Here is a 71048-nt window from a genome sequence, read left to right as displayed (position 1 = left end):
GCAGCCTGCAATAGTCCTTTCTTTACTCCTCACCGTCCTGGAGGGACACCCCACTCACTTCCCCGGACATCTGCAGGTGGTTGTCACTTAGCAGAACCCAATTTCCCTCTGCACCTTACTCAGCCCCCAAAGTGGAAAATTTAGCCTCTGTCTTAAGTGGCTTACAGAGGTGGATTTATAGATCATGTAAAAAACCTTTCTGCTTTATAATCTTCACACGCAATCCATACTCAGCAACGTTATTCTCGGAGCCTCCCTGGACTGGAAGCACAGCCATTAAAACCCAGGGTCTGTCATCACCAAATCCCAGTCTGTTATTAACCTGTCACTTGTTTGGTTCCCATTAAACCTCTAGAGCTGCGGGCCATGTAAACAGACGGTTAAAAACAAGCATCAGACTTACCAGGTGAGGTCACATGCTGCCCGCCAGTAGTGGAGCAGGTGGTGGCCTTGGGTGGGGGGTGAGGTGAAGGGACAATGGACTAGTTCTTCCTCCCAAATTTTTCTTGCCACTGTCACTGGTTCAAGGGGTGATGTCCCGAATGCGAATCAAGGGCCCTGGAGGTGTGGTGACCTGGGGCTCTGGAGGGGCAGCCAGTTACCTAGTAAACAAATTCCTTCAGGTAGAAATCCCTCAGGGCCCTGGGTTCTGATCTTGACCTCAGCACAAATGCCCCATGGTGATTCTCCTGGTTCTTCACCTTGTCAGTAACCTGTTGCTAAATCACTCGGTGAAGGCCTGCCACCCTTGGGCAGATGGGCAACACTGGGCACCAGCCAGCACTTGCAGGTGGGGCTGAGGCTGGCACCCGAGAGCAGAGAATTCAGAGCTTGATTGTGACAGGAGCCCAGCCTACCTGCGCCCCCTCCCCACCCTACTCCATTCCTGGGATTCCAGCTCACGAATACTGAAGGCCGATCTGTCATCCTGCCCGTTTGTGCAAACGCAACGTCTCCCCCAGGCTGGGCTGGGGCTGGTGAGAGAACAAGGGATGGGAAGACACAGAGGGGATGGGTTTGGGCCAGAGGCACCACAGAGGGGTGTGAAAAGGGAAGAGAAAAAAAGATTACACAAAGCAACTTGGAGGTCTCCCGGCAAGCAGCCAGAGGTGTTAGCTTTTCTCTGCTGGGAGCTGCTCTGGCCCGTTTTAGCTGGACTCGTGCGTGGCCTTCCGAGATCAGCGTGTGTGGGGCCGGCTGCGGGATAACCGCCCTCGCAGCCAGGCCCGGCTCATAAAACTTTACCAGCAGCTTCACAGAGCCTAATCCTATAACCCCGGCAGGCTCCCCACCTCCTCCTCCTCTTTTAAGTCAATAAACTTTCTTTCTGGAAGAGAAAAGCGAAGAAGTGACCCCTTTCTCACTTGCACAGCGGGGACTCTGGCAAGAGCCGCAGGGGAGGGAGGCAGGTCTGGGCTTGCACAGGGCCTGGTGGGGAGGGTCCTGCTAGTCTATTTGCCAGAGGGGACAGAGCCCCTCCCTCCCTCTTTGTCTAAGGGAAGAGAGCCTTGAAAAGCAGGGGGAGGCAGGGAAAGGGACAATGGCACTCTTTTTATAACTCAGGAGAGACTCTGGCAGCCAGGCAAGGGGCTCCGAGTGGGGTTTCACCATTACTTCCCTGCAGCTCCTGCAGTTGTGGCAGCTGCCACCCGGACATCAGGTCCCCGTGGTCTCAGAGCCTGAGCTGGCTGCAGACGTGGGTGGCCACGCTGGCTTCCCGGGTAGGAATTATGGGAGAAGGAACTAGCTAGGGCTGGAAGTACTAGAACATCAGGTGCTAAAAGAAAAACTTTAAACAAATTAAACTTAGAGTTTATTTGAGCTAAGAACAATTCACAAATTGGGCATCACTCAGAACCAAGAGGTTCAGAAAGCTCCACTTCAGCAGTGTGAACAGGGGCTTTTATAGGCTGAAAGCGGAAGCAAAGGGAAGAAATTACTTGATTGGCAAAGCCAGGAGCTTGCCTTGTTTAGGTATGATCCACAGAATGTCCCTACTTAGAGGTTAGTTGGCAGTTTCTGATTAAGCTTAGCTTTCATTTTACTAGCAACACTGCTTACATAGGTACCCCAGGCACTGCCACTGTCTCAGCCCAATGGCCCCCAGATTAAATACAAGCTAGAGAAGAGCCAAAGACATGCTAACCGCATTGCTCTTGCTACCACAAGGCTGGCTTAGCTCTCTGGTTAGTAGGACTGGGAGACATGGCAATACGGTTTTCAAAAAGAGAAATGAACAACTCGGGCTTCACCCCCAAGAAAAGATCGACTAACGGGCATGAGGCGAGGAAGCAGCCGCCCAGGGGGGTCCCGCCAGGAACACTAAATGCTCACTGTGTGCACGAACTTCCGTCAAACGGAGGGGCCACGGTCAGGTACAGGGTCCTCCTCCCCCAGCTCCACCATCCTTAGTCTCAGCTTCCTGTGCGTTTCTGGCCCAGGGCAGGGCTCGCTCTTGGCCTGATCAGGCGCTCCCTCTCTGGGAGGTTTTCAGGTTCTCTGTCTAGTAAAAAATAAACTTTTCCCAAAGGCCCCTTCCTCAGCTCTCTCTGCAGAAGTTCGCCCCTTCATTCTCAGTCCAGTTCAACTGCTAGCTCCGGTGGTCAGTGATTCTTCCAACTGTTCTGTTTTTGTTTTTTTTTTCCTCTCTCTCTTCCTTGAAGAGAGTCAGTTGCAGGCTCCCACTTTTCCTGCCAATCTCAGCAAAACTAGCCTGACATCTGTCCGTTTCTCTCTGACCCTGCTCTGAATCCAGCTGAGCGGGCGGAGGATTTCCTGCGAGTGAGCCGTGGGGTCCCTTCTGTCAGGGTGGCAGGTTGCCCTCGGTTCTTGGTGTACTCTTGGCAGGAAAATGACCAAACACACCAAAGCATCAAGTCCAGACTATTATCCTGGTCCTCTGACTCTTGGCTTGGAAAAGTCACCAGCAGGGCCAATGCGACAGAACAACCTCAGACAGCGAGCAGTTTCCCATGAGCAGCTCGTTATTGTAGGATAAAACGGACCTGCCTCCGCGAGTGGAGAGAAACAGACCAACCGACCCCCCTCGCTTCTTGAATGCTGGGATTGTTTCCTTTTATTAGCCCCAGTTGGGGGCGGAGGGGGGGGGGGGCAGGCAGGCTCTTCACAGGTGTGGGATGTTACCAAATGGTCAACAGGTGTCCTCAAAATTCCATCTGCATATGTGTGTATATATATGTATACACACACACACACACACACACACACACACACATGCGTGCGCATCTCCCTCTAAGAACGCTCACGTGGCGGGGGGGTGGTGGTGAATCACAATGTAGATTCAAGCCAATGGCATATTAATTACCATTAGGTTACTCTAGGTCACTTTCTAAATCCTATTATGCCTGAGCTGGGGAATTCCCAGATTGCTGAAGCACGCCCTCCTTCCCCAGGTGTAGCAGCACTCGGGATAGGATTAAGGGTGGGGCACCACCACAATGGGGTGACCACCCTTATCCTTCCCAGGTGGAGCAATTGCTGGAAACAGCACCAAAGCAGGGAACCCTTGTCCCAGGAAGAGCCAGAGATCCTAATCGTTTACCTAACACTTGAGGGTAATGTTGTTGTACATGATCTCAATGCAGTGATGTGACGGGTGAGAGGTGGCACCCTGGGACAGACTGGAGTGGGAGGGAGGGTCAAGGGGTCTTCGATACTCCATTTGGGGGGACATCTGCCACTCTCACAAGAGGTCCCTGGCTGTCTGACCAAGGGCCATTTGGTTTTTAAGAAATGAAGTTTGAATTCCACAATTCTCCATATATGCAGATCTTCATAATTACGAGTTATCGTAGGGGCGTCCCATCCCTTTTGACCTAATTTTGCAAGCAGAGAGCCGAGCTCCAGGAGAGGGGAAAGCCTCCCCCACCCCTCCCACCACATTAAATCAGTGAGCATCTTGGCGGCAGCTCCTTCGACTTTCACAATCAGACTAAAATTTCCTCTGCATGCACAAGACAGACTGATCTCATTGTCAAGTCTAATAAAGAAATCCCAGCTTAGAGCCATGTGACTCAAATGTAAAATGCACTGTCTGGCACCAGTGGAGATAAAATAAATTACCTGTAATCTGGTAAGCAGGTCATCTTGATGCTCCTGCTCTGTTCTGGTGACTTCAGTGATTGATTCTGCCAAACTCAGATGAAGCAGAAGGACGTTTAGGTTCGGGGCTTCAAGTGAAATGAAAGCATTTGGACTAAAAGATAAGATAATAAACCCTCTTTGCAGAGGGAGGTGGACAGAAGAACCTTGACCTTAGTTTCCCAGGGGTTTACGGGCAGTTCCTCATGAGACCCCATTTCTGCTTCTTGCCCTCTAATTTCAAGAGACACTATTGTATCTGCCTAATAAACAGCACTTTTTTTTGTTTAGGGCTATTTTCATGACTTAGCAAACAATCTTTAAGATAAGAAACCAACACTTTTATGATTGATTTGAATGACACCTGCCCACAAAGGCTAGATGGGGCCTGGAGGTCAGCTATACAAGCCACTTCTTTAGTTCCAGAAGATAAAGACCCCACTGAAATGAAATATTATGGTAAAAGGATTAAGGCTGTAGTCAGCCCACAGCATTCTAGAACTGTGCTGTCCAATAGCAATATAATTCGGCCACATGGGCGATTTGAAATTTTTGAATTAGCCTGTCACATTAAAAAGAGACAGGAGAAGTTAGTTTTAATATATTTTATTTAATATAAAATATCAAAATATGATCATTTCAATATGTAATCAATATAAAAATTACAAATGAGATATTTTATTTTGGGGGGGTCCTAAGTCTTTAAAATCTGGTGTGTATTTTATACTTACAGCTAAAGGGGATCAAAATATGCTACCCCCAAATATGCCACTTTGGCATAAGGATTATTTTGAGCTGAAGACAATTGAGAAATCGCAGATGCTAGGGGGAATAAAACCCCAAAACAATTCTCTGCCCTCCCCACTGTTTGCCTAAAAGCAGAGACATGTATAGATGCTTCTCAGCTCAGAGAGAGCTCCGATTGAAAGCTACATAGCAAACCTTACTAAAATAACCCTTATCTTCCTCCCATTAGTTTCCCCCATGTATTTACCTTACCATCGTTTGCCACCCCGAAAGCCTAAACTCCTTTTCCTTTGTCTTGTCACTTCTTTATAATGTTATTGTTCTCTGTTAAGATGCTTATAAGCCCAAGTTCTAACATGTGTTAATAAACTCCGTTTTTCTCTTGTTTATCTTTTGTCAATTTTACTTCTGAAAGCCCTAGCCAGAGAGTATATAGGAGGGTACAGAAAATGTTTCCTTCCCTTTCTACGTCTTAGTACAGATGAGCCACATTTCAGGTGCTCAGCAGCCACATGTGGATTGGATAGTGCAGACTGGAAACTTGCACCAAGCGGGATTGCAAAGAGGGAGGGCAAGTCGATTTCAATGAGAAGAGAAGCAGGTAGAGAAAGGTCTTGGGTTCTTTATCTTGAGCAGTTCTTAGCTGTAAGCCATGACTTATGTCCTAACCCATTAAGCTGCAAGGTGGGTGGCTTAGGACACAGTGAGGGAATAGAGAGTGTGGCTCTGCAGGCCTCCTGGCTGGGCCTGCCACATGGCCCCATGTCCTCTTTTTCACCAAAGCCACTCCTCACCCCTCATGCTGAGGGAGAAATAGGGTTGGGAATCATGGGGAAACGGGGTTTGCGGCTGGGACTATCTCTGGAGAGATGTCTATCTTCTCCCAGCACGCAAAGGCAGGAGACAAGGCAGATATTAAAGCCAGGAGGGGGACTTGTAAAAGGAAAAATGAGGTGGTTTCTGAGGGTGGGCAAGTGTCCAGTATACATCTCAAAAATTAGGCTGGAGAGATGGATGGCTAGAGAGCTCTAGGTTAAAGACACAATAAATAGCACAAGAAGGTTTCCCTGGGTGGCCGGAGGAGGTGAGAGGCAATATATGGCCATATATAGAGTCTACTGTGGTTTGAAACTTTTGCTCATTTGGCTCCAGGAAAAGCCAGGTTCTATGCAATAAAAGGCATAATACTGGGCAGAAATAAGCCCCTGGGGGCAGCCGGGTGGTCACAGGCATGTAAGGAAGTTCATCAGCTGTAGCTGTTAGAGAACAGGACAGCAAGTCTGCGCCAAGAGTCTACCAAGCTGCAGGGAGCCCAAACTGCAATGGTTGCAGCATTGAAGCAGAACAAGATTGCAGAGGCATCAGGGACATTCAGATAAGCCCTGTGTTTGCTGGGCTGCCTTTAGCTGTGGTAAAACTTGTTACTGAAGACCAGCTGGTTTAATCATAAGGACATTTATTGCTTTCTTAACAAAAGTCTGACTGTAGGCAATTCTAGGGCTGGTTTCAACAGCTTAATGATGTCATCATGGGCTCTTTCTATCCCTCTTTTTCACTCGCCTGTTTGGCCTTATTGCCTCATGATCTCAAGATGGCTGCCACGGTTCCAGCATTGCATCCCTATTTAAAAGCAGATAGCAGAGGGTTCAGGTTTTCTTCTCATGAGGCCCTTTTAACTTGAGTATGAGAAGCTTCTCAGGAAACAACCCTTTATATCTCATTGAGCTAGGCTGTGGAGTACTCTTAGGAAGGCTGTGGAAGAAAATTTTTCAGCCTCTAGGAAGGGAGTGAATAAGAGAAGAATATTGAAATTAGCATTTGAATAAGCAACCACAGTGAATGTCCCAAAGCCCAGGATAAGGTATCACGCTGGAGAAGGGAGAGCACTGGCTCACAGCATCCTTGTTTCTGAATTTCTCAGTCATATAAAACTCTTATAGTGTTGAGCTTGTGAAATCAAATGGAGAAGGTGTAAATCCTTTTTGTGTACTTGTTAGCAGTTCTTGGAGACAGAGGACGAAGCAGTTGTTGAAGACGAGGTCTTGCTCTAAGCCAAACACTTGTGTGAGAACATCGTGTCAAGGAGACTTAAGACACAGGTTCAGCCCCCTGAGGGGTTGTGTTTGGTTTCCAGATCACAGATGGGCCTCAGAACCCAGCCACACTGTCATTCTCGTGTCTGCCACGTGAGACATCAGGCACAGGAGTGTTCACATACTGGTTAGCTGAGGATGTGCAGAACGAGAGAGACACAACCGTGGGGACTAAGTAACTTGAACTCTGAGATCTCAAGTGTGAACATCTGGAAGGCTTGTCAGTGGTCTTAGTGAACTTCTTGATAGAATTTAATGGGACAAAACTCACATCTCAAGGACCAAAATGGCCCTAAAGTCAGGCAAGACAACACAGTCCTTTGATTTAAGCCACAGGCCTACTAGCAGTGTCTGACACAAAGACCTCACTGGTTTGACACCAACACTTTTCAACAGTGGCTGGGATTGCTGATCCCAAAGTTGGAATAGTGGGACTAGTGCAAGGACACTGATGGTGGACTTGGGACGTGTAGGAGATCTGAAAAGAAAAGCCATGGGCTGCTGAAAGCCAGTTTCTATTCTTGCAGGGAGGAAAGGAGGGCTGGGGAGGGCTGGGGAGGGTTGGGAAAACCTGTTGCTGGCACTAAGCAGCTGTTCTCTGCCTGGATCCTGGCCCCACTTCCTATTAAATCCCACTGTTGACACCTGTAGGTGCTGTGGGTGCTGTACCCCAACAGCCCTGGGGCTCCAGGCAGCCAGAGGCGAGGGCTCCAACACCCAAGCAAAAAGGTGAGCAGAGCACAAGGTATTCGTGGTCTTTCTGCGCTCACCCCAGGGCTGACCCCGTTTCTCCAAGTCACAGTGCCCCAGCATCGGCACCCCAGTTAGGCTGAATGAGATGAGTTTGACCCCGGAATGATTACTTGGGTTCTATTTCTAGCTCTGCCACTAACTGTGTGGATTAGGGCAAATTACTATCCTGCTCTGGGTTTTAGTCTACTCATCTGCCAAATGAGGGGGTTGGATTAGATGATCTGCTCCTGTCTGTATTTATATTTGTAGAATAATGAAGGCAGGACTACTACCTGGGCTACTACCAGGGCAGGTATTACCTGGGCTAAGTTCCTCTCAGTCATTTAGTCTCAGTGGGAGAAGACGCTGTTTGACATATCCGTGCTACAGTTTGACTCATCACCCCGTAGCTGGGGACATCAGACCCCTCTCCATGGAGAGCTTCCTAGTTCAACTGAGAACTGCTACTTTCAAGTTGGGCTTCTCTTTTGCCTGTTTTAACCAGCCCAGCTAAAAGCCTGGTTTTATACCATGGCAGTAGTCAAAATGGCACAACGTCTCCTGAGCCCAAATAGGAGGGTTTCCACACTCTCAAGGTAACTTCTCACTGGCAAAGGAAGGTATTTCCCTAAAGGATGGAAAGTAAAATAGGATGTGTAATAAGAAAATCCCACATGAAAATGTCATTTCTGAATTCAAACATCAGTGGCTAGAAAAACCAAGCCAAGCCATGTACTTATTCACAAAGGTGTGAAGACCACACAGCATCTTACACCAGGGGTCGGCAAACCTTTTCTGTAAAAGGTCAGGTCATAAATATCTCAGGTTTTGGGGGCCACAAGATCACTGTTGCAACTACCCATCTCTGCTGCCGTAGGAGGGAAGTAGCCACAGACCAGGGTGTGGGTGAGTGAGCCCCTCCTCACCTTGGGCACCAAAATTTAAGGGTGCCAAAAATCTCAGTAACCAAGAAAAATAGTTTATTTCAATATTTAACATTTTAAAAAAATTATTGCAAAAAAAATCCAATGATAAACAAAATATCACGATTTTAAATAAAGACAGGACCGGACAATGTGAAAATGAAAGAGCATTGCTATGTTCCAATAAAACCATTCGGCTTGGAGGCCGTATTTCCTGGTGCCTGTTACACACATAGCGTGTCCCTTGGACCCTGTCAAGAGAAGTTTAACGCTTAGCATCAGGTGACTAGGTGTGGCTGGGAAATATTTCCTTCGGGCTGCCTTCTTTTCTCCTCTCTCGGTCCTCCTTCCTCTTTGGCGCTGTCTGGGCCTCTCAGCTCTCTCTGCCCCGCGCCCCGTTCCCTCCACTCTTGCAACCCAGCCCTCGCATTGGGCCTCAAGCCTTTTCCGATATAAAATTTCAACCAGGTCTCTGCCCTGGATCTGGGCCTCCTGTCACCCGCCATCACTCTGCAGCGGGACAGTTCCTCTCAGCTGACACTTTGCAGAGAATCGGATAATTAGCTTCACAGGCCTCTTGGCCCAGGTGCATTTCAACAACGGAAAGTTCTTTTAACTAAAAGACCCGTGTTGTTCAAAGGTCAGCTGTGTTTTTGCGTAACGAATGAAGTTAGGGCGAATCCTTTCACGCAGGTATTACCAACCGGTCAGCTTCAGGTGGGTGAAATCTCAGGCATCTGTGAGGTGTGGCTCAGGTGGTCAGTTTCCCCCATCTCACGATGTTGGCACCTTTCGTGGCCAGACGGAAGGACTGGCCCTGGTCAGAAATCCACAGTATGGACACGGGGCCTCACCAGATGATTCTGGAGTCACTTCCTGGTCACCAAACTCTGTAGATTTCCCCCTCTCCCCAAAACCACCTTGGCCTTCAGGGGTACAGGGAGAAGCCGACTAGGCTCTGATGGATTAACCACTGTCAAAGCCAGGATCAGATAATACATAAATGAATGAGATAATACATAAATGCATCTACGATTCAATAAAACTTTATTTGGCCTGTCCTGATCAAGTTTAATAATGTTTAATAGATTTTTTTAAAACATGAGTAGTTATAACAAGTCCTCTGTAATAACAGTTATATATGAACTCCTGGTTGAGGTCCACGGCTTGTTCCTTTACCAAAAAAGTAAAGCCGCCCTCTGAGGACAAAATGGCATGTGAAGAGTGGTGTATATTTCCTTTTCTTTAAAAAACAAAACAAAACAAAAAACCCCCAAACTCAAACACTTCATATTTACATATTTGCCATTTAAAAATTGGTCAGTGTGATTAATTCTGTTTTTAAATATAAGTGTCTAACATGTTGCAGGTTTCAATGTACAGACTGTGGTTTGCTGATTAGGTTTAAGGTGCTGTGATGTGAGGATGAACATAGCCCAGGCCCGACACCGAGGGATCCTCTAGCGACAGACCGGCTGGGCTTCCTGTGGGTATCTTTGTGGGTGCTGGGGAGGGGAGGGGCTGAACGCCAGTGCCAGAAACGGCAGAGCATTCCAGGGGACTGGAATGGGGGCTGCCAGTGTTCCCACCCCCTGCGTCTGCAGAGGGCCTGCTGAGTCTACACACCATCACCCCACGCTCTGTGCAAGTGTACCTCTGGGTCTGTGTGCTCCAAACTCATCTTGGCCTACGCTGCTCTGAGTCCCCTCTGTTGTCGTGAGGTTTCCATGTTGGTCCCTGACCCCCAAGAGCCCTCGATGTTGACACCCCTCCTTTCACACCTCCCCACCTTTCTGGATTCCTTGTCCCCAAGGTCACTTGCTCTCCAGTGCATTTCTTTAGGGTCTGGTCTTTGCCAAGGCTAAATGGATGATCAAAATCAAGGGCAGTATTAATGAAGGATGATGGGTCCCATGTGAAACCTTCTGTCCTAACACGTTTGCTCTATGGCAGGCACCTCATCGCTGTCCTCCCAAGGAGCAAATGGTGCGGAGAACATCGGGTCCCGAGGTAGGCTTGGACAGGAGCTGTGTGGGGGGGACTGCGGGATTGGGAGGGGAGGTTGGAGGGGTTCTTGGAATCACTGTCTTCAGCCTCGCCCGTGTAGGACATCCACTGGGGAACGAGGGCTGTGTCTTTGCGTGTCAGGAAAGTGCAAATGGAGTGAGGGAGGAGGTGTGCACACAGGCCTGGGAGAAGCATCGATTTTACCCATGGACCCCAAATGGCTCTGGTCGGAAACAAAGATTTCAGACCATGCAGGGGTGAGGCAAATACAGGGGTGTGGCAGATGAGAACATTTAAGTACTTGGAGAGCCAGAAAAATATGCTCGGTGACTGGGAGAAAAAAACTGGTTCCGTTTCCCATTTCAGAATACAAGAAACATTGCTCTGAATAGGAGAACATCCGGTGGGTCAGATGGTCATGGGCAGGGAAGAAACATCTTAGACCAAGTTGACTAGCAAAAAAGCCAGAACGACCCCAGCAAAGGAAGACATTATAGAGTGGACTGGGATTCAAGGCCCTGGACACTGAGGAGGGCCGTGACCTTAGGCAAGTCCCTCTGCTTCTCTGGGCCTAACTGTCCTTCCTCAGCTGTCGGTTGAGGCTGGTTGGGCCAGAGGGCTGCAAAGCGATGTCTGCAAGATTCCTTGGCATCCCACCATCCAGGCAGGGCCTGCACGCTGCCGTCCTTAAGGCTGTTTCTTCCCTGCACACCACCACTTACAAACGCAGGCCTCCCCCTTTGCCGGGAAAGTGATCGACCCCCAAGCCGGGCTCCCATTCCAACCTGCTCCCAGAGGTTAAAGGCTAGTTATTAAGGCAGTTTAAGAAATGGACATTCCTCTCGCTCCTCGGATCCTTCGCGTGTTCTGCTAACACCAAGGCAGCAGAGAGGGGTGGAAACGGAGGAGGAGGTGCCAGGGCGGTGGCCTCCTCCAGCCAGGCCCAGCTTTTTCGGGCGGCCTCCTGCTGGGACAGCGGGGGGAGCCTGGAGCGCCCCCTCCGCCCTCACCACCTTTCTTTGGAGAAGGCCTCTGTCTGCACGAGGTCGCCAGGGTGCTCGGAGATGCATGCGCCGTTGAGGTCGCCCAGTTTATTGTCTGGCAGGTCCTCGGGCTTCGTGCAGAGCTTCAGGGCGCGGGAGATGAACACGTCCAGGTCGAACTGGGGGCTGGCGCCGCCGTCGACCGGGGCCGGGCGGCCGGGCGGGGAGGCGGCCAAGCGGCGCTCGGCGGGGGGCGGGCTGGCGCGCTCGGGGCCGCCCTGCGTGCTCTTGACCCACTGCGCGATCTCCAGGAAGAGGCTGGCCGGCTCGTCCTCGCGCGCCACCGCGGCCGCCGCCGCCACCGCGGCCGTGGGGGGCGCCCCTGCCGCCTGCTTCCAATGCGACAGGTCCAGGATGAGCTTGGGCTCGGAGTAGTGGTGCGACTTGTTGTCGCGCCACAGCAGCTTGTCCAGGTAGGACGGCGAGCCCACCTTGTAGTCGCACGAGCGCCCGTAGTCGGCCTCGAAGGCGCGCTCCATGGACGAGTGCGACTGCTCCAGGAAGCGGCCCGAGCTGCTCTGCGAGTCCTTGCGCGGGTCCACCTGCACGTCCTCCGCCAGCGGCGCCGAGCCCGCGCGCGGGTCGCGCTGCACCTCGCTCGCGTCCTGGCACCGGTCGGGCCGCCACTCCAGGTCCGATGACAGGCTCACAGGGTACCTGCAAGGGTACAAATGGAGCGGCGATTGGACCCCCGGGCGTTGGCTTCAGGCAAGGAGCCAAGCCCCCTAAGCCCTGTGCGCCACTCACAGGCCTGCTTTCCAAGCCTGCCAGCCTCTGACCTCCACCCCCAAGGAGGGGCGTGGTGGGACAGGTAACGGTGAGTCTTGAGGGCTCAGCGGGGGGACCAATTGTCCTGCTTAACCCTTGCATTCTCTTGCATGCATTGGAAGCCCTACACATATTTCTTGAGTACCCACGACTGCCAAGCACTCACTGTTCTAGACATTCCTGGACACAGTAATGAACTCAACAAAAAAAAGTCCCTGTCCCTCTGGAACTTTCCAGCGGACCCACCTATGTAATGCTTCTCAAACTCTGATGTATGCACACATCACTTGGGGGTCTTGTTAAAACGCAGATTTTGATTCAGTAGACCTGGGGTGGGGCCCGAGATTCTGCGTTTGCAACAAGCTCCCAGTTGATGCTGATGTCGCAGGTCCCAGGACCACATTTTGGGTAGCAAGGCCCCACGAGTTTTTCTCATCCAGGCTCAGATTAGACTCATATAGGGGAATTAAAAATAAAATGCCATGCCTGCCTCCCTGCCCCCCACCCCAATGCTGATTCAGTAGGTCTAGGGTGGGCCCCTGCATCAGTGTGTTTATAAAAACTCCCAGGTGATTCTAAGGCCCAGCCAGGGCTGAGGACCCCTGTCCTAGTGGATGGGGCTGGTGCCCCACAGCGCCCTGCACTGACGCAGAGCAGGTGGGGCTTGCAAGCAGATTACAGACACCCTCAGGAAAGACCAAAGATCCTTGGAATTCTGCCCTATGTGGGTGCCCCTGAGCCGATCAAGAGCAAAGGACGGGCAGATGGACTGGCTGAGCCCACCCCTCCTTGTGCCAGGTGCTCCTGGCAGATCCACGGTGGGGGTACAGCGGAGGCATCAGCCCACAGCCAGCTGCTCCCTGAGCAAGAGGCCTGGTGCTCACAGGTGACCAACAGACAAGCCAAGGACAGCCAGGGTTGGCTGTGTGGGGCACACCAGGCAGCTGCAGTCCACAGCATGTGGTTTGAGAGGCACGGGAAAGTCTCAGTCCTGTCCACCTCCCGGTGACATCACTGGAGCTGAACACTCCTCCTCACTTGAATGGCCTTGCAATTGCCGGGATTTCTAGGAGGAAGAGCTTGTGAGGACCTAGCCCTTGGCTGCTGTACTCCAAGTGCCAAACGTACATTATCTGTAGTCTTCCCAGCAACCCTTCGTGTTACCACCTCTGCTTCACAGACGAGGACATCGGCATTTGTGGAGGTTAAGTAGTTTGCCCACAGCAGCAGGGCCTTGGTCATCCTCCCTCCTTGTGCAGGTGTGATGGGAAAGGTCCCAGCACAGGTGCACCAGGTTGAGGGGTGGTCGGAGTTGACCAGAGAAACCCTGCTGCAGTTTTGCTGGCACCTACCCTAGGCCATGGCCATGATAAATATAGGATGAACCTCGCTGAGCCAAGCTCCACATTCTGTGGAGGAAGGGGAGGGTCTGCAGGGGCCACAGTCAAGGGCAGGCCTAGTGTGGCGGTGGCAGAAGAGTGAGGCTTCATTAATCTCTATTTGCTGGCAACACTTGAAAACAATTGACAACAACAAATGAGCAAACCTGCCCCAAAATAGCAACATTGCCTTCGCCCTCCCTCGGTGCCTCCTTAATCTGAAACCCATCATCTGTCAAATGACTGAAAAGGAGAAATTGCTCATCTGTCACTTATATAACTAGCTGTCACATTCCCACAGCAGTGGGACTCCCAGTTAGGTTCCCCCGGAGTCCTCGCCGCTGAGCCCTCGACTGCTATTTCCAGACTCCCGCCCAGAATTAGCAGATGGCGATGCCCAAACATTTAGCTGCCTGATCTAAGAACGTCAGAACAGGAAACAATCTAAGAGATCATTACGTGGCTGGGCAGAAACTGTTCAAAAATGTATCTTCTACCCCATGCTGATTCACTGGTAGTGGCTTCCAGGGACGCTTGCTGAGGATTCTGAAGCCAAGCCCAGGTTAGCAAGAGACAGGGGAATGTGGCCTCTAGACACCAGGGCTGGAAGCGCCTGGACCCGCACCTGTCCCAGTTGGAAAGCTGGCTCTGGTTGGCGGCCATCAGCACGATGTCGTCAATCTCATCCTCGATGCGGAAGGGGTGCTGCGAGGTGGGCTCGTCCTCGGGGCACGAGTACGGGCTCATGTAGGGGTGCTGCAGCCCCATCTCGGCTGTTAGACGATCCATGGGGTTAAAGGTCAGGATCTTCTCCAGAAAGTCTATGGCTGTGGGGGGCAAAATGGGACAGGAAGGTCATCTGTTGCCCCTGCCAAGCTGAGAAGGGTATGCCGACACTCCCTGGAGTCTGTGCTTTTGCCTTTATAAAAAGGTTTTTAGCCATTTTCTTTCTCGAGACGGTCACCACAACCCAGTGACAAAGGCAGAGCCCATGCTGCCTTCTCGACTCTGCAAACAAATCCAGTAGAGACCCAAGGGGTGGAGTGACCTGCTCAAGGCCACGTTGGTTAGAGGAGGTGGAGGGCTGGAGCCTGCCTTACGCTGGTTCCTCCAGAGACAAGGGTTGGGGTGCAGCTGGCTTATGTGGCAGGGGACCCCGGGAACACAGGTAGGGGAGTGGGGGAGAGCCAATGCGAGGGGTGTTAATGGGCAGGTGGCCCCTGCGGGCACCTGGGGCTCAGTTCCACTGGTGTCCTCCGGGAGACAGCGTGGGACACACCTCAGAGGTGGTTCCACTTGAGGGGCGGGGCAGAGGGCCCTGCTTCTGAGCCCTCAGGCAGGAGTCCCGGGCACCAGCAGCGAGAAAGGTGACACAGAGGAGAGGCAGGACAGGGCCTCCACAGCCCAGAGCTCCTGGTCTCAGTCCAGAGCTCTTTGTACCATGTGCTGCCCCTGGAAGTGTGACAACGGCAGTCAGGTTTGATAGATAGATAGATACAGATTCAAAATACTGAACAACCAGGCTGAAGCCCCGTGCTGTGCCAGGCAGTAGCCCTTTAATGGCTAGATCAAGGGGTGTTCTGGGCAGTGGGGACCTGGGGAAGGGAGGACATTCAAAAGCCTCGTGCCGAGGTGGTTGTCAGCCAGCCTGAGAGGATACGAAGATCCGGCAGCCTGCAGGTGTGTGCTGGCTGAACATCAGCTCTGCATGCGGGTACCAGTGTCCCTTCCCCAGAGCAGGGGTAGGGGACCCATCTGTCCTGGGAGCTCTACCCTGGGTTGTCTCAGGGCAAGGTCTAGCCTAGAGGTTTGTATTCCTTCCCAGCGCGGGAGTCGGGCTCCACTTCGATCATGACTTGGCCACTCATGTTACAGCCAATGTGGAGTGGGAGGAGCAGAGCTGAGCTCGAGGCCTAGGCTGCCGAGCCCTCCGAGGGGCTCCTGGTGGGCCTTAGCCCACTCCATTAACCTGCCCCTCACACCAGCCCTGGATCTCTTTGCAGGAAAATTCATCAATGATGCAGGGAATCAATGGATTCAGAAGGTCGCTGGCCTCTCAGGAGGCTGCGGTGCTGTGTAACCCTAGACAGAAAGATTAAACAGCAGTAATTCTGATCACCCCAAACACTCTGACACTGCGAGGGTGTTTCTGGATCTGGGGTCGCAGGCCTTAAAAGGGCATCCACCTCACAAATTCCCAGGACTAGAAGAATCGGGTATTTCGGTGCAGGGCCCAGCTCCAGGCCTGGGCAAGTCTTTCTCACTTCGGGCTTCCAGCCCCTCCCTCGTCCCCACCCACTCATTACTTGACCTTTTGACAAAGAAACAAGGGAATTAAAGCTCTAAACATTGGCAGGCAGCAGCACCACTGTCATGAGCATTAGACCAGCGAACCCTGGAGTTGGAAAGCACCAAGCCCAAAGCCGCCCCACGGACTCCAGCAAGCGTGAGTCTCCGCTTCCCTCTCCCCGACAGCTGCTCCCCGGCGGGTGCCCAGACTCTTCTGGGAAGCCCTGAACACTAGAAGAGTCTTCCTTCTATCAAACCTAAATCTGCCCTCTTTCACTTCCACCCCTGGGCCTAGCTCTGCCCTCGGTGAGGCCCCCATCAGTATGTCCTCTCTGCCCCATGACCGCCCCTGTCATGCTTCCGGGCAGCAGGCACGTCTCACGCAAGCCCCTCCTGGCCTCCCCTTCCCAGCCTCTCCTGCGGTGGGACGTGGCTGTGCGTCTGGGGCCGATGAATGTGGGTGGAAGTGATGTGTGTACCCTGCTTCCAGGCCTGACCCAGAAAAACCTGCAAGAGTCGCTGCCCTCTCTCCCCTGGCTCTGTCTGGAAGTGGATGCCCGGGTGACGTTGAAAGCCACATGCTGAAGACGGCAGGCCTTCTGACAGCCTGGGTCCCAAATCTAGCTCATGCACACTCATCTCAGTGCATGTCTCCTGTCCTCCCACCAGACCACTGCGTGTCCCTAGCACAGATCTGTCGCCACAGTGGCTTAATAAATGCTGGCTGATGCTGGGGACAACAGTGAGGAGCTTTATTTTCTATCAGACTCCAATTCTGGTTTCTTCTGGAAAATGCCCGCCACTCTCGGCGCCACGTCACCCCGGGGCCACTGTGTGTATGGCTGATAGTTGTGGGGGGAGGCGGCAGGACGTGGCTGGCACAGCCCTGGAACAGAACTTGAGACGTGAACACGGCTCTTGGCACGTGTTGGGGTTTTTACAGAGGCTTGGGAATCAAAGTAAATATGGACGAGCTGAGTCTTAATTTATGGTGGGAAACTGAGGCAGTTTACTGAGGGAATGGGGACCGTAGCCAAAGACAGTGTTAGTCCAGGTTCTTCGTCTCTTGATGGGGAGGAGTGTGGCAGAGACAGCCAGTTTGCACCCCAAGGTCTATTTTCCTCTTCGTGAGAATGAACACAGGGGGCATGGTATACAGACCCATGTCACAGCCTTCTGTGCAGGTAGGGGGACAATGTGACTAAGTTCTGGCCAATAGGACGTGAGCGGAAGTGAGGGGTACAAATCTAGCTCATGACCTTGAGGGCAAGGGGACCTGCCTCCCCTCCTCAACCTCCTCCAGGGGGATAAGAGCAGCACCCTAAGTTGGCTGCACAAGACAGAAGGGGCTTGGGTCCCCGCATGACCTTGCAGAGCAAGTTCACCATATTCGCCCCGGACTATCTGCCTTTGGATTATTATGGGAGACAGAAAATACTTCTTTTTAATAAATAAGAAACAAATATTATATTTCTTTTATCATTATTCAAAAGAAATAGGAAACATATTATTTAAGCCATGGAGAATTTGGGTCTCTCTTACAATTGGCTGAAGCTATACCCAGCTCCTACAGGGATTTCCAAATGATGCCTCTGGCAGGTATGAGGCCCAGTGATAATGAGATTTATGGAGCAATGACCCTATGCCAAAGGCTTTACGCGTTCTATTTTACTTAATTGTCACAACCACCCTCTGTGTTACGTATGGTTATACTCATTTACAGTTAAGGAAACGGAGTTCAGAGAAGTTAAATAACTTGTCCAAGGCCACACAGCTAGTGGCTGGTGGAACTGGGACTGGAACCTGGGTCTGGCCTGCAAGCTGAGAAAGTTCCCATTCTCTGCCCCCCCACCATGGCTTCCACGGGGAAAAAAGTAAAGGGGGGTGAAGGAAGAGAGGGAGGAAGGTAAGAGAGAAAGACGAGAAGGAAAAATGAAGCAACACTGGGGGTAGGGTAGGGAGGACCACTAATGACCGCCCCAGGGCTGCCTAATGGCCCAACTCCAGAGGCCCAGATTCCCCCACCTGGAAGTGTCTGGGGCAGACCCCCCCTGGCAGAGAAAGAGCCTTGACTTCTGTATCCGAAGCTGGTGCTTTGCCCTTTGGGCAGGAGCCCTGCCCGCCCCTCCCCCGCAGGGCGCTCAGCCCGGCTGCCAGACTCAGGTACCTTCACTGTTCACTTCGGGGAGCAGCTTGCGCAGCGGCCGCTTCACCTCCCAGGTGCTGCTGACGAAGGAGGGCATCACCCTGAGCAGCTCGTCCTTGTCCTCCTCCCGGATCACAGGGATGGTCTCCAGGATGAGCTGCATCTGCTCCAGCTCGTGAGCCCCTGCGGAGGCAAACGCCAGGTGGGTGAGCCTGTGCCCAAGTGGCTGCAGCATGCACAAGCCCCAGAGCGGCTCCAGGTGGCCGGGGAGGAGCAACAGGGGACCGTGGGGTGGCACTGGGCTGGGATACAGGGCACCTCGGTTCTGGTCTTCTGTCACTAACTTGCTGTGTGACCGTGGGCAGGTTGCTGCCGTCTCTGGGGCTTGGCTGCGTCAGTGTAGCAAGAAGGGGTTGAATGTGGTCGTGTCTGAGGTCCTGGCCATGCCCTCTCGTTCTGTGCCTCTGGCGCCGACAGTCTGACAGGGACCGAGGCAGCCAGCGCTAAGGTGACGGGGACTGCCTGGCCCAGTGCCTCCCAGCGCTCCTTCCCACACGCCTCTGCACCGTCTTTACCAGGCTGGGGAGGGAAACAGCTGTAAGGCTAGAAATGAACCTTAGCCTTCAGCTTCCAATTAGGACAGTCCATCCTGAAAACTCTCAAGAGAAAACTCTTTCCCCTCCAACTGCAGCCACTAACTTTCTCTTGGAGAGTTTTGAGTCAGTATCCAGGGCTAGACCTCCCTCCCACCTGTTCTCCCTCTCTCCTGCCTAGAATTGGCTGGAACACATGGAGCTGGGAGGTCCGTGCAAGTTCACTTGGAAAAATAAGGTAGCAGGATGGTTCACCGCGGGCACAGAGTGGCTCAGTGTGCACTGTTAGTTTTTGTTGTTGTTGTTCTTTTAACCCTTTGTGTCTCTGACTGCACCATCAGAACTTTGAGAACAGGGGCTATGTCTGACTCAGGCTTGTGTCCCTGGCACCTGGTCAAGGACCCAGCAAAGCACAAAATCTGCCAGAAGGAAGGCACTAAGGGCTCCCCGGAGTCCGGCGGGTAAATGAAGACGTTTGCATGTGGGACCTAGGTTTTTGGGCATGAGTCCTGATTTCTGCTTCATGTCACTTTCTTGTCAGTTTTCCCTTGATCTCTTTTTTCTTAATTTTACTTTAAAAAATATATTGTATGTATCTTAAATCTTACTGGAAAAATTTGATAGCATCAATGAAAGAAACAATAGCATAGCATAGAATAACACCCTCACTGCTGGGGTTGGACACAAAGTTTTCTGGGTCTCTCGTCACTCCTCATTGGATAAATTTGTTCCTATAGCTCCTAACATTTACCTGTACCCAACCGACATAAAGACCTTCTTGGCTATTTAAACATAGCTTTGTCTTAAAGTCCTGCCACTGTGCCATTAGCAAGGCCACTCTTAGCCATTTCCTCTTCTCTGAGCTCACTTCCCCACCCTGCATTATTTGAAGATGATTCACCTGTTAAACAAAGGTGAGGTGTCCAGGGTCCCTTCTGGGGATGGCATCTAAATTCTGTCCTACAAGTTCCCTGGTGGAGAGAGTCTCCTCTGACTTTCTCCCACTGCCTCCTAACTGTCCCCCTCCCGCTGTGCTCGCTGTCCCCGTCCTGGGCACTATGTTCTGTGCACACAGAACAGCTGTCAGAGCCTGGGGTCTCGACTGGTGAGGACACTCCTGCTCCCCTGTGGCTTGAGCATTCTGCAGCGCCTGCTGAGCTGATGCTGCACCAGCCACCTAACACATGGTCACCGGGCAAAGGGAAAGAACAGCCAGGCCAGTGACAGAGAACTGCCAGCTCCATGCAGGGCTGCAGGGACATCGAGAGCAGCCCTGATACTTGTAGGCTTGGGTTGGTAGACAGAGGGAAAGTCGGGATTTCAGGGTGGAGGGAACCCAGATGGATACTAAAGACACATCTTTGCTCCCAGGGACACCAGAAGGGTCACTGCTGTCTTATTTGTTGTGGGGCTCAGAGGCTTTGGTGAGGGGACTCTTATAGTATTAGGTCCTGGGTTATGAACTGGGGCTGGGGTGACTCATCCCACTCCCTCCCTCGCCCCCCCCTTCCCAGCAGTGCAGGGTGAGGCAGCCCCAGGGGCGCACGACTGCCCCGCAGGCTTCCGTGCCAGCCATGCCTCCGAGGAGCCCATAGAGAGCAAAAGGTGCTCCCGCTGGGCAACGCCACAGTCACCAGTCAAGTGGGGGGACGGGGTGGGTGACTTCTCAGGCCTTCCAGCTTTACTGTCCTTTTCCATTCCCTGGACACTAAGCTTCCCAGCATTTGCCACTCTGATGCCCTCTTCAGATCGCTCCTCCCCGGAGCAGCTCTGGGTGATGACACAAAGTCCAGGCTGAAGAGGGTGGTGAAGGTCCCAGGAAATGAGGATGTGGGGACTCTGAGGCCAGGATAGTAGACGAGGGAGCCACACCAGCCACACAGAACGGCAGTGGGCCCAAGAGCGGAGGAGGGGGAGCCATGATGTGGGTGGCGACAGCCTCAGGGTGGGGGTGACGGAGGTGAGTAGGTGTTGGCATGGGAGGACAAGGTGGGAAGGAGAAGCCATCTGGCTGGCATGTGCCACAGAGAAGGGTTGCTTTTTTATAACAGCGATGAAGCAACAGTGAGCAAGAAGGGGACTGAGGCTCTGTCCTGCTCCCGTGCACGGAAAATGGGAGAGAGGACCCCCTCTGCTGAAGAGAGCTGGGGGGCGATGGTGTCTTCTGGGGAGAACGGGGCGAGCTAAGGAGGTGGAAGCACACGCAGCAGGGGGCCGAGGGGTGGCAGGGAATGAGGTCAGGCAGGAGGACAGGTGCGAGATGGGCCAGGGGGCCCGAGCAGTTTGGAATCCAGGCAGAGGAAAGGCAGCCAGGAGGCGGCTTGCAGGACTCTGACAGCCATGCCAGGGCCGGCACACATGGAGGCCAGCTGGCGTCACCATGGGCCTCCAACAATGACTGTCTGGAGCATTTCTGGGCTTCCAGACTCTGCAAAGTTAGCCTGCGGTGGAGGGGGGGTTAAAATTCCATGAGTGAGTGAGAGCAGCACTTAGGGCTGAGGGACATGGTGGGTGAGCAGCAACTGAGGAGGCCTGGCCAGCGAGGTAGGAGGAGGCTGCCAGCCCAGGGGGCAGAGAGCTTCAAGAAGGAAGGGATGGTCATCGCTGACCAATGCGACAGGATGAGGCTAAAGTGGGTTCCACTGGATTAAGAACATGGCAGTCTGGGTGGGCACAGCTCCAGTGGGACGGAGAGGGTGTGAGCCGCACCAAAGAGGAGTGAGGACAAAATGGAAGAGAGCAAGTGCTCTTCCTAGCAAGGAGAGAGAGGGCGAGAATGAATATGAAGTGCAATGGGAGTGACCCGTGCCCTGGGGAGTTAGGGAAGACATCATGGAGGACAAAACACAAACTGGGTTTTGAAGGCTCAGTAGGAGTTTTCTAAGCAGAGAAGGGATCTTTGTGCCACGGTGAACAAAAAATGATGATGGAGTAGGAAAAGCTGTGGGTCATTTGATGTGACAGCAGGACAGGGAACAATGGGAGAGAGGAGGGAGGGGCTGAAATGTAGGGTGGGTGTTTTTAGCCATCAATCTCAAGGCATTTCAATGTAAGTGTGTCTCAGTCCATTCGGGCTGCTGTAACAAAATGCCATAGACTGGGTGGCTTCTAAACATTGATTTCTCACAGTTCTGAAGTCTGGGAAGTCCAAGATCAAGGCACTGGCAGATTGGTGTCTGGTAGGGGGCCTATTCCTCAAAGATGGCGCCATTGTGTGTCCTCACACAGTGGAAGAGGGAAACAAGCTCCCTTGGGCCTCGCTTATAAAGGCACTAATGCCAGTTATGAGGGCTCAACCCTCGTGACCTAATCATCTTCCAAATGCCCCACCCCTTAATACCATCATCTTGGGGTTAGGATTTCAAATTATGAATTTTAGGGGGACATAAACTTTCAGGCTGTAGCAATGTGGTTACTCGATTGCAAAAGTTCTGTGCTCAAAGGGCTATTTTTAGCCTCTCCAGTATTTTCATCTGAAATTATAATAAGGTGCCTCCAGGTAGTGCCACAAAAGCCACAGAAGTAATTTCAGCAAAAGATTAGCATGTTTTGTGATTGGCATGTGTTTTGCACTCAGCTCTCCCTTCTTACAGAACGATACCAGACGAGGAGGAAGGTGGCAGGTTACCAACTCACCAGCAAAGAGCATTTTCCCCGTGAGCATCTCAGCCAGGATGCAGCCGGCGGCCCACATGTCAATGGCTTTGGTGTAGTTGTTGGGCGACAGGAGCAGTCGTGGGGAGCGGTACCACTTTGTCACCAGCCCTTCCGACAGATAACCCTAAAACACAAAATTCCCAGTTCCACCGATCAGTCATTGGCAGACACCTTTCCCGCCATGCTGCTTCCAGTCTCCTGGCCATTAATCAGGCCCCCTTTGGGGTCCCTTTCACTCTTGCTTCTTTCCTGTTGACCTTGAAGGAACGTGAGTGAACAGAGGTCTGGGTAGAGGGGCTGGGCCTGGTTTGTGGGGCTCAAAGGCTTTGGTGGGGGAATCTCATGAGGCCTGAGGGTTCTCCTTTGTAGAAAAGGATCCAGGATATCAATATTATAGGCGGCCTAACTTAATGCAGCAAGAAGATGCATAAATAGGAGCCCTGCTCAAGTTCAATACCGCTATCATCACAGTAGTGATGAGACAACAGAGTTTTATTTATCCGGCGGCTGAATCTCAGAAATAGCCATACATCTGAAATTAGGCCAGTTGCTTTGGTGCTGAAGATTAGAATTAATCCTGCTCCAAAATCAGACACCAGGCTCCCGCTGAGAACAGATAAGGCCATCTTCATAACGGATGCAGGGAAGTGGACTATGGAAGCAGCCCTCAACAAATGGGCACAGCTTTTGTTGGCCCATAAGATTGCGGGGGTTCTACCCAGTGTCTTTTTGGGGGATACATGTTCTAGCTGATTTTGGCCACTGCTCAGTGATTTGTGGCCTGGGATGGAATCCCTCCTTATGGCATATAGTGATGACATACACCCATATATGATGTAGGAAAACATACTCAGGCAAGTTAGAAATAGTTCCCTGCATCATTCAGAGAGATGGCCCAATGGCGAAATCTGGGAAACATACGTTTGGATTCCCTAGAACAGTCTTGGGGTTAAGGTGAGACAATTGAGACTGAGGGGATCCAATGGGAGACTGCAGGGATGTTGTCTGCTGTTCCAGTTCCCACTTTAGCATCGGGATTTTCCTTTACACTGATGTGGAAATTACCAGTAACTGTCCCAGGTTAAAGCAGATGAAAAGTTAAGAAGCCCAAGTACCTGGGAGCTTCTGATCCATTAATCTGAAATCTCTATTTGTTGAGCAAAGATTTAAGTGTCTATAACCTTTTGAAAGCCTGGAATTATGATAGCAGTTTCCTCCCCTCTGTGACATATATCTTCTCAGAGTAGAGCCTCAAACTGATAGAAGGAAGGAGGAAAAGAGGAAGATGCCTTTAGCTGAAAATGACTAGCGCGTGCCCATGCCCTGGCCTCAATGCTCCCGCCAAAACGCACTCCTTACAACTTGCAGAATGTGCCCCTCTCCTCTCTCCCTTGGGCCTTCACATGTGTACATTCCACAACGATGTCCTCATGCTCATTGCCCTACCTGGCTAACACGCTCCACCTGGCTTCCTCTCAGAAACTTGTTTCATTGCTATTTCTTTACTTCTTTGCATCCCCCACCCCAACCACTAGCCCATGCACCCCTCGTGGGCAGCAGCCACACTTTGTTCTGCAGCTATTTCTGCATTGCCCAGCCCATGTCTGCCTCTGAGGAAGTGTTCAATAAACATGGCTGGACTGCTGAATGAATGAATGAATGAATGAATGAAAGACGGAATGAGAAAGAAACGTCTTGTGTGGTCTGAACCCCTTCCAAAACTAGGCACCTTCTGCAGGGACCAGTGATCCTCAGACACACCTGACTTCACAGAGAGGTCCAGTTTCCACTTTCAAGGGTAGGTGAGGAGTTTATGTAAGTTGACAGCCACTTAGGCCTCCTCTTGTTCCAGAAAGGATTGGCCAATGTAGTTATTATAGGACTTTTTTTTTTAAAGTCAGGTTTATTGAGGTATAATTTACATAGAGTAAAATTGGCCCTTTTTGGTGTGCAGTTCTATGAGTTTTGACAAAAGCATAGAATTATGTCACCACCATCACAATATTAATATATTAATATATAAATCCCATCGTCTTAAACCACTCTGTCATGCCCCCACTCTGGTCACCCCCAGCCCCAGGCCCTAGCACCTACTGTTTTCTGTCTCTCTGGTTTCACCTGGTATAGATGTCATACAAATGAAATCACAGTGTGTAGCGCTTTGAGTCTGAATTCCTTCACTTAGCACAATGCATATGAGACTCATCCATGTTGTGTGTATTATAGTAGGTTGTTAGGAATTTAAATTTTATTCTAAAAATTACAGAGACAAGCCCAACTGTTTGTACAAGTTCACTTCTGGGTGGGTAGATTATAAATAAAGAATAGTCTGGTTTCATTTTCCAGTCGGAGGGTGAGACTGTCAGGGGAAGATTAAAACAAAGAGTACCCAGAGGGGAGTTTTCTCTAATACATAAAAGAACAGTCTTCTATGGGATGAAATGTTCTGGAATGAATATGTCTCTTCAGAATCTAGGGCTAGAGGGAAGTGGGAACACAGGAGGGCTTCCTTCTGAAGCACCTTCCCTGAAAGTAAAAGGAGGATGGATGTTCACCTGGGCAAAGCTGCCCTTGGGCCAGGATTATGGACCAGGTCATAACAGGAGCTAAGAAAGTTCCTCCTTGGCTCTTCCTTACCTTTGAATGAAAATCAGGAACCTGCTGAATTTTTGTTAACTACTAGCTGTTTCCCTATGGTTACTTGTTCATCGAGCTCTTTAAAAAACATAAAGAGGATTTGTTGATATGTTTCAGAAGCCACAGGGCAGAGAAGAATTTGGGAAGTTGTAGCGTCTTCTGCCAAGCCTAGTGCTAGAGAAGAAAACAAAAGAGAAGCTCTGTTCCTGGGTCTGGGGGCAGACACAGGGGCCGGGGTCATGCCCTCAGCTGAGATGCACTCTGGGTGTCTGAGCGGGAGAGGTGCTGGGGCCCACATGATACTGGGGCCCACATGATACTGGTGATCTGAATTCAAGAGAGGAGTTTCAGTTCAGTGGATGGAGTGAAAGTCAGAATTTTCTAGGGAAAAAAAAAATCTTTAAAGACTACCCAGAAGTGGAGACTCAATTTTATTAGAAGAGCTCATAAATCAATAAGAATATTGGCTCAAGAGAAATCCTCAAACGGCCTTTCTGCCGGAGCCTGCAGGGTGAGGACAGTTTCAGCCCAATTTGGATGCAGAGAGGAACATGTCCTCAGCGGTCAGACCTGGCCTTGCTGGCAGGGAGCGCCCATCTCCGGGATGACCAGGGAGCGGGTGGGTGGGCAGCAGGCACACCCAGTGCACAGGCGGGTGCTGCCTGATGCAGGTGTCGTGGCCAGCTGGGGCCAGGCCCATCGCTGCTCTGGGAAGACACGAAGCCCACGCTCACACCGTTCTCCGTGAGCTCCTCTCAGCACGCAAGAGGCAAGACAGAGTTGCTCCTTCCTGATGTCTCTTTCCTCCCACCACCCTGTCCCCACTGGGAGGCAGTTGGACACGGTTTCCTTTCTAGACCCTGTCGTGGGTGCCTTGGGGGCTCCTTCAGCCATTGTTCCCACCAGCCCCTTTTGCTGTCCCTTTAGGGTCACGTAGAGCCCATGGGAGGCTTTGACTCTGAAAGCTTCAAAGGTGTTTGGGAAATAATCTAGCAGCAGCTGCCCTGTCAAGAGCATAATTAGGGGCTCCCAACAGATCTGGAGAGAAGGTGTAATTAAAGCTCCGAGCATTTTCTTTGCAGAGGGAGCAAGGAAACAGCACTGAGTCTGCCTGCCGGGGAATTCAGAACAGCCTGGATCAAAGTCACTCCAGAAGGGTGGGCACTGGTCACAGCTCCAGTGAGCCAGCACTGGGTGGGCACCAGCTCTGTTCTGGAGCCAAGTCTGCTCGGCCTGACCTCTCTGGGCCCCCACCGCCCCGAGCCTGATCTCTTGTATCTGGGGTTGGAAGGTTGGGGGAGAAGGCACGATCCAGTGAACCTTCCACTTCACCCTTTGATGATAAGGTGTCCACTCATCCCTCACAGGTATGATGAATTTCAATGGGACAACTTTCTCCAAGAATAAAGCCCAGTCACCTGCAGCTCTATGTGTGTGTGAGTAGGTAGGGGACAGGACGGGGAAGGTTGTTTACCCGTCACACTGAATGGATGTTTAGAGTCACCCCTGTTTCCAGGCCAAGACAGTGGAGGTCTCTGACAGCCTCACCTTCCTGCCTAGAAGTTTCTGGGATGTGTCCTGGTAGCCCACCACGTGCCGGCCCCTGTGTGGCAGATACAAAGATGATTAGGATCATCTGTCTTCAAAGAGCACATCATGGGGTTAGAGAGATGAAATGTGAATGTGAAGAAATGATGGGGAGGACCGGGAAGGGTCACAGTCAACATTTATGCGGGACTTGTCCGTGCTGGTGCTGCGTTAGCATTTTACGTGGATTTGATGCGGGCTCCTCATGGAGTAATAAACCAACTTGCCCAAGGCCCTACAGATGGACCTGTGGACACATGGGAAATGGGAGAATGACCTTTGTCCTGAAAGTCAGTGGTCCCCAAGGATCCCTGCACAGAACCAGGGACGTGCTCGTGAATGTGCAGCTTGCCCACAGCCACGACTTGGAGTCCTCTGATCTCTGTCCTGAAGGGCTCCCCAGGGAAGCCTAATGTCCCTCCCAGTCCCAGGGCTGCTGAGTGGGGAAGGAGTTCCAGCGTGGGCTGCAGAAGGGCCACCGGGGCAGGCCTGCGTCCTGCAGTAGGGTCCCTGCGGTCCTTGCTAGTGGGTGTGGCGCTGTTGGAGTCGGTGCCTGGCCCAGTCTGGTGAGGCCCACAGGCCAGGCCGGCAGCGAGGCTGCTGCTGTTGCGACAGCAGAGGATTAACCGGCTCAGGAAGGCCCGGGGAAGGCCCCCGGCACGGCGCTTCCTCGGAAGGGGTAGGAATGCACACAGGCTCCCCTGTCTGATCTAGGGGAAACTAGGTCAAATCAAAAGAAACCAGGCTGTGGAGAAGCAAAACTCAGCCCTGGGGGAAAGTGGCGCTGTTACAAGGATACTGTGATTCTTGCGGGGTCCGGGCTCCCTGGAGCCTTCCTGGTGGGTGTGCAGTGGAAATCAAAGGGCTGTCGCACAGGAATGGAGAGACGGGGGCACTTATAGCCTAGAGACATGGCGGGGGCGGGCATGAGAGCTGCCTGCAGACATTCGCAAGGCTGTCAGCTGCAAGAGGAGCTAAGCTTGTTCTCCGAGGCTCTGGGGACAGACGAAAGCCAATGTGTGAGACAGAAATCTACACGCAGCATGGTAATACTGGCTAACAGCTATCGAGCTCCTCAAACTGTTTTATCTGCTTTCAGTGAATTGACTTATTTCATCCTCACAACAATCCCATGGGGTAGGGACTCTCATCATAGTCCTTTTACAGGGAGGAAACTGAGGCTCTGAGAGGGTAAGCAGCCTGTCCTCGGTCACACAGGCTGTAAGAGGCATGGCAGGGATTCAGCCCTGGGTTGTGTGGATGTAGCTCCTTGGCTGTGCACATGCGGCTCCGCTGCCTGTCACACGAGAGAGGCCTCTAAAGCTGCCAGGGCTTGGACAGGCAGACAGTCCAAGCACAGAACAGATAGCTTCAAGGAGAGACGTGCCAATACCGCCCCCCTGGTGGATGCCCCAAAGCACAGCTTCTCAAACTTTGGGGGTGCCCGAATCCCTAGAGAACCTGGATTGGTTAAATGCAGATTCCATTTCTCAGCGTGACAAGGTGACGCTGATGTTGCAGTGCAGACGACCACATGTGGACCAGCAAGTCCCCAGGACATCCTTGCTACGCCGGCCTGCCCTGTGAATTTATGACTTGCCTTGGCTACAGGTCAGGGGCAGATTTCTCAAATGAGCAGCAGACTGACCTATAATAGGGGTTAATTCTTTGAGTTATAGACACTCATCAAAAGATCATTTAGAAAAACAACATCCTCCCAGAGGCCCTGTCTAAGCAGACACATACAGCCTTCCGTGGTCTCACCCCTCTGAAGGCATAATTCTTCTTCGTGCCAACATCCATATGAGGCATGTGAGAAACATTTTTAAAAAGGAATAACACCACAGCCAAACAGCCCTTCTGACTGCTGACTCCAGACTCATTCCATTAAACTCATTTCCAGGAAAACATGCAGCAGGGAATCTCTCACACTGAAGGAGGCAGCACACAATCTTAAAGCCCCTCTCATAGCACAATCATTGGTAAATCATCTGGCACGTTCCATCATGCAGCTAAAATAACACAGGTGAAGAAATAGTGCGGTTAAATGAGCTGCACTGAGCTTTCATGAACTTCTAAGATGCCTCCAATGCTGCTCTGCTGACCTGCTGTCAGGGCCGCCCCTGCCCCACTCCATGTTGTCAGGGATCCTGGCCAGATCCTGAAACTCGCCATCTCTTCCCAGGTTTCCAGGGAAATCAACCCAAAACCCAGTTAAATTCCTATAGGCCTGCAGACCCTCGTTGAACATTCCAGACACCGTGTGGGCACTTCTCGTACAGAAAATTATGATAAAATTGCCTTTAAAAATTATTTTTAATTGTGGTCAAATACACATACCATACGCTTCACCATTTTAACCATTTTAAAGTGTACAGTTCCATGGTATGAAGTACATTCACAACGCTGTACACCATTCATCTCTAGAACTCTTTTCATCTTGCAAAACGGAAACCCTGTCCCTATTTAACAACAACTCCCATTCTCCTTTCCCCTGTGCCCTTGGCAACCACCATTCTTTCTGTCTCCATGAGTTCACCTGCTCTAGGGACCTCACAGAAGTGGAATCATGCAGGATTTATCCTTTTGTGTCTGGCTTATTTGACTTAGCATAATGCACTTTCCCTTACTTTTAAACAGCGGGAAAGCGGGAACAATGGAGTTGGGCTTCTTTTTAAAAACACTTTGTTGAAATGTGGTTATCTTCTAATTCAATGAGAGCTCACCGTCAGATAAAAGCTTTGGACATTATCCTCGTGGGGTCCCAATCGTGAACTCTGAATCCTGTTACAGTGCAGACAGGACACAATGTGCCAGGATTGGCAGCTCTGCTGCCACCGTGCTCGCCAGGCCCAGTAGCTGTGCTGGTTGGAGAGGTCAGTGGAGGGAAGGCTTGGTTTGGCTGCTCCAGCCTCAGTTTCCCCATCTGCTTGTGCTGGTGGAGGATCTACAAGTTCTCCTCCGTGAGTCATTGGCATCCTAGGATGCTGCATCACAGTCAACAGCAATCTTTAAGTGAGGAGCCCTGCTGGGCCAGAGTGATTCATTTTTAATGGCCCAGTCCGTGAGCAAATGGCTCCTTTTAGGAAGATGCATGAACTGCCAAGCCATAAATAGACACGTGTCTCGCTGACTTTCAAGAGCAAATCTGGTGGCACTCTGGAGTGGTGGCTCTCAAACCTGCTACAGGTTAGAAGCGCCTGGGGAATTTCAAAACGATTCCCATGTTGAGGCCACTCACCACACCAATTACATCAGAATCTCTGGGGGTGGGACCCAGGCATCAGTAATTTTTAAAACTCCCCAAGTAATTCCAATGTGTAGCCATGTTTGAGAACCAGCATCCTAGAGATCTTTGGTTCACCTGCTTTGGAAAGGTAAGCCGTGTTTTGATGGTTCCCTAATGAACGCAGGTTTCTATCTCTAGCTCCCCTCAAGATGTGATGAACCCTTGAGTAGCCACAGAGGCCTCCCCCAGCCGGCTGACCCATGGGACATAAAAAGTTACTTCAAAATAACCAATCATAACAATAGCTACCATTTTTTGAGAACTGCTTTCAGTTAAGGTGGTGTCTCCGGAAATGGTCTCACATCCCAAAGATGTTAACAGCTGCAGGGGTAGATAAGGGTATGTGCTCGAACACCCTTGGGACAGGCTGGCAACAACCAACCAAGGTTATTTATAAAGTCTCAGAATCTCCTAGACGGGGACTTAGTATGTGGCACTTGTCAAACCTCTTTGACCACATATCCATTTTTTATAGGTGCATCTTGGGGACTAATCTTTCTCAGGACAGGCTGTGGGACACGCTGGGTAAGGTCCCTGTTAACACAGTAATACAACACCCGGGAGAGGAAACGCACTGGCCTGTCAGCCCACTGTCACGTTAGCCGGACGGTAGTGATGGGGCCTGCTGGGCACAGCTCTGCGTGAATGGGGGCACACGTGTCCCCCACGCTCCTCCCGAGACAACTCTTGGACTTGGTGTGCCTGGCACCTGCAGACGGAAGATGCTGAAGGCAGGTGGCCACATGTCACAAAAGCCATTAGATATGCCAGCTACTCTCACTCCACAGAGGCTCTGGCCCCTGGGGAGAGAGGCAGGGATGCTTTGGTTAGGAAAGGGAGGCTGGGCAAGGTGGGGAGGGCAGGTTCCTAGAGGGAGCCCCCGCTGGGTGAGTAGCACTGAGAGCCCCTCCCCCTCTGCCCTCCAGGCATGGAAGAAGCGGGGCAGTGGGGGATGAAAGAGGGCAGCAGAAAGGGCCTGAGGGATCACCAGTGTCACCTCTGCCAGGGTCTAAACCCAACTCTTGGCCCAGTAACCCCGTCCAACCCTTAGGAAGGGTCTTTTTGCCTTGGTTACCCCAAGGTCTCACCTTGGTGACCCAGGCAGCCTGCCCAGGTCATACTATTAATCGGGGGCCACTCCTGTTTGCAGAAACACCTGCAGGTCCCTGGCATGTGTACTGCTTTTGAAGTGCTCACGTGCTGGGAGGCTGCCCAAGTCACCTGCTCCAGGGAATTACGGTCTCATTTCATGAAGTGTTTCCAGTGGGTCTGGCCCTGAACATAGTGCTCAGAGTCGGGGCCTGTCTTCAGGGAGCTTACACTCCAGCTCTGGGCAGTGAGTGTGCCGGTTCAACTGCAAAGACCATCATTAAATCAGGGGACAGTCAACACTAGGTGAGGCAGGAGGATGGGACAGTCACCGTATGAAGCAAGAAACACCAAGGGGCCAGCATGGACAGAAATCTGGGGGGCCTTTTAAAAAATACAAAATTAAGTATGAAAAGTGAATATTTATTTTGAATTGGAAAAGAAACTGCAACAAATTAAAAATTCTAAAAAGCTAGCAAATACCACAAACATACCACGATTCATAAAAATAGCATGTTTGCTAATTAGCTGCTTGGCACACGGCAGGTAGCAAACGTAAACATGCTGCATACGCTGTGATCGTCTCTTCTGTGACAATTTTGTAATGTAATTCTTCACAGAGAGAATTCAAAGATAACTCAGTCTTTCAAAGATAATTGAAAAGATAACTCAGTCTTTTTTCTGAGATAGTTGATACTTCAGTATGGTTGATGTTTTAGAAGTTTCTCTCAGCTTCAAAAGTAGTTATGGGTAATGCCTTACACAGTTTCACGATTATTATCAAATTTGAGGAAAGTCCCATTAAGAATTTTTTGTACATGAGCTATAAGATTTGGGGGGGCATTTCTAATTTTCTTATGTGGTGACTCAACTTCTGTTATCTTTGAATCAAAGACATTCATTAACCAGGCTGTTGATGATGTCCTAGCTGTAGTCACATGGTAATAGTTGTAGTGTGGGCCCTGTTTCTTTGTGTCATGACCCCACGAGTTGATTCAGTGGGCCACAGGAGGGATTCTAGAAGTTATTCCTACCCCAAGATGGCTGGTGATAACCTATGTTTATGGAAGTAACTGCAAACCACAAAAGTAGATCCTACTAATCCCAAATGGAACACATTCCTAGCTCAACCTCCCCTTGGTCAGTCCCCCCGAATGCCTGGCCACGCTAGCACCACCCAGCAGGAGGGAAAGAGGGGTAGAGGGAAATTCAGAATGGTAATAGCCTGTTTTCTAACAAACTGCTCTTAAAATAACGTTGTGAATATCACAAAAATACATGACCATTTGAACACAGCAGTAAGGTCCCTCCCAGGGCGTTGGTCAGGATCATGCAAGTGAGAGGCCTGGGGGTTAAGTTTCATGAACTCATGGTAAATTGGGCCATGACGGGGAGCAAAAAGGGCAAAAGAAGAGGACAGTGGTCAAGGAGGACCAAGGGAGGCATCTTGTTGGAAAGTTCAAGCTTGGACGGAAAGCAGGAACACATCCTAGGAACCATCTGCAGTAATCCATGGTAGGGCCGATGCTCTCGTAGACTGAGGCAAATTATCTAGAATGCTGGTCGCCCTGGAGAGTTTGTGAAGAGGCCCAGGTGCCCCTCAGGAGAGGGAATGTGTGGGGGGGGGACGGCTGCCGAGGAAGCTGGCGTGGTTATGAAAGGTTTCTTTCCCTCCTCAAACAAGCTGGTGAGATTTTTGGCCACCAGAAAAGGCCTCTCTGATTTCCTCCCCTGTCACCTCACTCCCTTAAACTCCTTTACCAAGGGCCAAAACCCTTGGTTTCTACTTTTAGAGGAACAGCTAGAAAGGCAAATTCCCTGCCTCCCCCAAGAGAATATGCCGGGACTTTGTTCTCCACACTCAGCAAGGCGTCTGAAAGGATTTGGAGCACTAAGGTGGGCAGGAGATTGCACACACCTGGGACGGGTGGAGGGAGTTGGGGCTTGGAGGAGGAGGAGGAGGAAGAGGAGGAGGAGACCCTCAGCAGGTGGGGGTGGGTCCCGAAGGTGAAGTCTGCCTTCGTCACGACTTTCCACAGCCCTGCTTGGTGGGTCCTGCCCACTCTTAGCAGATGGTTCCACAGAGGAGTGGGGATGTTTGCTTCACCGTTCATCACACGGCACTGCCAGGGAATCTGGGTTGCAAAACTGTGATACACGCAACAGTTGATACGTGAACCTGCGGCTTATTCATTTTCACAGCTGTATTTACACAGAGAATTTGTAAAGAGGGACCAGGTAGTTTTTTGTTAGATTTAATTCTAGCTGCCTGGTGTATAATAAAGAATCTGGCTGGTCTTTCTTTCCAATTCCTGGAGGAAGCTTCTAAACCCTTGGAATTTCCCGAGTGATAGGAGTGTTATTGATGGTGGCTCCTGGGACCACATCTGAGTTGATGCTGAGGCAACTCGTAGTTGCTCCCCGGATGGGGATGGCCATGCTGGAAAGGCCACCATGTGATTAAAGGGTCAGGGCTTTGAGCCAGGGAGTGGAACGGGGCTGGAGATTGAGTTCAATCAGGTGGCCAATGATTTAATCAATCGTGCGGAAGTTTTTTTCCCCACCCGTAAAGGGAAAAAAACCCTCTGGACACTGAGGCTCAAGTGAGCCTCCCTGGTTGGTGACACAAGGTGCTGAGAGGGTGACATATCCTGAGAACACAGAAACTTCGCATTTGGGAGCTTCCCAGACCTCACCCTAGAGGTCTCTTCTTTTGGCTGGTCCTGATTTGTGTCCTTACAATAAAACTATAATCATAACTAGAGGGATTTCCTGAGTTCTGTGAATCAAATCTGGTTCACAGAATGATGAAATCTGAGGGGTGTGGGAACCCCCCACATTTGTAGCCATTTGGTCAGATGTGCAGGTGACCCAGGGACCCCTGGGCTTGTGGCTAGTGACCGAAGTGAGAGCAGTCCGGTGGGGGACTGCTCCTAACCTGCGACGTTCACCCTAACTCTGGGCCAGAACTGCACTGCCAAATTACCAAATATTATCTGGTTGTTATTATAAATGGTATTAATATATTATTTAAATTATGTTTTCGGCTTTGAGCCAGTCCACAGAAATGAAATCGATTTTTGTATGTTGATCTTATATTCAGCAACATTGCTGGAGTCTTTTTATTAAGCCATTAATTTGCCTGTGTTTTATTTAGACAATGAAATCATCTGGGAATAACAACAGACTTGCCTTATGTTGCCTGCAACATAAGGACATAGCAGTGGGCAACCTCAGTGTGTTCCTAGTTTTAAAGACAAAGCTTTTAACATTTCATTGTTAAACATAACATTGCTGAAGGTTTTTCACAGAAACCATTTTTTTGGATGAAGGAAGTTCTTTTATTCCTAGTTAATATGAGGTTTTATTTTTATCACTCACAGATATTGGATTCTCTAAAATGATTTTTCTGCATGGAGATGATCATGTGGTCTTTTTTCCCTCTTTTGTTTCTGGTAAATCAAAAATAATAGATTTTCTAATGTTAAATCAACTTTGCATTTCTGGAATGAGTTCAATTTGGACATGATATATTTTTACATATTGCTGAATTTTGTTTGTCAATATTGTTTTTCAGGGCTTTCGCAACTATATTCACAAGGGAAACAGGTCTTCAGTTGTCCTTTCTTATACTTGTCTGGTTTTGGTACCAAGGTTACAATGTAGGGAAATATTCCCTTTTTTCTATTGTCTATAAAAGTTTAAGATAAGAATGGTTATTTAAAAGTTTGGTTGAACTTGGTAAAACTATTGGGTGTGAGATTTTCTTTCATTAGAAGATTTTAACTATTGATTCAATTTCTTTAACAGTGATTGCATTATGCAGGTGTTCTATTTCTTTTTGAGTCAAATTTGATGCAATTGCATTTTTCTAAGAATTCACTTCATATAATAAATGAAAATATAAATTCATATTTATTTTGTATACTTAGTTATGTTTAATAAATATGTATTTAATAAATGAACATCTATGAGCTTAGAGTTCACAGTATTCCCTTAGTTTTGAATCTCTGTTGCATCTGTGGCTTTGTTTCTTGAAAATTTAGGGCTGTCTGAATGGTCTGGTCCTCAGTGGAAGTCTGACACCCTGATGCTTGCTGAGTTGCAGCCTGATTTGATTTGATTTCATGTTGATCAGAGATATACCATAAATAGGAGTGTTTGGGGGCAGGGCCAAGAAATGCAGTCTAGTCCATGACTCAGTTTCTTGCTTTATTCCTTCAGGAGAATGGAAGCCATGCTCACCCATCACTTTGATTCCCAGGGGTTAAGACTATTATTGTTGCTTAAGGAGCTGATTTTTGGAGCTGTACTATAGTTTAATATTTCCTAGAGCGAGGCGGGATAAGGGTGATCTCCTCTAACTGAAGGGAGGAAAGAAGGCCTTGACAAGCCTGTTCCACAAGTCAGTCTGGAAAACCGCAGGCCCTGAGGAGCCTCAGCGTTGAGGGTTTGGGCTCAGACCCAGGTGGTATGAGTGACTCGGGCTGGTGAAACATCCAGTCTACACAGGGGACCTTGACGTCTCTAGATGGCTGAGCACAGCTTTGAACTTGCTGGGCCCAAGGCTCAGGGGTGACTGCTGTCATCTTCCTTCCTTCTCTTCCCCACTGTGGCCCAATTCACAGCCTATCCCCTCTCCCCTGCGCATTTAGGTATTTTGGTGTGTAGTTAGAAACCTCAGAGGCGGTGGCTCTGACCTTCTGTCTCTTTCTCTAAAGAGACGTTATAGGTCATTTCGGTCAAGTGTCTCATCTGGCAGAAGAGGAGCTGACCATCACCATCATCGATAACAGCAGAGATTACTTAACACGACATCCCTGCCACGCACTGTGTTAATACTTTGCATAAAGAATCTCAATGAACACTTCCATTAAATTATTGATATAGCAAATATCTATCAAGCTCCTACTCTGCTCCAGGTACTTCTCGGGGTGCTGGGACAGAGCAGTGAACCAAGTGGATAAGCTCCCACCCACACGCTACCCCAGCAGGTTTGGTGTTCTTATTCCTTCTTTACAGGTGAGTAAAGTAGGGCTTACGAAAGGTAACGTGACGGCAGCTACTTACGCATTAAAGCTGTGGATAAACCCAGGTCTTGTTTTGAACAGCTATGCTATGCTCATCGTCAGCAATTCTCAAACTGAAGCAGGCATCAGAAGCACCTGGAGAACGTGTTACAATTCATTGCTGGCCCCACCCTCAGAGTTTTGGAGTCAGCAGGTCTCAGGTGCTGCCAGAGAATTTGCATGTCTAGTAAGTTCCCAGGTGCTGCCGCTGCGCTGGCCTGGGCACCGCACTTGGAGAACCGCTGCTCTGCACCACGGAACCAAGTCTCTGAGCCTTCCTTCCTGCTTCTTTCAGACCCCACTTCCTTCTCTCTTCAGGGGCTCATGTGCCACATCTCTCCACGCGTGTGCAAGGGGCCCCACACCAGGCAGACTCCTGCGTGTCCCTGGGACCTCAACCCCACTGCCGTCAGCTAGCGTTGGTGTGCCCAGCTGTCACCATCTGCCTATGTATATAATTACCTTAATTAAACAGGGTCTCACTTACCATCCACATAAACAAGTTATGCTGCTAAAAAGAGCCGCTCCTGCCCCTGATTTCTCAGGCTGTTATGGGCAACACACGCAAACTGCACCAGCTGATGCTCTGGCTCTCAGCCGGGAGAGGCTCTGCATTTGCTTCGGGGCGAGAGCTGCCGAGTCTCCCCTCTCAGATCTGCAGCTTCTGCTGCATTGTTTCATTTGCATCTTGCCAAGGAAGCCTATGCTATTTGCTCCTCAAGCAACTCCAAGGGTTTGGACCGCAGGATTCAAGGTCAAGGCAATTTCATTTCACACTGTTCTCTTGTGTCCCAGGGGCAGGAGCCTCAGCCCACCTCAAGGTTGATACCTCCTCCACCGTATTCCCCAGACTGCTCAGCTCCGTGTGCTCTTGGACCAGAAGCAGCTCTTCTGAGGCCCACGGTACTGGTACTGCTGCCAATTGCCCCTCTCCCGTATGCAATTCAGGTAAAACCAACATAAACCATAAAACATGCGGCAAGAAGCCCAACAAAGGTCAGTTTTTCTTCTCACAATGACTACTCTGATTTATTTTTTTTAACAGCAAAAATCAAGTACTTTACAAATCGTTTTTGGGGATCCCTGCTCTGCTGGTGCCCTTCCTGACTCTCGGGTGCTCCAGCACAGGGTCGGGGTGCACAGTGCACCCTTTGTTTCTTTAGCAGGAGAACCTGGTTCTCATCTCACCCAGCGCATCCTGAGCCCCCTTCCAGATGAGGATCCCTTGGACGCTGCGTATCTGTGTTGAAAACGCAAGCTTTGGGGCTGGGTTCCAATCCCGGGCCAGCAACTTATCTGCTGGTGATTTAAAGCAACTTTCTTAACCTCTCTGAGCCTCAGGTTCCATCTACATAATAGACCTAATACCCACTCATGACTTCAAAATGTGGACTCCACTTAGGAGCCAGCCACTGTCCCTAACTCAGTTCTCTCCCCGCTGGGGACCGTGTAGGAGGACGCTGGATCAAAGCTAGAGCTCATGGAAACAGGTGTCCTGGTCCCAGCTTCTAGCCTGCTTTGGTCCTTTTGTTTTCTGTCTTTCCATGTGGCCCTGGCTCTGGGCCACCAAGTAATAAGAGCTCATGTTTACGGAGGGCTGGCTCCCTGCTGGGTGCTCTGCATTCTTTATCTCATTTAGTCCTTAGAACAACCCTGTAAAACGGACCTATTACTTCCTTTTTAGAGGTCAGGAAACTGAGCTTAGAGAGGATACATAACTTGCCCAAGGTCACACAGTACTTAAGGAACAGAACCAGGGCTTGTCCCCTGTCTGCTACTCTCCAGCTGTATTTCTTCTGGGCTCTCAACAGTGCATCCAAGTGAATCCTGCTCAGTCCTGAATGCTGAAATTCTCTCCTACAAAGGGTTCAGTGGCCTGCACCAGAGGTCTCACACGCATCATCAGGTCCTGTTGAACGAGGGCAGATTCCCTCTGGAGGAGCAGGGGTGGGGGTGGGGGCCACCAGGACTGGGTGAGGCCCTGCACGGAGCCTCTGGGTGAGAATGGCTGAGACCCAGGCTACAGGCAGACAACTGCAGGGGTGTGATCTCTGGAGCAACAACAGAAGGGTTGCTCAAAAAATACTGCTGGCGGGGGCCGGGCGCGGTGGCTCACGCCTGTAATCCCAGCACTATGGGAGGCCGAGGCGGGTGGATCTCCTGAGCTCAGGAGTTCGAGATCAGCCTGAGCAAGAGCGAGACCCCATCTCTACTAAAAATAGAAAGAAATGATTTGGACAGCTAAAAATATATATAGAAAAAATTAGCCAGGCATGGTGGCTCATGCCTGTAGTCCCAACTACTCGGGAGGCTGAGGCAGGAGGATCGCTTGAGCCTAGGAGTTTGAGGTTGCTGTGAGCAAGGCTGATGCCACGGCACTCACTCTAGCCCGGGCAACAGAGTGAGACTCTGTCTCAAAAAAAAAAAAAAAAATACTGCTGGCAGATGCCTGAAGACTCCTTTCCCTGGGATTCAACCTTCCCTTTCACAATCAAAATAAAACTTAAACTGTAAATATCTCTGTGCTGTGTGGCCCTGGGTTAAATTCATACTAAAGTGTAAATGGCTGACACCAGCTCCCTTTTTAAGATCTATATAGGGTTTTGAGAGAAAGTAGGTACAAGGGGGTGATGGGAAAGGAGACGGTGAGAGCAAAGTGTGGATTTGAGCGCTAACATGGGGAAGGTGTGCAGAGAGGTGAGACTGGGAGATGACAAAGAAAGACTCTGCCGACTCTGCAGTTTTGTCTAAAACCAGTCCTGGCTGCAAACGCTCTCACTCTCTTGACAAAATCTCAGAGCTGCTCTCTTTACAAAGGTGCTGTGGGCCAGAGCCTGCTGAAAACCTTCAGGTAAAACCTGCGAATGATAAAAACCTTACTTTGAAAAGGAATTCTCCAGACTAAATGTCTCTTTTCTATACGCCCTGACTTCAGAATGATTGGTTCTGGAAAGCAGCCTCTACTTGAATGTCACCCGGGCATTCAAATGACAACGTGTATGAGTGTAGCCACTTCCTTATCTACATAGACTCTTATACACAATGCACCGCAGGACTTGTTAAGTCGAACGGCACAGGCCTTCGTGATCTTTGTTTTCTCCCCATCAAAAAGCAAAAAAGGTTACATTTCAACTGACCATGAGTCCTTTCTTGACACATCCAGTTAAGTCAGACTCTTGCTCCTTCTCACCTCCACGGTACCTGCCCCTCTCAGGACTCGCTACACGCTTGGCCATACCTTCTGGAGCATTCCTTTTGCTATCTCGCAGGGCAGATTGGTATTTACATTTGTGTTTTTTAATTGCAAAAGTGGTATAAGTCCATTTTTATATAAATTTAATGAATAAAGAAGCAAACTTTAGAGTGAATGTCATTCCTCATACTGCCAACCCCATTCCCTAAGGGGACTCACAACTGAGTGTAATTCCCATTTTTCCTGCCGCTTTCTATGTACACACACATATACTTTCTTTTGCCAAAAATGAAATAATTCTATTGTACTTCCCCTTGACTTTTTTTCACTTCATCTATTACAGATGACTTGACTTCTCGTATTAGTATAAAAAGAGACTTTTAAATGGTTGCACTGCACAGAATCCCTTTGTCATTTAAAATCTCTATTCAAAGCTCTTTTAGCTTTTGTTCTAAATGGCTTGTTCTCCGTATGAGTTTGGGTTCTCTAAAACATTTCAGCCTATGCTAACTCGCTGTGAGCAGCAAGGTGCTCTTCTGAGAAGGAAATTATTAACGATATAGTTTGCACATAAACTCACACCTGGATCTGAAAGAGTAGGCATGGGAGTGGGTTAGAAATATAAAGCTCAACCTGGAAGGATCACTTTAAAATAGGTAGGATAGGTATCATTTTCCTGTTCTGCTGTTTGTAAAGCAAAAGGCCTGGGAAGAAGCGATGTCAGAGCTGCTGGCCAGGGAGGTCTCTTCAATGATCTCACACACCCAGGGCAGGTGATGGCAGCCCTGCGGCCAGCAGGAGAGCCAGCTACAGGAGGTGAGCCTTCAGGGGCTCCAGCTCAAGGGAAGGGGAGAAGGAGCTCCAGGAGGGTGGGGACCAGGTCTGCTTTTGCTCCCACTGGATTCCCATTTTACACACACATGTAAAATGAATGAAAGAAAAGGACCACTTGCGAGCATGTAGAAGAGAAAGCAGAGACTATTAAGAGCTATTTTAAGAATTCAGGAAGAAAAAGTTAGATTAATGTTACCTCTCTGGTTTTTTTTAGTCCCTCATTCCCTTAGCTAATCAATTGATAACTGTTGAATACGCTTTAGGTGCTTCTGTTTTACTAGCAGGGTTATTAGAGGGGCAGATCAGGGAAATTCAGGGTATCTCAGCAAGGCATTCTACACAATGGCTTTGTTGATTAGAAGAAAATGGAGCAGCCCACTCCTAGGTATTCATCTATCATAAATAAAAACACATGTTCACACAAAAACTTGCCTGTGAGTGTTCATAGCAGCACTATTCGTAATAGCCGAAAAGTAAAAACAATCCAAATATCCATGAACTGATGAAAGAATAAACAAAATGTGGTATATCCATACAATGGAGTATTTGGCCATAAAAAGGACTGAAATACTTATACAATCTGCAACAGGGATGAGCCTTAAAACCATTATGCTAAGTGAGAGAAGACAGTCCCCAGAGAGCAAATATTATGAGTCCACTTATATGAAAAGTCCAGAATAGGCACATCTATAGATAAAGTAGCTGAGTGGTTGCTTAGGCCTGGGGGTGGGACAGGGGCAGAAAGGGAGTGACTGCTAATGGGTGTGGGGTTTCTCTGTGGGGTGATGAAAATGTTCTAAAATTGTTTGGGGTAATAATGTGCAACTCTGTGAATATACTAAAAGCTATTGAATTGTACAATTTAAATGAGTTAATGGCAAGGTATGTGAATTATATCTCAATAAAACTGTTTTCTACATGGTGTGCATATGTGTGAATTATATACCTAAATAAAGCTGTTATATATGTGTGTATATATATGTATATATACACACATATATAAAACACACACACACCCCGGCTGTGCCCATCCAGGCTTTGTGGCAAAGACTCGTGGCAGAGTCTAAGGCAGAGAATTTGCCAGGGACCTCAGATCCACCTGATCTTGCCTCCTTGGTCTCCCTGCTCAGAATCTGTGACCTCTGTCCAAACTCTGCTTTCCTCTCCTCCAGCTAGCCAAAGTCAAGCCAAAGGAAGCCATGCACGTTTCCTGGATGGTCCCGAGTACCCATGCGGGACATAACTGACACAGATTTCAGGAAAGCCTCGCTTCACACAGCAGACCTGTCAACTGAGCCCACGCTGGATGGAAAATCTCCATCTGTTTAAAATGCGCAAGCTTAAAGGGAACTGCAGGAAGTTTACTGGCAAGACAAGCGGCATAATATGAACAAACATCCCTTGGTTAGCTCGATACAAAGTAGGGAGACTTGGTTTGCTGAAATCAGGAGCCGCATCTGAGAAGAAAATCCACTGTCCAAAAAGGAAGCAGAGTGTTGTGAAGAACATAACGTGGATGAAGTTTTCAGGAAGCGGTTTGGGGCTCTGGCTAAATGAGGGCTAAGCAGAAAAGACTTTTCGTTTCAGCCACTGTTGCTAGAAATCTCTCTAAAGTGTCTCTGTTAATTTCCTGCCTTGGTACGTAGCACCTAGGGAACAGAATTTAATTTTTGAGGATTCAGTAACTTCCTTAGCTTCCAGGTCTTTCTGAATTTTAGTTCATTATGGTGCAAAGCCATAGGTAGAAATGTAGAAAATCGAGTCCCATAGCAGCTTGGAAGGTTCAGATGAGAAACCAATCTGAAGTTAAAAACCAAAGAGCAACAATACTGCTGCCGAGACTTCTTTTTGTTTTGCCATCCTTTGCTTACTCCTCAAAGCCAAACCCAGTCTCTGCTGTCATCTCAGGCAAGTTACTTTTCTGGGGGCTTCTCTGGGAGTTAGCTGATTTATAAAAGTTCATACCCGGCTCTTGGATTCTATGTCTCCGAGAACCTGGCTGCCCTGCTTAACCGATATTTGCTGTTTGCTGCAGGCGGCTACCTTATCCGGACTCCCGTGGAGGCAGCAGACTTCCGCCACTGAGACAACAGAGGCACATTCCTGAGAGCTGGGCACCCCAAGTGTCATTAGCCGGCACCACGCGAGAAGACGACAGGTTTTACACCTGGATTCTCTGCCCAAACTCGGTCTGAGGGTGTGAGGTAAACAGAACAGGCCTCCACTGAGAAGACAGAGGAGGCAGCCAAAGGCCAGAGGTTCCGGGATGAAGGCTGTTTGCATCCCACGGAGCTGCACATCTGCAATTTGGGGCCTTGGCCTCCAGGGGAAGGTGCTGGGTCTGAGTCCTTGCCTGGCTGCATGAGCGGTTGCACGCTGGCTTTACGCAGCCCCGGGCCTCCCACACATACACTGCACGTCCATTTCTCCACTTCCCTCCTTTTATTTGTATTTTAGAAGAGAAACCAGAGCATGGTCAACCACTCCAATAAGATTTACTGTCAGTGGTGGAATTTCAGGTTATCTTGGAACACAGAAAGCCCTTCCAATAGTGACTAATAACCATAGTGAAAAATAGCTACTATTTCCTGAGTGCTTCCCAGATGCCTAACACAGGGGTGAGCGTTTCATACCTCATTTCATTCCCTCCCCACACAGCCCTGTGAAGTAGAATCTATAATTATGAGGGGACGTAGCCAGCCTGTGGCAGGTTAAGGAACTTGCCCAGGGTCACATGGTACCAGCCGGCACCTGCTCACTCCACCTGTGAGGAGGTTGTCCTCCTCCCCGGGGTATGGCACCCCCTGCGAGCCTGTCCGCAGTCCCCTTGGACGGAGGTACGACGGATACACGTGAGTCAGTGGGCACCTCAGAGCAGAAGGCGGATGGGGGTCCCTGTCCGTGTACCCCTGGGCACTAAATAATCCAGGTTCACCACTCTTCTTGCAATAAACCAAGTTCTTTGTAAACTTACTCTTGCAGCAAACTTCCCTGACCTCCCGCCTGAAAAGGTTACTGTGATAAAACCATGCATGTTCATGTCACACCTTTTGGGGAATTATAGAAAAATAAAAAGGAGAAAGAAGCCATGCATCGTCCAACCATTGTTAACATTTTGGAGTTTTGACTCCTTTTTTTTATATGCAGTTCTTTTCTCCTTGTTTTAAACTGCTATGTTTATACCATCTATATAACTCTGTATCTTGCATTTCAAACTTATCATGATTACATAAAAATTTTCCATGTTATTACAAACTCTTCAAAAATTCTGTCAAAATAGTTGTATAACATTCTACTTAGTGGATGAGCCATGGTTTACTTAAGCATGCCTTAACTTCCACCACAATTTCGCAAGATAAGATTTTCAGGTATCAGGTTTTCTCTAAGTAAAAGGGTGATGTTTGCCAACATCTGTGCTCCGTATATCTAGGAATTAAAAATGTTACAGCTGATCGTGTAGTTTGAATTTGGCTTTTCTACTTAAGGATAAGTTTAAAATTGTATTGGGATAGAATAAGAGTGATGTTCTCAGCATCCCTGAGTCTCAAAAGGCATTTAACTAAATCTCTGAGGACATCTTTATGGGCAATGAAAAAACAGGGGTCAGACAATTTTATTATTATATTATGTAAATTAATAACTAGTTGGACAACTAAACCTGAAGAATGTCAGCGTCACCCTGAAGGGAGGTGTTAAGTGACCACGAGGCCTTTACACATATTTTAATCAGTGATATTGGTGAAGTCATAGAAGACAGGCTTATAAATTATGAAGCTATAAGGGACAAGATTATATGATAGACTAAAGATCCAAAAAGATCTCAGCAGGTTGCAATATTTGCTGGAAGCCCGGAAGATGAGATCTACCAGGGATAAGGGTAAAGAAGTCCTGTACTTGCGCTAAAAAATTAACCAGATACGTGTGAAACAGAGAATACGGAGCTAACAGAAGTTAGCGGGCTACAAGCTCAGCCAGCACTGCGACGTGGCTACCAAAAAGCCACTGGCAGCACGGACAGTGCGCCATTTACAGAGTAGAGATGTGGCGCCCCGCTGACTCTGCTGGTTAAATCACATGGTACCCGTTCTGGAAGACGAATTTTTAAGAAAGGGTCTGACAAGACAAGGAGGAGGAGGTCAGTGAGGAGCAGCACGATAGTGTGAGCTCTGGAAACGCAGTCATCTAAAGCCACCAAAGTAGCAGAGTTCAGTGGCCAAGAGCACGGTCTCTGAGCCACCACTGCGCTTTCAAATCCCACTGTGCCATTGACTAGCTGGGAGACCTTGGGCAAGTTACTCTCTGTGCCTCAGCGTCTTCATCTATAAAACGGGGACAACAGTAGCACGTATTATATTAGGTTGTTGTGAGGATTAAATAGGTTAATAACCGTCAAGCACTCAGAACACTGTCTGAATATTACTTTGGAGAGACGAAAGGATTCTAGCTTGCAGAGATTTAGAGGGACATGGTAGATGACTTCAAATATTTGAAAGCCACCCCAAGGAAGAAAAATCATGCTTTATCCTGAGGACCCTGCTGGATTCAATAGGAAGGCAGAGGGTGGGCTGGTTCATTAGTCAATAAGCATTTAATGAGCACATATTATGGTCCAAATACTGTGCTAGGTGCCAGGTATATAGAGATGAAGGAGATACATGCTCTTTCCCCTGGGCTTTCTGGGTCTCTTTGGGCAGAGGCATGTAAACAGACCATCATACTAGCGCGGGGATAACTGCTGTGGGCTATGACGAACTCTTCCTGGGGGAGCTGGGCAAAGCCTCAGCACTGGGACATTTGAGCAGGGTCTTCAGGGATAAGTAGGAGTTTATGTGGAAGCAGAGGAACAATGTGCGGCACCAGAGCTGTCACCAGTGTGTTATTTTCCAGGGAATGGTGACAAGTCAGTGATGCTACAACACAAGGGAATGATGTGGCAGCAAGTGAAGTTAGGAGAAGGGCCAGTCTCTCCCAGCTCCCAGATGTGTAACACTGAAGTAGAAGGTAGCCACAAGTGCAGGATAATCATAGCAATGTGATGCCTCAGCCCCTGAGCCTTCTATGTCTTTTTTTTTTTCTGGGGGAATCACAAAGTAAATCTTTCTTTCTTTGTTTCTTTTTTTTTTTTTTTTAGAGACAGTGACTTGCTCTGTCATCCAACCTTGAACTCCTGGGCTCAAGCGATCCTCCTGCCTCAGCCTCCTGAGTAGTTGGGACTACACGTCTGGCTAATTTGATTTTTTTTTGTTTTTTTTAGAGATGGTGTCTCACTATGTTGCCCAGGCTGGTCTTGAACTTCTGGCCTCAAGTAATCCTCCTGCCTGAGCCTCCCAAATTGCCAGCATTACCAGTGTGAGCCACCGTGCCCAGCCTGAGCCTTCTATAATCTTTCTATACTACTGTCTTCCCAACAGGCTACCACAGCAAAGGCTGAATAAGGAAGCACATTTCGGGAGAAAATGGAAAAGGATTTGATTCAATTTTCTAATCATCCTCTTTCTTCGGTACAAACAAAAGAATACCTGCCTATAGAATAAGACCCGGTCCTGCTCCTGAGACATTAACAACCTGAGAGTCCTCAAGTGGAGGGACCGGACCAGGCACTTCCCCACCAAGACCCAAGATGCTCTCTGGGAGGGGGTCGGTGCTCACGGCAAATCCCAGGTATATAAGCAAGGAGCAGCTCATTATTCAACACTTATCCGCCAGGCTCTCCCACGCAATTCCATCTGATAATATTCACTAAGCAGCCAGAGGAAAAAGACACCTTCCATACGGGAGAAGGAACAATGAGATGAGTGAAGACCAAGTACTCTTCAAAAACAACAGGGACAAGGACATAAAGCAGTGACATTCTTTAAATATTGAAAGAGAAAAAAAAATTGTAAATTCAGATTCCTATAGCCAGAGAAAATAAACTTTAAAAACAAGAGTAAAATATACTTTCCAGATAAACAGAGTTTGTCACCAGCGAGCCCTCGCTCCATGAAATGCCAGCTCCTGTCCAGCATCCCTGGCGGCTGCACGCTTCCTGCTTCTCGAATTCTCCTGGCGCTTTGGCACCAGCCCCGGGAGGTGGCAGCTCTAACTGCACGTGGGCTGGGGCTCTGAGGAGGGAACTATTGATTTCTCTGAGCCGTTTAATCAAGTGCTCACCCTTCGTAGAGAGCCAGACCCACAGGCATAGTGGAAAGGGAGAGCTCTGAGCTGAGGAGGGAGGGCTGGTCTGCGCTGCTGCGGCTAGGCCGGTTGCTGGAGTAATGATCCTGGTTGGTAAATAGCCACCAGCAAGCCCCAAGCCCTGACTCCTTTGCTCATCCCCTTGATCTGGCAAGAAAGGGTCAGTTCTTGGCAAGCAGGTGCCTCCAGGACCCTGCCTCAAGGCTCGGGCTGGCTTCCTTTCTGATCGGTCACTGCCAGGCCATGCCAGTGGTTAAAGGTTTGTAATGCCACTCCAGGAGCTCAGCGGGGCTGCTCCCCAGGAAGGGAGGCCTAGGTGTGGCACTCTGGTGAGAGTGGGAAGGGGAGGCCCCCGGGAGGCCAGGAGTGGGGGAGCCTGGTGTTCTGCTGCGGGGAGGGAAGCCCTGAACACCAACGACACGACGAACTTTCCAAGCCTGCTTTGGGTGTTCAGGAACACTTGACTCTCTAGTACAGCCTCCGTTCTAATCCCCTAGGTCATATTTTTCCCCTTTAAAAAGGGATATTTCATAGTCTTTTAAATAAATCTTTTCCGCTCCACTGATTTGGAATAACATGCTTAGTGGCTTACGAGGAAAGTGACCTTTCCTGCTAGCTGAGCCCTCAGCAACGTGTCCTTCCACAAGCCCACTTTCCCACGAAATCCCAGCCTCCGCGGACGGCAGATGGCTGAGAACCTCCCGGCGCCAGCTCTGTAGATCTTAGTCCTGTCCGCGGTCCTGGGCAAGTCCTTCCCCACTCCCTGCACCTTGGGGTTTGCCATCTGCAACGTGGAGACCACCTGAAGAAGAGGCACAGAGATACCAAAAGGGCAGTCCCCTGATCAACCGCAGAAATGAGCATTCCTCCAGCTAGGTTTAGCTTCGAAGGAATCTGTGCATTAGGGGAGCTCTCTGTGTGCTTTCTCGGGCAGACAGGACGAGGTCACCTTGGCCTAAGAAGCCATCAAAGGAAGGCAGAGAGGCCAGGAGAGGGAGGAAGTGACATGATTAAACCGGCAAAAACCCCCGCCAACCAGAGCTCCCAAGCAAAGCCTTTGTAACTGGCTGTATGTGTTCAACACCACGTACCTCTGCCTCCTCTGGGGCCTCCAACTGAACCACAAGCCTTAACAAACTTCAGTAATTTGCTGAGCCCTCAATCAAGCACTCAATCTTACTGAACTGTGAAACCAGTATTTTTGCTTTTAAATATAATACCATCTAGTAAAGTAGTTTATACCAGAATAAAAAGTATGTGTTTTCCAAAATTATTCTTCATATCACCTGCTTAATTGTTAAAAACCAAAGCTAAACAGAAACAATATGGTTTAGGTCCCTGGTTTGCGTAGCTTTCCACTAAACTTGTGCCACGGTGGAGCAGGCAGTTTCCAAGGTGATGTGACTGAGGCCATACAAAGTCATCCTGCCTAAAACAGTCCTTACAATTCCCTGTCACAGTGCCTGAGACCCCCACCATTAACTGCCCCTTTTAGCCTAAGGTACCTGCTTCACATACACCTGTGTTATCTGGGGGGACTTAGTCATCTTCCTTGTGCTGGAGTTTGAGAACTGCAGCTGCAAGCATCAGCAAACACAGCAGGCCCAACAGCTTGCTGTCCACAGACGAGCTATCCCACTTCTTTAGATAAATCGTTCCCAGACGTTCAGGAGCTTCAGGGTCACTTGCAGGCTTGTGAAAGCACAGATCGCCAGGCCCACCCTTAGAGTCGCTGATTCGGTAGGTCAGAGCTGGGATCTGAGACTGTGCAGCTCAAAAAAGTCCCCAGGTGAAGCTGCTTGCTGCTGCTCTGGGACCTCACATTGAGAACCACTGTGCTAGTTTTTAAGGCCTCCTAATGTGATATGGAGGCCAAGTGTGGAAGCATTCTGCTCGGCAATGACAAAGGGAGACAGAGAGCGATGAAGTAGAAAGGGGTGAAGGCTCCAAAGCGGGCCAGCCCAGCAGAACACCCCAACTTGCTCGAATGATCCACCAAAACCACAAGAGCCTTTGCCCCAATTCTGTTGGGTCCCCTTCCTCTTCCTTTCTTTCCTGGGCATTTTCTGCCTCCCACCCCCACAAAAGCAGGTCTGCAGGCAGGATCTTGGCAGCCCAGCATGGACTCCGTGGCAGGAGGAGAGGTTCTTCCTCTAGGCCACGGGTGGCTCGTCCTGGGGGAAGCATTCACACAGCTACTCAGGCTGCCAACGGGCTACTCAGGGCCTCTGCACGCTCTCGAGGGCGTTCCTGACATTTCTTAGACTTTGCACAGCACTCGGTGAAGTCTTAATGACATTTTTTTTTTCTCTTTTGAGATCATCTACCTCCCAATAGAATAAATTCAGAGGAAAATACGCTCTGCTCCTTCAGCTGCCTCTTCTCAACACAAACAAGGAACTAATTAGCCTGCCAGGCAGGTGGGAAGAAAGGGGTTCATCACAGGGCCACAGGCTGGGAAGCCCCCTCAGGTGGGGCCTCATGACTCCCCCCTTGGCCAGAGTGTCAGGAGTTGAGTCCACATCTCAGTGGGCGGGAAACTGACCACTAGATGTCTGCCTGGTGCGGCCGTGGCATCTCCTGTCGCAAAGTTCTGTTAGTGATTTAGCCCTTTGCACACCTGAAAGCACTTTGACATCTACACGTTTTCATTTGACTCTAACAAGAATCCACTGAAATAAGCAGAACAGGAATGGCTGTCTGCATTCGGCAGATAAGAAGATTGAGAAGTGAGACTCAGAAAAAGGCGAACGTGGAGTCAAAACTCATGCTTAGCTGCTGATCGGGTGGCTTTGATGAGCGGGGCTCTGCCCCTTTCAGTTTTGTCCCCCGTGAAAGGAAGGGGATGGACAAGAAGATTGTGAGGTCTTTTTACAGATCTCTTATTCTAGGAATAAACTGAGTAAGTCCTGCCCGAGGTCATGTAATTAGTGAGGTAGTAATAACAGAGACCAGTGTTTCCCCGACTGCCTCTGTTGAAAGAAACCGTCAGAGCATCCCCCACTGCCAGCTCCCGGAATGTGGGCTGCAGGGGCCTCTAATTGCCCTCTGGACCCTGCAAAGACCAAGACCCCTAGAGGTGGTGTGCAGAGGGACACACCCTCCGCATGCATCCTGCCTGTCACTTGGAGCCCCAATGCTGCCAGCTGCTCAAAGGCCATTTCCCTTGGCATCTCCTTCCCTAAGCAACCTAACGGGCCCCTACCTACGTCAGGCCCTGTGCCAGGTGAGGAGACGTGGACGCAAAGGAGACAGACTGTCCGCTCATGAGGGAGATGGGGAGAGTGAGAACCAGGCTGCTGCTTGGTGCTGGGTGGGAGTCGGGATCCAGAAACCTTTAGGAGGGGTTGAGCTTGGAGCACTCTGCTTGTAGACATCATCCGTCCTCCAAGCACGCTGGAGACAGCAGATGCACGTGGCAGATGCACACGTCTGGCCCCGACCCTCCACTGTCTGGGAGAATTATGTGCTCTGAGAGTCAACCCTTCTAACCGCAGGGAATCAATGGGCCCAACAGCTGCCTATCTGCAACGTGCTGGTAGATGACTCTTCCATCTGTTTAACACCGTCAACGAGTCAGCTGAAGGCCACGTCTCAGGCACAGTGGGGCCACATCTCGGACTCCGTGAGGGACACCGAAATAAACAAGAGATGGCCTCAAGGTGCCAAGGGACTCTCAGCCCAGGAAAGCACAAGGTCACAGGCACAGATGCCCCTAGGGCAGAGTGGAGAATGATCAGGGTTGGAAGACACAGATTATGGAATGGGGGAAAAGTGCCATGGGAACTCAGAAGGAAAGATTAATTCCAGCCCAGAATCCAGAAAGACCTGCCCCCCCCCCAGGACGTGGGAAGGCCCCAGTGCCAGAGCCCCTCCTGCCACAGCCCCCGGGCGAGCTTGAGAAAGCCAATTCTCTTTGTTGTAAAATGGACCATTTGCCCTACGTGCCTCCCAGCATTATGAGGATTAAATGAGAACTGATTTAAATGCACATTGGATAAATAAAAGCACCAAATATAAAGGCTTTTCGTCATCGCTGGGGGAAGAGAGGGCAGAAAGCTAAAAGCAGAAAGTGTGTGAGGGAGGAAGCAGGGTTGGGGTGGGTGGTGCCTGGCGCCTGCCAAATACCGGGGCGCGGGGTGATGTGAGCACCCACTGGGCTCATAGCTGCCTCCGATGATTTCTTTAACCTCCTACAGCTCATTTTATTGCAGAGCCAGAGCATCTAAATGCCTCTGCACGGGGAAGATGAAAGTCCCAAGCAGGGACGTGGCTTCCCGGCCCTGAGTGACTGGATAACGACGCCCAGCCCTCGTGGTTGGCTCGGGGGTCCTGTAAACCTGCGTCTGTCCCAGAACCAGGCCTGGGCTTGGTGTGTGCTCAGCAAGCACCCAGGAGATGAACGCATGTCGTCCTTACTGCTTCCCCGGAATTTTACATCCATGGTCCACTCTGATTCTTAGCCACAAGCCAGAGAGGCTGTCAAAGATGGGAAACTGAGGCTTCCAGGGGGTGAGTGACCACCCACATCCAAGCTAGCACTGTCAGAAGGAAGCCCAGACCCCTGACTCCACCCCCGAAGAATTATTACTGCAGTCAATCTTTGCTATAACAAACCATCTTCCCTGACTTTACTGAGGGCCTACTATGTGCTGGTCTAAGTTCTTTCCCTGTAATCCTGAATCAGACCCTTTCAGCATATAATATTATGATTCCCAAATGTACTGGCTTTTCCACTGCAGAAGGTGGTTTTTGTGGATCCCAGATATGAGAGCTGTGGATTTCCTGAGTCTTTTTACCACATGAGGACTGATTTGGGTGCAAACCTTTGGTTTGGTTGTTTGGAGTCATTGCTCCTTAGAAAAAAGAGAGAGAAGAACCAGCTCAGGGTATGAGGAAGACAGAAAGGTGCTGCTTTTTTCGTTTGTTTGATTTTACCGTGGATGTTCCTGCCTACAGAGTCGGCTGTCAGTTTTGACAGATGGCCTGGCTGCAGGAGGGGCAGAGGGCAAGTTCATGGTTAAGGTGGATAAATGATTTGTGGCACCAAGAAGCCGGAGCCAGCTAGGCTGATTAGGGGTCTGAAACCTGGGCCGGAGCCCCAGGTGCAGCCAGTGAGGGTAGGACAGAGAGCCCTGCCTCTCCCTCCCCTCGACACCTGCCCCCTGCAGCTGTACCAGGCAGAGCAGTGCCTTTCTGTGTACGGTGGTGCAGGAGAGAGGAACGAGCTCAGGGAGAAGCCCAAGCACGCTCAAGGCCAGGGCCACCCCCACCCCAGGCCCTTGGCTGATAATAGCCCACCGTACACCCACTTCCTAGGAGATGTTTTATTCTATCAAATAATCTTGCAGTACAAAGGTTTTGCCACAAGGCTGGAAACCATGCCCACTGTGTTGGGAGCTCTGTTGAGGGCTGTCTGGGGACAGGCTTATGCTAAAGGGCTCAGAGGCACCCCCAAAGTGGCAGGAACCTGGGCTGGGGGAGGAACAGAATGTCGGAGGGCTCCCAGCTTCTGAAGAGAGCAGTGAGGAGATCTGGGCCCTTGAGAACAGGTCAGTGTGACTTTGGTCTCCACCAGTGTGGCCCGGTCAGCTCTGACGACTGCAGTTGGTGGAACATTTAGCACCCACCATGGGGGGGTCTCCATGGCACCATCCTGACACCCATGGCTTTTTGAACCACACCAAGGGGCGAGGGCATCAGGGGACCCAGGAGAACTGAGTCATTAGCTAGAGGATTAGTTTATCCAATTAACCACTTGTGCCCACTGTCCAATGAGAGAAAGGGACACAGAGTGGGTCCACATGGATGGGAGGAGGCAGTGAGATGAGCCAGAGCATGAGGCTCACTGGTGAGAAGCTGGGACGAGAGGATGCTAGAGACAACTTCACCAACCACACGGTTTCAAAGCCATAGCATCTAGAGCTAGAAGAAATTCTAGAGATCATCCCACCTTCACTTGTACAGCCCAGAGTCACTGGGCACGGCCCTGTGGCAGAGCCAAGACCAAGAACCAGATCTCCCCCCATAAGCCCCAACGACTTTTCAGGCCAGTGATCTTTCTAGCACCCTCTAGTCTCCCCGCAATATTGATCCCAGTCCCCTGATTACCATGGAGCTAGGAATGCCCTCTGGAACGCTGTGAGCATCCCTGGGGATTCCATGGACCACCGGCACCCACCATTCCAGCCAGACATACCTTGTGCGAGTAGTGCTGATCAACGATCCTTGCCAACCCAAAATCCCCGATCTTGAGCACGAGGTCCTCCGTGCTGATGAAGATGTTGGCGGGCTTCAGGTCCCTGTGCAGCACGTTGGCGGAGTGGATGTATTTGAGCCCACGGAGCAGCTGGTACATGAAGAGCTTGGCGTGCTCCTCCGTGAGCGTGCCCTGCTCCAGCAGGCGTGCCAGGTCGGTCTCCATGTACTCCTGGACGATGTAAGCCACGCTGAACTTGAACAGCTCGCCCTGCAGGTCGGTGCCCTTGGGGCCCAGCACCTCATACACCTTGACGATGTTGTCATGGTCCAGGCGACGGATGATCTTGATCTCCCGGAGCGCGTGCTTCATGCTGCGGGCGTCGCTGAGGGCGATCTTCTTCACGGCCACCTTCCGGCAAGCCCGGCTGTCCACAGCTGACAGCACCAGCCCGTTGACACCAAAGCCCAGGGGCTGGAAGTCAACGAAGCGCCCACCGAGGTCATATCCGTAGACGCTGGCAAAGCAGTCGCCCTTCTCGGCCATTGTTGGCTCAGTGGTCTGGGGCTGCCCGTGTGACGAAGGGGCAGTCAGGAAAGGCCAGGTCCCAGCTAGTGGCCTCCCTAGCACACCTCATTCTGTCAAGTCCCGCAGTGGAGAGATGCTTTTTCTCTGGGTGAGGTCACTGCACCAGCTCTCTGGAGACAGGAATGGCATATGTCCACGCTCGCCGCGCTGCCTAAGGTGGAAGCTCAGGCTGCTTTCTTGACCTGCATCGGGAGGGCTGTTCCCCAGCGTCTGTGCTTCCTGAACCCTGCCTGAAGCTTAGAATGGCTCATACTTCTTTTAAATCTTGCATCTTGGAGAGAAAAACCAGTATCATTATCTATGGGAACGCAAAGTTTTCTACCACAATGGCCCTCAAAGTAAAAGATGCAGAAACTCTCCCCTTTAAATACTTTGTTACAAGAGGTTCTTTCTGGCTGAAATGCAAGAGCTGTTTGCCAAACTGCTGTATCCTTTAAGATGGTCCAAAGCTCAGTTGTATCACAGCCTCTCTCTGTTTCAAGCAGTATGAAGGGTTCCTGTCAATGGATTCTGGAGGCTTCTGGGGGCTTCTTTCTACCTCTGCCAGCTCCTCTTTCTACCAGCTCACCTTAGATTCCAAAACCCAAGCCAGTGTGGTAAGTAAGCATTGCTGAAAACAGCTGGCAAAACTCAGGCACCTTTCATGCACTTGACACCAAGTTACACCTGAGGTCCCAGGTCCAGGGGGAGCTCAGCTGCCAGGCCAGGATCCTCTGGAGGCTTCACGTGTGGGCAGCATCCTCTTTCACCCACTCACCCACGACTCCGCAACGCAGACCGTATTCTGCTGCACCCGGAGAGGACGAAGGAACGTGGCATCTTTCAGACCAAGTCTCCTTCCCTGTCAAAGAAATAACGTTGGGTAAATTTCCACGTTCCAGCTTCCAACACCTTCCCACTTGCGTCTTTTGTGAACCAGCCCAAGTGTTATTTGATCTGTCCAGCCAGCTGAAACACTGCTTGCTCAGGGGATTCCAGGCTTGCGCTGCCCAGCCACCCCTCCTGCTGTGTGCAGCGTGCCTCTGGAAGGGAGAGAAGACGGATTGATTTGATAAGACCATCAGATGGTGTGCCTTTTATGTCAGTGCCTGCTCCCCCAAGGTTAACACGTGCAAATTAAGGGGGGTGGGGGGAGAGAATTATTCCTTCTGACCTTTGCAAAATTAATTTGTTATGCTCTCCAGACACACACGTCAGCCCTAGCTAGGAAGGGTGAGAGTAGAAAGTAGCTAGTTGCAGACAGAAAACAAAGAATTGATACTCTTGTTTTTGCACTTGGACCCATTTTCTTCCTTCTTTTTGCAAATGTCTTTGAATATTTTAAGAGAGAATTTGCCAGGGACTGAGATTTGTATCTCTTGCTTTTCATGTAGGTGGCAGAAGCACACATACCAAATTACAAGGAAATTTTATTGCCACCCATAAAAAAGGGACTCTCTCTCTGCCCAGAAACCAGGGCACAGACTTCCCAGCACTACACCAGGATTGGCATGGTGAACTGCATTCTTTTTGATGAGGAGGACCTAGCTCTTCAAAACTAGGGGTCAAATCCAAGGTTCACTGTCCCCCCCTGGTGGCTGTTGACTCAAATTACAGGTATAGAATCTAAGTGGGGAGGAAAAAACCCTGCAAAACTAGCAATGTAAATTCAGACCTCTGAAGGAAAGGCATTATCATAGCTTCTTGGTAAAGTCCGTGGGCACACAGAGAGAGAACATTGTATCCAGCACAAAGGAGTGCATCTGGCCGGGCTGCTGCTTACTTCCCATCATAATACAGGGCCTCCTGCTAAGACACTTTACTGTCTGAATTCCCGCACAATTCTGCAAATGATAAATGAAGCAAAAACAATAGTCACCTCAATGCTCTGAAATTAAGACCGCAAACTGGGGGACACAGATGATCTGAAATAGTAAACAATTTGATCCCCTTAAAGACTTCTAAGGAAAGAAATTTGCTAAGGATCTAGAACATAGTAATCACTCAATAAATAGATGTTACCTGTTGTTGCTGTTTTTTTTTTTATTTTTTGGGTTTTTTTATTTCAAATTTTTTATGGGGTTACAAATGTTTAAGGTTACATATATTGCATTTGCCCCACCCGAGTCAGAGCTACAAGCGTGCCCATCCCAGACCATGCGCACTGTGCCCATTAGGTGTGAATGCACCCATCCCCCCCTCCCCCCCGCCACCACCTGACCGATCCCTGATGAATGTTGCTTCCATATGTGCACATAAGTGTTGATCAATTAGTACCAATGTGATGGTGCGTATACGTGGTGCTTGTTCTTCCATTCTTGGGATACTTCACTTAGTAGAATGGGCTCCAGTTCCATCTAGGATAATATAATAGGTGCTAGATCACCATTGTTTTTTGTGGCTGAGTGGTACTCCATGGTATACATATACCACATTTTATTAATCCACTCATGTACTGATGTTTTTAAACATTCCCTTACATTTGAATAAGATGTACTTACTATTCTGATAATTTTTCAGATCTTTAGCAATTCTACTCTGCATGTTTTTATTGGGTCCGGCAGCAAAACAATCATAGACCCCCAGGATTTCAGATTGTGAAGCAATCTTAGCGAACAAGTCCCGTGGTCCTTAACTGAGGACCATGCTCCTCTCCTTGTCCCATTTGACTACGAGTCACTCCTGGCTGAGCATCCCCGTTCATGAAGAACTGGCATCCACCCTTCTGCCCTAAAGTGCCAAGAGCACTTCTACAGAGAAACACTGATTCTGGTTCAAGTTCTCACTTTGCCAGTGAGGACACTGGCTCTTCGAGAGCATCAGCTTAGCGCTTCCAGCAGAAACAGGTCAATATGCACTTGAGGAACGGATAAACAAATACCACTCACTCTGAGGGTGCCTCGCCACTTAGAGACAGTGCTGGGACCACGCACTGGGCCACCCTCTAGGGCCTGTGCTAGTGAAGTCCACCTGGATTCCTAACTCGGGAATCAAAGAGTCACTACAGTTCTTCATTCTGTTGCCCTCTGACTTCTGCTGCCCACGCTGGGTAAGGGGCAACTCAACTGAGCTTCTACTTTCTACCCATATGCCTGCCCTGGCTCCCAAGGGCACAGCAAAGAGAGGCAATTGTATATTTTGCTTTATGGAGAGAGATGCTTAAGCCTTCTTCCCTTTCCAGCTCCCACTGGGTTGTAAGCAGAGACAGGAACGAGCACCTGAGCAGAGAGGGATGACATCACAGGCAAGCTGAAAGCCGAATTTGTCTGAGATCAGCTGCAATGCAGATAATCTTGAATAATTAAGAGGTGCTTTATTTATTTTCAAAGCTCTTTCCTGTTCCTCTCATATGTGGGAGGGACGGTCTCCCCACGTGTATGTCTTTCTCGGTGGTCTTGCCACCGTCAGTGTCAGTGGGCAAGTGCCACGTCAACGCGAGAAGGCCGGATTCCAGCCACTGCCCCTTCCTCCCAGCCTCCACACAGACTCCTGATTCCCGCCATCCAGCCACTGCCCCTTCCTCCCAGCCTCCACACAGACTCCTGATTCCCGCCTCGCTGCTCTCCTTGTGCCTTCCCAGTTCCTGAAACGCTCTCCCACTTCCTCCCCGCTTGTTGACATCCTGCCTGTCATTCAGAATCCGGACAAAGTCTTGCTTTTTCTCTGAAGCGTCCATCCCAGCTCTCAGTGACATTTCTCCTTTTTCTAAACTCCTGTGGCCATCATGTATACTGTTTGACATTCACTGTATACTAGACTGGGCTGCTAGTTAACTTTTTATGTGTGTCCATCTCCCAACTAGACTGTAAGCTTCCTCAGTCCAGGGACCAACATAGTGCACAGAAAATAACTGGACTGGAAGGACCTGAGTTCCATTTATTATGTCTACAAAATTGCGATGCCCACATTTCCTAGATGGTCAACTGCCCTTGCTATGTGTGCTGCCCCAGTGCAGCCTGTTCAACAGGGCTCTTCTCATAATAAGTCCCAACCACTCAAACCAATCTTTCTGAAGTTCAATGCTCCTTAGTACCATCTGCTTAGATGCTGCCTCTCTTGCAATTTCAATGCTCTAACCAGCAGCTCTTGTCTGACCATTTCTCTGCTCCCATCTGAGTTTACTGTTTGTTATCTCTTCTCAAACCTCTTCATTTTCTAGGTTTCTTTCTCCAATTCCTCTGTTAATATAATTTCTATTGTAAAACCTCTGCCTTTCTCTATAGGTGAACTGATTACAAAGCACTGGCCATCTGAGAAGGCTCAGGTTAATGGTCCATGTCTTGTATGATATGCCGAGAGGCATGAGCCCATCAGCCCTGGAGAGGGGCAGCCTGGCATCTGCATGTGCCCACCTGGAGCGGAGTGGGGACGACAGCCCTTGGCATGATGTAGCTTCTCCAGGCAAAGCCTGACCATTCTTAATTCGGAGGTGTTGGCTCAGAGCTGCCCTGAATCACAAGTGTGACTGCAAACCCCGGAGGTGGCAGTCACTGTGTGAAAGGGAAAGGTCACCGGCTTGGTCATGCTCAACGACACCCAGCAAGAGGAATGCATGTAAGTCCTGCAAGGGCAGCCCAGGCCCCCACGATTCTGTAATAAAACACAGGAATTCACATTCTGCCCTCAGGACTCCGAACAGTGGAGCTTTAGCCGTCAGTCCGTGTCTCACTGACTCCCAGCAACAGTTTATGTGAAGTCAATTAATTATTCTCTCATTCATCTAGCCTTTTAACATGTGGAGGCAAACCAGAGATGAGACCGTGTGTGCCAAATGTCCCTTTCTGAGATTCCTGGGGCTCTGGTTTACAAATCAGCTTCGCAAAGTCTAAATTTAGACTCACCTCCTGCCTGCTCAGATCCTCTCAAACCTCAGCAGGAGCTTTCACCCCGGCAAGGTGCTGACATTTCACAGATGCTGCTTTCCTCCCTCTCCTGAACACCCCCAAATGTGCAGGAAATCCTTCTCCTGCGGGGCGGATGCTTACAGTTGAACAGGCTGTGCACTGTACAATTCTAGGCGGCACCGTTCATCTTACAGTCCGGTCTGACTGACTCCAAGGCTCATGATTCTAATTTGTCACTGTAGTCTATGTGAATGAAGTCCTCTAGACCAGGGATCAGCCAACTTTTTCCATAAAGGGCCAGAGAATAAATATTTTAATGTGTGTAGCACATACAGCCTGTGTTGCCACTGCTCAACACAACTAAGCAATTTTGCCTTTGGAGCACAAAAGCAGCCACAGACAATATCTGAACAAATGGGCATGGCTGCATTTCAATAAAACTTTATTTATAAAAATAGGTGGTGGGCCGGATTCGGCCTGCGGGCTATAGTTTGTGACCCTGCCCTAGATTGAATAGGAACATCCTCCAGCTCCTTCACAAGGAGGCACTGAAATGTGTCGGAACCCAGGTCCCTTTGGGGCTCCTCCGGTACTGCACTATCTCCATCCTCTTGGACTCAGTCTTCCTGTTGCCCCACATGGTGGCACTGCCCTAGAGGTTAAGTTTAGTTAAGCTCAACTGACAATTTTATGCCCTCAGGGCCGTGTCACTTGGCAGCCCTGTGGAGAGACCCACGGGAGTTCTTGGAGGTGGACCCTCCAAGGCCGGCCGGCCACCGTGCCAGTGAGCCCAGAGGCAGATCTTCCCAGCTGAGCCTTCAGATGACCATGGCCCTGCCCAACAGCTTGACTGAAGTCACATGAGAGACCCTGAGTCCGAATCCCAACTAAGCTGTGCCCAGATTCCTGACCCCCAGAAACTGTGTGATAATCAGTGTTGTTTTTAAGCTGCTCAACGTTGGGGTGTTTGTTATACAGAAATAGATAACCACTGGAGAGGAAGGACTCGAAGACCTACATCCTTAACACTTCCAAGACAGAGAAGAGTCTATGGAAGGTCCTCCCTGGGTCGGGGGTCCCGGGTCTCACCCGGCGTGGACCCCATCAGCCAGGTAGAACCTCGGGGAGAAGAGGAACTTCACCTCTCACTTTTTTCACTGCTGTGACCCAGGGTCCAGCACGGTGTCTGGCATATGGTAGGGGCTCGATAAATAAATATCAGTTGACACAGGAATGGTTACATGTTTGCAGTGAGATTTTGGTTATGATAAAGTACAAACCAAACGGAAAGGTAAATTTTAAAAGCATCCCTGAGGCCCAGAAAAGAAAGCTTGTTAAATCCCTCCAGGGTGAGTCGAGGCTAAAGTTGGGGGTTCAAGAGAGGAGGCTACATAGGTCCCCCAAAAGCACAATGACCACATGGCCTTTCCTCACCAAGCTGAGAACTGCCTCCTAATCTCTGACTTTGACCATTGAGACTCAGCTGGAATTCGGGGAAAGACTCGCCCTGGTCTTCCAGCTTGTGAGATTAAGTGCTGCTCCCTCCACCCGGGAGGTGGGCAGGCTGGAGTAGTTCACGGGCAGTAATCTGTGCGTGCCCAGAAACTCCTTTGGCTTCGTAGAAACCCCACACATGGGCAGGTGGCTGCTCCTAATGCTGCCACCCAGGACGCCAACCTCGAGCTGCACTTGCCGTGCCTGTGCTTCTCTCGCACCCAGTACCACTCCCAGCCAAGGTCCTGGGGTGACCCCTCCACACATCGGCCGGCAGGACACGAAATGACCCAAACCAAAAGCATGGCCAAGTCTCAAATATTCGAGCAGAGGAGCCACTGACAGGCTCTGCTGCCCAGGAGAGGCCCCAGGTGAGCCTTGTCCCCTGGGACGTCCAAGTCTGCAGAGACTACAAACACCGTAATGTCCCTGTGATGTCACCCACCCTGGGTTGTGTTTCCCTCATACAGTCCTCTTGAGAACATGCTTGTTGGGGACACCCCTGAGAAAGAAATAGGGGTGGGGGGTGACTAGAGGAAACCAACTGAGGGTAGGAAGGAAAACGTGTACGGAAAGAACATCAGACTCTGGGGGAGGGTCCCCTCGTTCCCCAAAGAGTAAACTCCGGAGCTTTCAGGTTCTGCTCTGTTTTTCCTTTTGAAAATTATATAACCAGCCAAGAAGAACAAAGCCTTCCCAGGCCTCCCAAGAATACCAAAATAGCACAGAGAGAAACTCCGGCTGCCTCGTCGGAGCTCCAGCCCCACAGCAGCAAAGCTGGGGAGGGGGCAGCCCAGGTCCCTGCGTGTGGGGTGCGGGTGCTGGTGGCCCTGGGTGCAGAGGCCCCCGCCCGGGCTGCAGGCTGAGAGTCTGGCTTCCGATCCACAAGTGTGCAAGGGGGCCTGTGCACGTGGGTGTGTAAATCCTTCTGATTTTAAATGACTCCTACATCTGACCTTTGTAGATTCCAGGGGAAATTTCTCAATTCTTTTTTCAAGGAAGGACATCTGAGATAGAAGATGGTAGCCTCTTTCAAAATCTAAGTCAGTACAATTATGACATCAGCGGCTCAGACAAGGCGAGAGGTCCCACTTGGGGCTGGCTTTGTTTGGGCTGTGTTCAGCCGGGGTCTGAGCTTCTCAGAGGCAGAACCTGCATCTTAACTCTCCCGCGCTTGCCTGAGCACTTTATTGAACAGTGCCTGTGGGCCACTGTGCCCTCCCTGAATGCAGAGATTCTCTCTGTGAGCACACATGTAATCAGCCATCGTGGGAACGCAAAAAGCCCCTAACCCTGCAGGAGCTCAGTGTTCCGACCTGAGCTTTTCTGCCAGATTTTGGGGCCCATAAATGGGACCCCTTACACCCTACCTTCAGGGTTAGCCCATGGCAGGGACGCTCAAAGGGTCCTGGTTTGTGTCTATAGAAGTCAGCATCACCTGGCTTTTAGACCGGGAATGGCAAACGTGTGTCAGACGTACTGCTATGACCCCACTTTGTGCTTATGACAGACACTGATAATCAGTCGCCACTCTCTCCTGATGACCCAGGAAAATCAGAGTCCTTCTCAAACAGCACCCCGAGAGCCTCGGCCAAGCACCCGCAGCTGGCACTCAGGCAGAGCGTGTCTGCTTCGGTGGCCTTGACTCTGACCTCATCCTCCCATTGCTAATGGGCCCAAGCCCCGCCCTGTCTCCCAGGCACACAGTCCAGCTCAGCTGGCGTCTATCCAGAGCCTCCTAGGTGCTGGGCACACGGTCACACACATTCGACAATGTTTGATGTGATGAAGCGTCACAGTAATACGGTGGGGCAGGTGTAACTATTCCCATCAAATGGATCCACACAGCAGGGTGCCCGGGGCACAGCAGGTGTTCTGCAGGGGCCTGTCTTCCTCCTCTTCCTTCCATTTTGCACAGTTGAAATGACTTCCTCAAGGTCACACACTAGAAAGTGATAGTGCCTGTGTCCTAATCCAGTGCACTCTGTCATCTCCCTGGGGCGTTCTGTTATGGGGCGCCCCATCCCTCTCATACTCTAGTGCTAGCTTTTGCTTTCCCAGTTCCTTAGAGAAGGATTTCCCTGGCTTCCTTAGGTCACCTGGGAACCGACAGCTTTTCTCAAGGTTTCTGGTCTCTGATCTTGTGTCTTCTTCTTGAACTTTACTTACCAGCCAAAAAGATGCCTTTCAGTCCATTGAAAATGTCATGCTTCCCTTGCCTTTGGGCCTTCACACGTGCTATTTCTTTTGTCAGGGGGGAAAATTTCCCCCTCCTTTTCACCTGGCTAATTCTTACTCACCCTTTAGGTCTCAGTATAAATACCTCTTCCTCCAGGAAGCCTTCCCTGATGTCTCCTTTCCCTCCCCAGACTAGCTTGTCCGTTCAGGCTGTGTTCCCCCGCCCCATTCCCTGCCCTCATGTCACTTTTCTCCCTTTCTGTTTCAGCTTTGCGTGTGTTCGGTGTCTGCCTGGAAGCTCAGTAAGACAGTGACTCCACCGTGTGAGCTATTTGATTCCTAGCACCCGATTCCTGACCTGCTCGATAAGAAATATCTGAGAACAAATGCCCTCTGCGAAGCTCCACACTCCAGACCATCGTTTGCAAATTCAAGTTTGTAAAGCTCACTTTTTTCTTCCCCATGAGGACACCAACTAGACACAAGAATTTCACAAGTGTTATCTGATTTAAATCGTGGATTCAGTCCCTTTAAATTTCATAGAGTTCTTGACTTCCTTCCACCACGCCTGAGCCCCGCCGTTCGCCAGTCACGCCGGCTCGGCTCATTATCCGGGCGCGTGGCCACCCCCTGCGATTCCCATGGAGGCTAATCATTTACAGGGTTGTGCTCAGAGGCAAAAAGAAATCATTCCTAGAGAAGGAAAAAACGTTCCCTCTCTCATCGATTGCATCTCCCTGTTCGCCAGTGAGAGAAGTGGCATTTTGACAGCTCAAGTCAACAATCCCCGGGCCACATGGGGCCATCATAGCAGAGGAAAGTCAGGGCTGGGAGCCTGGAGGCCTGGGTTCTAGTTCTGCAGCCTGCGGGCTCTTCAGCAAGGAGTCCCATCCCCGCCAGGTGGGAACCACCACCCTGCCCACTGACTCGTGGGAGGAGAACACAGGCCGGCAGTAGGAACGCACTTCCAACAGCAAGCACTGGCTGAAGTAACAGTCATGACCACAGTCCAACTGCATTAAAATTAACAGCTTCCATGATGACATCGAGCAGACTCGAGGGGGCTGGAAACATCACCCTTTCTCGTGTCTTGGGCACCTCTTGACACTCCTCCAGTAGTGAGTAGAAGAGGTGAGTACTGGCCAGCCAGCCATTCCACGTGTGTCTGGAGTCTCTTCATTGTAGGGGTAGGGGGTGGGAACTGGGGAGAACTTCAGGCTAAATCATCCCTCTCCTCTCACCGGGCACACACTGAGACATCCAGCCTGCGATGGCCTCTAGGAGCGAGCCTGCAAGGACTCTCCACAGCTGGCTAACCTCGTCCATCATGGCGATGCGCTTACTCGGTTCTAACTCCCTGGGGGCTGCCGCCTCGTGCCCAGCGCCCTCTCTTCTCTCCACTGTCAGTGCCTCCTTCACGGGCAGCTTATTAAACCCTGAGGGTCAGAGCTGCATGCCACAGAGATCACGTCGCAGGGGCATGGCTGTTGCAGAGGAAACCTGGGGCTATGCACTCGCTTTTTCATTTCTCTCTTTGAGGAGAAAGGGGAAGGAGGCAATGGGAAGAAAGAGGCCAAGAGTGAGCACCGTGGGGGGAGCCCTCACCTCCACTCCCAGAGGCAGCTGTCTGCCCCCCTGAGTGGCCTGGCTGCCAGTAGCACTTGGCACACAGACAGACCACCCTCCCTGCCCGGGAGCCTTATCACACCCCGATAAAGGCCTCAGTGCGGAAAATGCTGGAACCCTGACAACAGCAGCAGCATAACCAACACCACAGTACTGCACATTAGCCTGACAAATGGCATCCTGCCGGCCGCCAGGAACTCCACAGTTCTCCAGGTACTGGGAGTCCTGGGACAGAACTGGATTCAGCCTGTGCAGTGTAGTCGGTCAGCAGGGAACCCGGACCAGGGCCAGCGCAGTCGGACGTCTGGCCACTACGGGCTGGAAGGTGACGCACTAAAGCATTCCTTTGCTTCTCCCTTTCTCACACACTCCAGATAAATGACCCTTGGGATTTAATGAGTTCTGAAAAACCAGCACAAACCAGGCTCTTGTGATGACCTGGAGTTCTCGTGTGCCAGGAGTAAGACAGAAATCACTGGGTCTGGGCAGGGGGCTGCCTGGGGAGGGTCTCAGCCGCTGCCGGGCCTGTGTGTAGACCCAGCCTCCAAGCTGCCCTCTGGGAGGATGGGGACTTGAGAGGTGTGGCCTCATCTCCACGCCACAGGTCGGGGCCACTTGGCGCTCAAAGGAGCAGGTAAAAGGGGGTCGACCTCACAGACAGTGTGGACAAGGCTGCTCTCTGGAACTCGCGGGAAGAGGTAAAGGCTGGATCCTGAGAACAGGGGCTGGCCCAGGCCGGCGGAGGCTGGAGGGAGCTGCCTCTCCTGCACCAGTCCCGTCTGGCCTGCAGTAAACCGCTCACTGGGCGTGGCAGGAGGGGACAGAACCCCAACCACCCAGCACAAAACCTCTAGGTGGGAAGAAGTCGGCTTTTTCATAAGCTTTATTATATTGCTGATGACAAAATCATTTTCTTAAGTAGTGATGTAAATTGTTTTTAGTTCTGAATCTGTTTCAACCACCTCAATTGCAACTTAGGGTCCCAAGTGTGGGCAGACAGAGTCTGAGGACACCCCAAGAGGCCTGGCCTCAGAAAGGCTGAAGTACATCCCATGCGGGTCTCGTAGAGGACCTCGCCGAGTGTCCCTGGGAGAGTCTCATCACCAGCACTGAGGTGGAGGATGGGGACCCGAGGCCTACCTCTGTCCCTGTGTTTAGCTTTATAAGGTGAGCATTTCTTTGAATTAAAACAGAAATCAAAACACTGACTCTGAGAGTGATCTCTTTTCATGCGGTGGACCGTTCTGTTCTTTCTTTGACATAACTGCAGAGAGGGGTGGAGTCCCAGCTTCAACCCTGTGCTCACTCGGCCTCCAGGGACCTCATTCCCTCTGCTTCCTTGTGAGTTATCAGCAAAGGTGACCGGGAGTAAGGCCTGGAACAACCTGGGTGACCTCTCACCCCCGTGCCTGGGGGCTCAGATGTTCTCTCAGCCTAGACCCCTTTCTCTCTCACCCCTTCCCAGGCCTCGCTGAGACCACCTCCCAGGGTGAGAATGGTGAGGGCTGAGACCAGAGTGAATGGGGTTCAGGCTGCAGTCAGGCGAGGAGGTAAAACTGTCTCGGAGGTATTGCAATCCGTCCCCTTTTCTTCACCCTCACTGCCTTAGGGTAGGTCCTGGAAATTACCGCTAAATGTCTAGATTCTGCATCGTGCCACCTCTAGTTTTTGTCCCCACTGCAGCAGCCGGGGGCGAGAGCCATTCACTTCTGCTTCCCTGCAGCTGAGAGTGCTGCAGGATCTGTGGCATCCCTCGGTGAGTATGTTCAGAACAAGCCCCCCAAAGCTCTCTCTGCCGCTTGCTGCGTCCACTCCAATCCATCCTCCTTTCTGCTTCAATTATTTCTAAAACAAATCTATTCATTCCATTCTCCTGTTTAAAAAAGTGTTTTAATAGCTCTCCACTGCCCAGGGGTTCCAGCCCAAGCTCCTTGCGGCCCCCAATCAGCCCTGCCCTGTCTCCCTTCCACACAGCCCCCCTACTCTCCAGCAGCTGCAGAGACTGGAGTGATCTTCCCAATTCACCGCATTCCTGCCACGTGCAGGTCCCTCTGTGTGACTGGAGTAACCTTACCCCTGCTGTGCCCCAGCGTCACCCCGAATTCTTCAGCTCACCGAGCACAGTGCACACACCTGCGGCAGTTATCCTACGGGCTTCTCTCCCCATGGCTCTTTCTTCCCACCGCACTGGGGATCCCAAGAGCAAAGTGTGGTGGCGGGTTCACCCTATATCCCACCAGGCACAGTTCCTGGCCTGTCACAGAAGCTCAATAAGTTGAGGAACGGAAGGAGACACAGCAGAGGGAACGGGGCTGGGGACTCGAGGGTGGAAACATCTGAGAGAGGCACTTGGGGGAGGTGACTTGTGAAACTGCGTTCCCCTGGGGGGTGTGACCTGCCGGGGGAACCCCAGTCAGCTCACCAGGATGAGAGCAGGGGGTGGAAGGGGAATACCACGAGGGAGCCACAGAATGGGGGAGCCCCGAAGGCCAGGCTGGGCTTCCAGACTGCAGTGGGGCAGCTCCGGCACTGGGCGAGGGATGGGCGACAGGGAGGTGTGGAAGAGCAGGAGGCTTGGCGGAGGTGTGAGGGACAGTTCAGAGGCACTGAAAGAAACTGGGGCCAGAGGAAGATTTGGTAACTGCATGCACCGCCCGGGCTCTTGGTTGTCACTCCCGGGCAGGGTGGCACACGACTACACGGGAAGACTAGCTTGCTAAGCAAAAACAAACCCAGAGGGCACCTGCACGCCACTCCCTCAGGTGTTTCTCTTTTTTCTTCTCCAGGTTCAGTCCATCACACTGACACACTCAGGATGCTAAAGTCGAGTTGTTTACCAAGTACAAGCTATATCCTCAGGCTGGCTTCTCTACTTCCCTCCTTCAGGAACAGCACACCCCCCCCCCCAAGACACTGGGCAGCTTATCAACCATTCTGAGTAAGTCCTTAGGAACTGTTTTGCATGATTCTTCCGCTGCAGACAGTTCCTTTATCATTTAAGTAACCTCATGGATAGCAATAAAATTAAGATGAAAACACATTTGCAAAGCAACTTTCCACTGTCCAAAGCACTTGCATGGCATAGTATTTAATATTTAATGCTTTCATGGAATATTTATCGAGCGTCAGTATGTCCCAGGCAGCAGGGATCCAGAGGCAAATGTACCAGACACACTCCCTGGCTCCGTGGAACTTACAGTGGAGGGCGGAGGGGCAGACACAACACACACAGCGACTGTGGATGATCTCATTTGTGATGAGTGTATGATGGAGAAGTACAGGATGCTACAGGTGGGAGTGAGAAGGAGACAATTATTTTGGGGAAAAACAGATTTCCTGAGGAAGTGACATTTGAATTGAGACTTGAGGAGCAGAGGCTATCCAGGAGCTGTGCAGGGGTCACAACCATGACCTTGAGAAGTCTGATGTTGGAGGAACAGAGAGGGTCAGTGGCATATATACTGCTGGGCCACAGAAGGAAAAATGAGGTTGAAGAGAAAAGTGGGGCCAGAGCAGGAAGATCTATTTTATTCCCCTCGGAGAGCTTGAGCAAGCTATAGCTACATAGGCCACAAACAGCACATAAATAGCATCAACCTTGATAACGTCAAAGTTCAGGGAAAAAAATGTTGGGGAGGTGGAAGGGAAGGAGGAGGGAAGAAAAAGAAATCTAATATTCTTGTATTGAGTTAAGAGCGACTGCTAACAGTTGATGGAAGGAGAAACGGAAGTTCAAGAGAATGAATATAAGCACTTAAAGGACAATACAAGAGCTTTAAAAAGTGATAATTACTATCAAAATCAAAGATACTGACTACCAAGGTTACTTTCAAGTGAGGGATGTAATAATGATTCATCAAGAAATAAATGTGTAACATAGTATCAGATTACTTAATGGGGAGGCAAACAGATTTGCATTCCATATTACCCCTGTATAATTCTGTTTTTTTTTCTACTCGCTACTCTTTTTCTACATTCCCATAGATATTTTTTGTTTCTTAAACAACAGCAATAAAAGCAAACAACTCCCACAAAAAACAAAGGCAGGTAGGGTATATTATTGAGAGATATGGAAATAACCAGCAAAGCAACTAAATAAAGAAATGCCTGAACGTTTGCAGTCAGAGATGGGATAGAGAATGCCAGGTTTTTAGCTTTTTAAAAAAAACCATGGCTTGCACTAATTAAAGCTAGAGAGGCCTAGGAGTCACCCACTCACTTCCAACCTCATGGCCATTAGGGCCACTGGGAAGGGTGCTCCAGAGATGGGAGGCTGTCTCTGTGCAGCGCAAGTGTGCTGGAGAAGAGAGGCAGCCTGTGACAGCCGCCCGGGGAACCGGCCTTGGAGAAGCTACTCGTCTTATAGGGGAAAAGGCATTCCCTCGTGGTCCATCCCGTCCTCCTCCTCATCCCTTTCAGGTGCCCTTGACATTTTAATCCAATGCTTTTCAAATTCAGCTGCAAATTAGAACCACTTGGGAAACTTTTAAAACTCTTGATACCTGGGGTGCACTGTGACCAATAAATCAGAATTTCAGGTGATTCCAATGTGTAGCCACGTTGAGCCCACAGTAAGAAGATGAAGACAGGCCTGCGTACTGCTACTCTCCCCAACAGCACGCAGCTGGGAGGAGCTATTTTTTCCACTATTATAGACAACCACAGAGTGCCCTGGTAGAGGCATCTGTTGGGGGCTGTGTGTGCACGTATGTTAAGGCTGACGGAAGGGATGAAAGCAGCCACCATTCCTGCTCCTTTGGCAAGACCATCCATATCATTTTTTGTAAGCAGTTGGCATGGCATCAAGAAGGCCCCCGACATGGTTCCTGAATAGCCTCCCTGCTCATGTCAGGCATTACCTACAACAGTGGTGCTCACACTTGAGTGAGCACCAGAATCACCTGGAGGCTCATTGAAACACAGGTGGCTGGGCCCATCCCCAGAGTTCCTGATTCAGTAGGGGGAGTTCCCAGGTGATGCTGATGCTACTGGTCTTGAGATCAGACTTTGAGAACCACTGCCCAAGGGGACTTGGTGTAGGGAGGGCAGGTGCATGGTGGGTGCAGACATCCCCTCTCCCAAGTTAAAAAGAACATAAGGCAGCCATGGAGAGAATGATGGCACGATGCCCCTCTAGTCTCCCAGCAAAGGCTCAAGGCTGAAGCTGATTACCAACAACCCCTGCAGGCTGTTAACCACAATGGGGCCATCTGGACTTGGAGCACTGTACGTGGAACCTGATATGTTCCCTGTTCAGATTTGCCACAGGTCAGATCCCGTGGCCCAGCATCACTAAACCCCCCCAAAAAAATAATCAAATGAGGGGCAGCCATTCTATCCAGCGACACCAGTCTTAACAAGGGGTTCTATGTATGTTTCCTTATGTTTATATTACAGGGCAGAGTTGCTCCTGAAAACAGCTTCCTCATAGTCCTGACTTACTTGAGTTAGGCAATTTCTTGGAGTTTTTCTTCACTAAATATATTGGGGTGGTTGTTTTATAAAATAAGATAAAGGAAGGAAGGCAAAATGCATACACCAGCAAAGTTTTCCTAAACCAAATTTAGAGTCAGTACTTAGTAATTTAATTTAGAATGATCAATTGAGCAATCACCTAAAACCTATTTCGTAAAATCCCCTAGGGTGGAATTCCTAGCCCTGCCATGCAGGCTAGCCTTTGGAATTTTCAAGTGAATTTCCTCTTCCCAAATATACAATAATACGTTTTAGCTGACAACCAAACAGCAGCCAAACTTCAGAGGAAAATAATTTGCAAATTGATTAATTAGGATACTGCTTACATTTCTTTTATAATGGTTATCATTTATTTTAATTACAATCCCCTGTCTTTTACTAAAACCATTAATGGTCATAGTATATACTATTATGTTTGCAGGGCCACAAAAATGTTTTGTTTTACATGTAAAAATATAATTTATATAGAATGTCAGGTCTGAAGGGTTTCCAGAAGTAATGCACTGGAACACTTAAACAAATCTTACAGGAAACCAAATGTATTGCTAACAGTCAAAAGACAGACATTGGACTATGCTATTCAGTATAAATTTGCTCCAATTTTAGTATAAGTTTTAACCAATTAATTATAAAAACAATGAGAACACCGAACCTGACTCTCATGTAATACTTATCTAGTTTATTTTTAAATTTTGTTTACTTGCTTATTATTGAGAAAATCATAATCCGCAGAGATTTTTTACAGTTCACATTGACAATCTCCAGTTATTTTTAAGTTAAAAAAGAGATGGCAGAATAAATTTTGAGATAGCTAAAAATCAAATTAGCACATTGAGGGTTTTAGTATGTTGAAAGTTGATAAGTAACACATTTGAGTGTGTTATTTTGTTATAATTTTTAAAGAGATAAAAATATATTTTATAATTAAAACTACAAATCTATATGAACCTCTTTACAGATGAGAAAACTGAGGCCCAAGAAAGGTAGGGAGAGTTGTCCAAATCCTGGCAGTGATTTAGTAACAGGGTGAGATTAGAACCAACTTCTCCTGACAATACATCCACCCCACATTTTATGTTCTATGTTTCAGAGAGAGAGAGAAAGGGAGAGAAAGAGAGAAAGAGATCACTTTATGGGGATTTCTATAAGGAATGTGCAGGTGTTCAGTGACCTAGTGAAAGACCAAGAATGGAGGCTGGTTTTATGGATCACAAACAAGACTTCTCACCCAAGCCTCTCCCTGCCACCACCATCTTTTCTTTTTCAGCTGAGCGTTTAAATGGTGCTTCTGAAATTGAAATCATCTTTGGCGATAGCAAATGTAAAAGATGACGACACTGATCTGTGATTCACAGATAATCTTTGTTTGCTACAGGACGTTTGCCTTTTTATTTTTCTGGATACATTCACGGGAGGCTGCTCTATCAGTCTTTAAGTTGTCCCTTCCTCTCCTTCCCTGGTTCGTGTGTGTGTGTGTGTGTGTGTGTGTGTGTGTGTGTGTGTGTGTGTGTGTGTGTGTGTGTTAGCTAAGGGCCAACAGGAGGGATGAAAACAGCCACCACTCCTGCTCCTTGGGTAAAGTCATCCATATTAATTTTTTTTTTTTTTTTGAAACAGGAAGAATGTCCTGGAAACCAGAGCCAAGTGGGATTTGGGTATAAGCTCAAGTTTTCTTAGCGTGACCTCAGGTGACAGTGCATGGCCCCACGCTGCAGATACAGATCCCAAGGGGATAAAAAGCCCATTTTGTAGTGAGTCTCTGATTGTCAGTTTCCTTCCAAACACCTCAATTGTTATAGAAACTTTTCTGCTGCTAGTGTGGTTGTTTTTGCTACTTGTGCTTTTGCTCCTCAATATGTGTACACAGAAAGCTCATGCATACGCATGGATGTATGCAAATAACACTGGGCTATGCCCACAGTTCCCAAGATGAGTACTTTTCTCTAACGTTCCCTTCCAGAATAAAAGGATCGTAATACATTTGAACTGATTTCATTAGGAGGACAAAAGAATGTGAGGTGGCTATAAATATCAGACCACTGGTTAGTTAACACTAGAGATAATTATTAACAGAGTGAAGAGTATATAAATAGCATAGATTTCCCAAGATAGACACCTGTCCTGATGTTTGAGGCTCCCAATGGGTTATATCCTACCAGTTGAGGTAATCGAGGGAATGAACCCTCAGTCATCTTGATGTCCAGCAAGGAAGGACTGATTAAATTATGGTATATCACCTGATGGGATAGAAAAAGTTATGTTTGAAAAAGACATTTAAACTAGCCAGGCATAGTGGCGCACATCTATAGCCC

General features: G+C 49.8%; 1 protein-coding gene across 1 annotated transcript; it reads right to left on the bottom strand.

The window, feature by feature from the left end:
- Positions 1-11532: 11532 nt before the first annotated feature.
- On the bottom strand, positions 11533-53982 carry MAPK4 (mitogen-activated protein kinase 4). The gene is made up of 5 exons (XM_045528052.1): positions 52553-53982; positions 22458-22602; positions 18250-18411; positions 14419-14620; positions 11533-12303 (listed from the first exon to the last, which is right to left on the bottom strand). The coding sequence occupies exons 1-5, from the start codon at positions 53096-53098 to the stop codon at positions 11610-11612; spliced, it is 1749 nt and encodes a 582-aa protein (XP_045384008.1). The 5' UTR covers positions 53099-53982; the 3' UTR covers positions 11533-11609.
- Between the last annotated feature and the right edge of the window lie 17066 nt (positions 53983-71048).

The sequence above is a fragment of the Lemur catta genome, chromosome 16 (genome assembly GCF_020740605.2).
Source record: "Lemur catta isolate mLemCat1 chromosome 16, mLemCat1.pri, whole genome shotgun sequence".
NCBI lineage: Eukaryota > Metazoa > Chordata > Mammalia > Primates > Lemuridae > Lemur > Lemur catta.
This window is presented reverse-complemented; position numbering and strand designations above follow the sequence as displayed.

What these genes read in the sequence shown, in the direction of transcription:
- MAPK4 (XM_045528052.1), bottom strand. Translation starts at nt 53,098, where the DNA reads ATGGCCGAGAAGGGCGACTGCTTTGCCAGCGTCTACGGATATGACCTC. An exon ending in ATCAGCACTACTCGCACAAG is followed by an intron (nt 22,603 to 52,552) that starts GTATGTCTGGCT and finishes TTTGTGTTTTAG; the next exon opens with GGTTATCTGTCGGAAGGGCT. An exon ending in GGGGAAAATGCTCTTTGCTG is followed by an intron (nt 18,412 to 22,457) that starts GTGAGTTGGTAA and finishes TTGCCTCCGCAG; the next exon opens with GGGCTCACGAGCTGGAGCAG.